General features: G+C 41.2%; 3 protein-coding genes across 10 annotated transcripts; 1 reads left to right on the top strand and 2 right to left on the bottom strand.

Annotated features, from left to right (window-relative positions):
* Positions 1–6735: 6735 nt before the first annotated feature.
* luzp1 (leucine zipper protein 1) lies at positions 6736–44598 on the bottom strand. Its single transcript, XM_063908795.1, is given in 9 exon segments — positions 6736–6810; positions 6812–6967; positions 12752–12859; positions 12861–12932; positions 13029–13588; positions 14225–16472; positions 16606–16950; positions 28544–28602; positions 44341–44598. Coding segments are annotated over 7 exon segments (3351 nt in total). The 5' UTR covers positions 16738–16950; positions 28544–28602; positions 44341–44598.
* A 6034-nt stretch (positions 44599–50632) lies between these two features.
* On the top strand, positions 50633–54001 carry ptafr (platelet-activating factor receptor). 3 transcript variants are annotated; one of them, XM_063909332.1, is made up of 2 exons: positions 50633–50733; positions 51728–54001. In XM_063909332.1, exon 2 carries the CDS (start codon positions 51742–51744, stop codon positions 52915–52917), a length of 1176 nt encoding a protein of 391 aa, XP_063765402.1. In that variant the 5' UTR covers positions 50633–50733; positions 51728–51741; the 3' UTR covers positions 52918–54001. The 3 variants fall into 3 exon arrangements, with proteins under 3 accessions (XP_063765402.1, XP_063765404.1, XP_063765403.1); XM_063909334.1 differs by lacking the exon at positions 50633–50733 and adding an exon at positions 50770–50879; XM_063909333.1 differs by lacking the exon at positions 50633–50733 and adding an exon at positions 50907–51391.
* An 80-nt stretch (positions 54002–54081) lies between these two features.
* LOC134881788 (uncharacterized) lies at positions 54082–57615 on the bottom strand. 6 transcript variants are annotated; one of them, XM_063909336.1, is made up of 7 exons: positions 57481–57615; positions 57314–57382; positions 56217–56300; positions 55617–55670; positions 54664–54795; positions 54551–54578; positions 54082–54436 (listed from the first exon to the last, which is right to left on the bottom strand). In XM_063909336.1, the coding sequence occupies exons 1-7, from the start codon at positions 57524–57526 to the stop codon at positions 54319–54321; spliced, it is 531 nt and encodes a 176-aa protein (XP_063765406.1). In that variant the 5' UTR covers positions 57527–57615; the 3' UTR covers positions 54082–54318. The 6 variants fall into 6 exon arrangements, 5 of the variants coding, with proteins under 5 accessions (XP_063765406.1, XP_063765410.1, XP_063765407.1 ...); XM_063909340.1 differs by having other exon boundaries at positions 55392–55670; positions 57481–57599; XM_063909337.1 differs by lacking the exon at positions 55617–55670.
* Between the last annotated feature and the right edge of the window lie 217 nt (positions 57616–57832).

The following is a 57832-nucleotide window of genomic DNA, read 5'->3' as shown; positions in this document are numbered from 1 at the left end:
ACACCTGTCTGTCGGTCTCCCTCTCCTGCACACAAAATGAACTTATAAACACTTGGAGATAAAATAAAAAACAGCTGATTGTACAGGCCTGATATTGTTGTATCTGTGCATGTATGCGTGTAGAAGAGATAAGATCCAGTTACATGTTTTTAAAAATAAGAACAATTCCTATTAGGTGATTTGTGTGTGTTTATATATACATATGTGTCTGGGGCCTGCACGCTTCTTTCTTTGGCAGCACTTTCAAACATACAGCACAGAAGATGAACGAACCCTGAATTTAAGAGCAAGGGAGGACAGAGCAGCGAAGAGGCGGGAGCGCTGAATGGTTCAAGATAAAAACAGGACAACACATGTTGAACCGCTCAGCACTGCAAACCTGCTAGGCCCTGATAAAATGCACATAGCTTTCATTCTTCAATGACTATGACACAACCCTGGCTTCACCCTCTGATCTGTGCTGTGCCATCATGTCTCCAGGTCGTGAGAAATGTCTTGCATTAAAATAACAAACACAAAAAAGAAGTACTCTCCAGGAGTGTAACAACAACGAGGACGATACATTATCTTGCAAAAAATATCATTCTTAAAATCAAGATGGACAAATACTTAATATATTTCAATAATAAGGCCCACTTTACAAAATTACAAGAGTTTCCTTAAATAAAATCTATCCGATATAGCTTCCAAAATAACACATCTCTTGTTTAACAAAGAAATAAAAACACAATTAAAGAGAAAACAAAAAAAAAGAAGAAAACCCTCAAATTGAAAATTCCCCCTTAATTTCAGTATCTTAGAGACGGGGTGGCCATCTGGGGAAGCACTGGCACCGTCTCTTACTGTAAACCGTAAATACTGTGGAATGATTTTGGCACAAAGTTAAAAGGCTGAGTGAGATGCGGGCATAACAGGGTGCCATACCTCAAATAATATTCATTCACTGAGTGCACACCGTTACCTTACTTTTACCTACGAGATGATTCTTAAATACTCTAATTTGGCTGGTGCAAAAACACAACATATCTGAAGGTGGTACATTTAGCAAACATCTACAGCAAAATTTTTAATGTACAATTCTGGTACACAAAAGAAGACACTTTTTGACAAAGGGGCATAAGGGATATTACTCGTTTGAGGTCTTAAAGTTAAGTGCTGGTTAAGTGCAGATTACAGCCTACGCCATCCAATGACACCATGACCCTGGCTTCACAATGGAGGCCTTTGAGGACAAGGGCTTGCTCGCTGCCCCGAAAGCCATTTCTTCCTTTCCATTCCAATCTCCACTAAGTACATTCTAGTCTACTTTATAAAAGGGAAAAAAAAATGAATTGTAAATAACGGATGTTTATACATAACCCACCAGAGCTTAAGAGGATTTCTGTTAACTCTTTAGTTGGTATTTGAGCAGGAAAGCGGAAGCAGCGACTTTGCTCTCCACTGTTAAATCCCCTTTTGTTCTTGCACAGATTTTCCGTTGCATCGTTCACAGCCATGTCCTAAATATTCTGCTCCTGCAGCAGCTATTACGCTGATTTCCTAATTCAATAAATGTTCTGCAAAACTGCCATGATTCAGGGAGGAGAGGAACCGACAAAGCCTCTGAAAGAGCCCCTAGCTGTTTTTTTATAAGCCATTGAAATCTTGAAACCTGTAAAGTCTTCACTCTAGTCCCAGATGACCAGTCAATGCATTCCACTATGTCAACAGTTTACTGTCTCTCTCCACTGCAAGCTACGAATAAGACCCATCACATGCGAGTAGTGCCATGTAGCCCAAAACACATATCGGACGGTAGAAGCTCACAGTATTCCCTATCCTGGTTCACATAGTCCTGCTAGGTTTCAGTGGACGAAGTGAATGTACAGTTGGGTGTTAGTGTACTTTGGGGCCTTGTAAGGAAGGAAGGCATCATGCATACTGAAGGATGGAGTCTCAACTTTGCCCTTTAGAAAGCAACACTTTCTTTGAAGCCGGAGTATGGGAGGGAAACCCTCCAACGCGTCATAAAAACGTACAGTTTCCGACAGCTGGGCTCTTCCTGGGACCCCAGACTCAAATCTTCTCCTTGGGGGGAGGGGTGAGACAGGTTTAAGAGCAGAAGCTAAGAAAGGTTGAAGGAGGAAGTAAAGTGAAAGAGAGAGAGGATAAAGGTTACGAAGTATGCAGTTAGGACGGTTGGAACTGGAGCATTGTCTGCCTGTAAACGCTATTATTTATTGGCCGGAGGGAAATAGCTGACACATGGAGGAAGTAAGGCAGGATAAAGGTTGAGGAGGGCATTCGTGTTAGCACTTGCATCATCGACTTGCTATATACAGTAATCCTGACCCACAGTGATGTCAGCCTTGGAAAAAAAACTATCTCCGGCCCTGCATGCCAACTCTGCCAAACACACGTGCAAGTTTGTCAGTCAGCACCTTCTTACTCGGGGATCTGCAGCAGCTTACAAAACACCAGTTCACATGTCGGGCTTTAAAACCAGAGCCCTCACTGACATATTAATAACAACACACGGATGGATCACCACACCACGTGTAACTCTGGCAGCCCGAGCGCAGGCAGAACTGGACATTCGATACATTCGTCTGTTTTAATTACCCCTAAAGTGGATATGGCTGCCAAGCTGTCGGTCTTCCTCTTTCCTGTATTTAGAAACACTGAGTCAAGAAGTAGAGACAGGATTAGATGCAACCCTGACCTTTGACCTTTCAGCTACCCAGGGAGCTGCCCATCAGCATCTGGTGACAGGTCTTTAATAAAAAAAACTTGCTGAACCTACAACATGTATCAACGCTGTTTAGGACTTACTTTCCCTTTAGGAAAAAGGATCTAAGGAAGATGCAGGGAAACAGAGGAAGTAGGTTGTGAGAGGAAAGGGGGATGGAGGGACATTTAACCGCTCTAAAATACTAAAAGGAAAGTTGGAATCAGTTGAAAAAGATGAGAGATTGGGGCATTCCTCTCTTGTTAACTTGATAGCAGAAACAATGATAGAGAAAGCACAGAAAGACTTTACAATCATCGAGTCTTGGCATGTGCACTGAGAGCTCTGATCTAGTCCGGTATGTTTCTGCTCCATCATAAAGCCAGCAGTGGCCCTGAAGAGGCCACATGGCAATTCTTTCTGAGGCTGCGCTGCAACCCAGCAACTCTCAGAGACAAATCCAAAGGACATAGCTTGTTGGGCGGTGTGGTTTATATTTTTTTAAAAGGGTACTTTGAAGTTGGGTTAGAAAAAAAACTAGCTTTTTCTCAGGGAACCTTGCTTTGACATCCCTCAGGGAGGAGTTCCCTCCTCTTCCGCTTAAACCAAAATACTTTTACGATGTTCCAGACTAAAAATCCTCTCAAGAAACAATTATAAAGTAATAAAAAGAACCTCAATCAGTTATGCATGTCATTTGTATGCACATCAATAGTAAGAATATGGTGTAAGTCTGAATTCTTTTGGGACAATCAATCAACCTCTCTTACTGTATCTCAAGGCACAGATGAACATACTATAGATATTACTAGAAAAGAGTTAAAGTAATGGAAATGAACATTAGTGAAAATAAGCATTCTGAAGGTAAACAAACATTTTAGTTAGTTATTAACAATCTGTATGTACAGCCTGACATATTTACAGCCATTGCAAGGGGGGACAGTTTTTTTTGATTGCATATAATCTCCTGCTTGCATAAACAGTAAAGTGACAAAGCAGAACTTGTACATGTTTGGATAAATAAATACTACAGCTAGATGGCGGGTGGTAGAATACAGGAGAACTGATAATGTAACAGGCCATCCCGAGCCGGGTCTGACTCAACTCCCCCAACAGAGGACGCAGGTGGAGGCAGATTTCCCTCATCGTCACAGCTCTGGTTATACAAGATGTCAGATAAACAAAGGATGCAGTCGTGTCAGATTGGGGGAATTCAGGCCATCAAGCAATTCTCAACTGCATTCATTTCATACATTTGGATGTTGGATCAAAGTTTACACCGCCTGCAATACTGCAATACATGTTGTGTGTTAACTGTTTGTTTCTGTCATATATATGCACCATTTACCTCAATAAACCACCTTGTTTTATTACTGGCCACTACTAAATTGGTGTCTATGGCACCCCCATTGCTGCAGTGACACTCTCCAATGAGAGATTGCTCCAACATACCAACCACAAGTTGATATTTTTATGATGCAACAAAATAATACACCTCTATAGAAATAAGAAACGGAGATAAGCTGGGACGATTCGCACGGCGAACCCGGTCACAAAACTGTCAGTTTCTCGTGGTGAGGAGTCTCAGGTCTTCCTATGACTGGCTGGCATGTACAAAGTATTTACAGCAACAACAAAAAAAAAGCCTGGCTTGCCGGGCCAGGTTTGCTAGTAAACCAGAGTCCAATTTTCATTTAAAATGGAAACTCCATTTTACTATGGCTCTCTCAAAAACATGAATGAGGACAAAAAACAGCTGTGAAACAAAGCACCATGGAAACTGTGGCATGGTTGGAGGTTATAAACAATACCCTCACTCCTGTTTTTTTCTACATGTGCAATGCATTTCATTGCGTGCAAAGTAAGATTTTTTTGTCTTGGTAGAGCAGAAAGGGAAAGAATAATGCAGAACAGGAAGCGAATTACAAAGCATCAAAATAACTGAGGAAAATGGCATAAAACGTAACTGAGGTCCCGGTCAGTCAGAACGAATTTGTGTGTGTGTGTGTGTGTGTGTGTGATTTTGCTCCTTAAAAAAGCAGCCAAATAGCAATCCTTTAAGCAGAGGGCATGCTGAGTCACAATCTTTCAAGTGCTCTTTATGTATTACTTAGAAACATGCAAATGTTCGCCAAACGTCTAATTAGATCCAGTTTGAGGCTGCATGCCAGAAAGTGGTGACACGGGTTGAAAATAAACCAAAAGTTAAAAAATGTGCATGTTTTTGTATGCTTTTGTATAAGTATGTCAGAAAATCTAAAAACGCAAACATGGCCTTCAAAGAAAATACGTGAGAGAATAATAACATAAGCAAATATCTTGAGTCAGCAAGGGTGTGAATTCGCTTCCTGTTTTTGCTCACATTAAAAAGGTGAAGGTCCTTTAGTTTGTGAAGAATTCTGCACGAAGATCCAGCTCTTTGATCTTTAACATTGTACTGCTGTTGATTGAGGATAGTTTTTTTCAGTGATGGTTGAAATTGGGATGCAGAAGCGATATATCCAGCATTGTGGTCACTGTGATGGTCCTCTGAGAAAGGCATTCTCAACACTTGAGTCCTTCTTTCTCTAAAACTCTCTTTAAACCCTCTCTGGCAGGCAGGAAAATCCCCAGCCGTCCCCAGCATGCCAGCCTCTCCCTTGTCAAGGTCGGGATTACACTATAATACATCCAACACGAGAAGCAGAAGAGGAAACATGGGCTGGTGAGGCGACCTCCAAAACACTGTACAGGCACTGTCTTTCCTTTTATGCCTCTTTTGGGACAGAGAAAGTTCCGGATAGGAAGAATTGTTCATGTATCAAGCGCACACTCAGGGTCAGGGTAAGGATGTCAGGTCTGTGGTTTGTTGTTTTATATGGCTGCAACTGCTATTTTTCTTTTTCTTTGCTAAAAAAGCTGTAGATGTTGACTTTTGTAGATGATGGAAGCCATTAGTTGATGGGAGACTGATGTCTGGCCCTCCTTGTGCCAATGAGAGCTTAATGGAGTGCTGTTAAGAAAAAGAAATGAAGAGAAAAATCTTATTTAATCCTTTTTTTTTTTACAGAACTATTCATCTTCTTAAGAGAAATGATTGGTGCGTATTTTCCAAATTATCTCCCAAACGTTTGAAAGAAATTACAAAGTAATTCGGTACTAATTATTTGGAAACTAGAGACAGTGTTCAATTGGAATCTTTTCAATTCAAATTTATTTCCAGGAAAACTTCGAGAGTCTTTAATGCACAACAGATCCACTGGACATGGAAACATGAGCAATTTCTTAATATACTTAAGTCAACATGCATAAAGAATTAACCCTGAAATGAAAACTCCTCATGTCTGTTTAGTGCCAGAGGAATAAGGACAACTTTTTAAAAAATGCTGACGAATACTGGATTTCTCTCTATGTTTACTGGCTGGTTTATCTTCAGTGCAGTTCACTTGGAATTGCCTTGTCAGGATGGATCCTAAATGTTAAATGCAGAGAAGCTGGGCTTCCCACTGGGGGGGCTCGGCTTATTAAACCATTGCACTGCTGCTCACATGATACACGCGCTAAGCTCAGTGCTGTGACACCGAAGTGTTGAGTCAGCTTAATACTGCAATTTGAATCGAACCCCCCTTTCAAGATGTGACATTTTTGCAGCAGGGGTAATTAACAAAAGTTCCCTTTAGTTAATGAGTTTCACAAGTCTTAAATGTCATGTGAAAGCACTTTGAATGGTTGGCTGGCATATATAAAATGCATATCCATTTTTGCTTTTTATTACTTGTTTTTTTTAGTCCTATTTCAATTACTGTTTGTACTGTTTTTTGTGAGTCTATATTATTGCCAGTTCCTACGCTTAGATTGTTGTGTTATGCGTTTTCATTTCTCAAAAGCCTCACCAGGAACAAGATCTGCAAATAGCACCGAGTAGAAGATAAATATATACTGCACTGGTTGAACTATGCCTACCTGTAAGGTCCCTGTCAAATTAATGAGTAAATAACTAAAGGCCATGCCCTCTCATACCTGTATGCTATGCTGTACACCCAGCTGGTCTAATATTGCTCAGAGGGACGCTGGCTCCACGGTCTGCTCCTCCCTTCGGCTCTGGCCCCTGACCCTTGACCCCTGACTGGACCACAGATCCCCTCTTGAGGAGGCCCCTGCTGTCTTGGACGCCCGGTCGTAAGAGCTCCCCAGGTGGTGAGAGTCGCTGCTGGGTACCTGCCGCCTCCAGGACGCTGGACTGTGGCCCGGGTTTGGACTGGGCTCTGTGCTATCAGCAGCCTGGGAAGGGGAGAAAATGTCATAAATAAAACTATTTTCAATCCAAAGTGAAAGCTTTAGCAAGTTCAATATGTGGATTGGTTTGGGATAACTCAGGAACACAAACATTACCACAAAAGTTAGTTAACTTCATCCCATGTTCTGGAGTTGTGTATAGGAACTCTGGGAGTTTTGTTTAGACGATTTGGGGTCATGTTTGGACTTTTGCATTATGTTGCCATTAAATACATGTTGCTTATGTTAACTGGTGTGTGACAAAGAAAGACCGCCATGTGGACTTCTGCCAGGGGAAAAATCCCCAACCAAAAACCCAAAACATACCCCAAGCTGAGAGATTTATAATTTGGTGGGCTCATAGAAAACAAACCCCGCGTTACTAGTCTGTGGTGGCTACAGCGGCACATCCCCTCTTATAACCTCAGTAACCCTGCTGTAGGAAAGCGAGAGTTAGATGACGATGCAGTTCCTAAAGCACCCAGAAACAGCACCCCACTCCTGTAATTTCAGCTTTAAAAAAGCACCATAATTAGTGACATTTGGTGGGTTGGAGTTGGCTTGGGATGCCGTTTTAGAACGCATTTTGGCTAATTGGCTTTAATGGAGCCCTGCTGGACTGCCTTTCTCTGTCTCCAGGGGTAACAGACAGGAAATCAGTCATCAGAAAACCATGCCAAGTAGGCGTGTTCAGTGTGGTCACTTCCTGCTCCAGTCACCGAGGGGAGGAAACGGCCGTGTGGCATATTCTCCTTCTATGGTAAGCCACTGCTGAAAGACCGGAGGCTTTCACAAGGTTGCCTTATAACACTTCCACTGTCCCTCCTACACGCAACAGGAGGCTTTGCATTGTTCAACATATTTAAAGAGGCTTAAAATAGCAAAGGTCATCTAAAATACACATGAAGTTAGATGTTATTCCTCTGTAGAACTTTAAGGGATAAGTGTGGTTCAGTCAAAGGAAAATGAGTAACTTCAGTGCTTGTGCCAAAGGAGAGCTCTTTGCCATGAGGCTAAAAGTAATTTGAGAAAAAATGTGGGCATGAGCAACATCAGCCAGTTAAAAAATCTGTTTAGTAAGTTGATGTCCCACAGCAGAGGAAATCTACCCCAAAAACAAGTGCTGCTGTCATCATCGCTGACCTGATCCAGCTCACAGCAGAATGCCTTGAGCTTGAAAACCCACTTTTATAGGCTGTTATAATCAGAAACACTAAATCATGTCTGGCAGCACAGCATGATGATTTGACACAATAAAAACCAGAAAAGGTTGGACTAAGAAAAGCAGTGCTGGTATATCTCTTTCCAACTTTTATATGGCAAATGAACAGGATAGTTGTGTTCTGTGATGGATTTGAGCTTTTTTGCCAAGAATTATCAATACCACTCTCCTATCTGTAAAGTTAATATGGTGTCAGAGCCAGCAGCCAGTTAGCTTGGCTCACTATAAAAACTAGAAACAGGGAAATAGCTAGCCTGGCTCTGTCCAAAGGAAACAAAGTCTGTCTATTGCAGATATTTTAGCTCACTATTTAACATGTTGTATCAATTTTGTTTATTTTTTACAACACGCTATGGGCTGGTCTATTTCTTGGCCAGTCTTTATTTTAATTTAAGTTAACTGAGTGCTAGCAGCAGGTCCACATTTACAGTACAAAAATGACATTATTATCAATCTGTGGTTACTCGTCACACATTTCCAAAGTGTGAAAGTTTTCCTTTCGGGTGTTTTTAGGCTTTATGTGAAGACACAGTTTTATTAGGAAAGAAAGCTCAACTTTTAATACAGTTGGAAATCTCGTCTTAGAAAACAAAACAGACACTTTGTGAAGACTGCTTTCTAATCCCGAATGAAGGCCAGCACATTTTTAGAAATAACACAAGTAGCGTGTCAGAGCATCTGCAGATGAAATTATATCCCCACTTTAAATCTGTCTGCCCTTGGTCTCTTGCCAAATTTGAAAGGAATGATGTTGTCTTGCCAACTCAAACTCTTAAATCACATCTCCAGCAACACAACACTCTTGACACTTTGGATGAAATGTTTCTGAATTGGTGATATTTGTATTTGATGGTCCCGGGTGATGATCTGTTTATGGGTAATGATTTATAAAAGCTGTTCTTTTTTTTACTTTTCATGGGGAGTTTGTCTGTTGTCTGGTGCTCCACTACTGAAACCATCACACAGTCCAACTTCAGCAGCTGCACAGACCTCTGTTATTCCAAAAAAGGGCTGTTTCTGCGCAGGTCACATCAGGCGAACGCTGAATAGTTGAACAGCTCGGATCCCACACTTTACCTTGCTACCACAGATTTTTGAGTCAACAAAGGATGTTTTTTTAACCTCGCTCACTGGCAATATCGGCCCCGCTGTCCTCTGCCAAAAATAAGTTCACGGTTCATTCATGTAGAGGCTGCGGGAAGGAATTACTACAATAGTTTTCTGTCCAGTACACCGAGGTGTGGAGTGAGTGTTACAGAAAACATCCACTCCCTATTTTAACACTGACCTATAAGGATTATTCATATCAGAATTGATACCAATTCACTGTGTCTACAATGAAACATGTCCACAGCTACAAGGCTGTTCTCAAGTCCAGGGGGGTTTTAAGCCAGATACTATCGTCGGCTAATGCTAACATGATCACAATGACAATGCTAACATGCTGATGTTGAGCGAATATAATGTCGACTCAGTTCCCATCTTAGCTCAGTATAAAAGGAAGGTTAGAACTAGTCCTAAATAGTAAAGGGCAGCTGAGGCTGATGGGTATCTGTTTTGTCATCAATATAGCTTTGCCACTTAAGTAGGAAAAGCATTGTAAGCAACATCTGAGCTGAACAGCAGCTAATGATTTTTACTATGATGATAACGACTGTGACCTGTCACTACATCTCATTCTCTGTCCCATAGAGGGTCTGAATGGATAACATCCCAATAATTTATACATGAGGTCTAAAACGAAAGCTAATCAATAAGCTATTGAATTGCCCAGGACACTCCAGGGGGGTTTAAAGGTATTGGGAGTGTTGTCTCCTCCTTAATGACAGTTTATCGATCTCTGATTGTCAGTGGGCTCTACTCTCATGACTGGGATCCCTTTGACTGGAGTGGTCAGACAGAGAAATGCAATTCATGTAGACAGGAGGTACATTGAATAAAAAAATGCACATCTTTCAACCAATCTGCACATGCTGACTTTAATGAAGTACTGAAATAAAGATCAATGGGAAGTCGGGTTAGAATGTCTAGTTACATTCCTCTTCCATCAACTGATGTGCCGCCATCTACAAACTCGAAATAACACAAACCTCTTCTGTAGACCTTTGACACAGCAATCACAAACTAATCCCAGCCTCCCACTGTCCTTACTTACTACAGCTGTATTTATCCAGACCTCTTGGGAACGGACGCTGTACAGACCACTGAAATGTTCAGAGAATTCAAACCAAAGCTGATCGGCTGTGCTCCAAGCCATGCTTCAAAGCTCATTTATGAATTGAAGGCTTTTTGTACTGAAGCAATTTTCGTTCATAATTGCTATCCAAATTTAGTGACCAGTTTGTGCATTAAATATCAAATAAGTTTCACCATACCGCAGAATCGACTAAGTGGGTTTGAGAAATTCCCATAACCCAGTACATAACTGACAAATAACTGAAGGGGTGACAATGAGGAAGGCTGATTCACCACATCAAAGACAGGGCAGCGAGGAAAACAGGGCTATCGATGGTGGCTGATGTGGGATAGGGTCAGAAAGAGGACAGCAGGAGACTTATGAACTGAAATGAGAAGTAGTCTGCATCCTGGAAATGTGAGCTGGGGTCAAGGCCATGCAGTTGAACTGATGTTGGCACTGACCCAGACAGAACTCTTCAAACACACAACCTGAAGCCACTCTGTTCCGGTGAAAGCTGGGATGATAAATCAGGATGGAAAAGAGAGGAAGGATGTGGAGGAGTCGGACACACAACAAAGATGGCTTTTCCCTAATGCTTTTTCTAGCTGTCTTTATCAGTGCTAAAAAGGGGGCGTTAAGGGTCGAGTCCCAGTGTTAACAGATTTCATTAAGCCCATTGAGGCTAATTAGAGGGAGGGGCCCTCAAGTCACATGCACCTCTAAGGTCATGTTAGTTGGTATGTTTCTATGCATGATTATCTGGTTTGAGATGAGAGACCCACCTGTGTTCATTGACTTTGCTCTTACTGGTGTGTTTGTGTTAAATTAAATATCATTGTACGGCCAATCTGCAGGTTATTTTCTAGATTTATTGTTTGGTCAATAAAATATCAGAAAATAGTCACATAATTATTCAGTTTAATATGAAACAAAAGAAAACAGGACATATTTTAGAGTCTGAATGAATCATTTTCTGCTATTTTTTCATTACCAATAGCTGAAGTCTATTGTGATTTTTAAAACATGCGTCTAAAGAAATCCCTCCTAGATGACCTTCTGAAGCCGATCACTGTGTGCTGTATTAATGCAATGCAAATAGTTTAACTCAAGACAACCCTGGTTCGCAAATATTAGCTTAGATGATGGATGAGATAGCAGACACTTTAGCATGTGTGTGTTTGTCTCCTTGGCAACTTCCAGTTTATTTGTAGGGGAAAACAGATTTTAACAAAAGGTCTTTAGTCCAGCATAGTTTGTCAAACTGACAGACTGATATGTTATTGTAGCCATGGAGCCCACTCTGTAAGCAGTACTACAGCCATTTGACAATATAATATATACCATTAGACAAGGTAGTTAACACTGTAGCCCATTAGCAGCTATCACCTAACCTTTCTGAAGATTTGTATAAACGTTCACACTCCATTAATTTAATTGTTGCTATGCACACAATCCTACATGTTAATGCATAGGCACGCATGCATTGAGTCAAAGGGCTCACTTTGACTCTTCGCAAAGGAATTCTTACTTATAAAGTAGCTCCACAGTCCGCTTAAGTGTTGCAGGAGTTATTTGGCAGGTTGTGCTGACAGCGGTGAACGTTTTGCTCAACCATTAAGATAACCAAAATATCTCATAATAACTAATTGCAGATAATAACTCAAATTAAAAGCCATGTCAAATAGATGAAGCATGGATCAATGCACAAACACGCATTAATCTTATACATGGACTATGTGGAAGTGAGTATTTAAACAGTTGTTTTCAGGAATGTTTGCGTAGAATAGCAATGCTGCCTTGCAGGGACACAGACTGTGGTGGCCCATTTAAATACAAGAAAGCTATTTTCTTCTCCTTGAGGTTTTCCTAACCTTCTTTTCCCCCTGTTGAGGTCTTATTCATTTCCATCCTCCCTCTTTTTGTTGTCCCACCCTTCTCTCTTTGTGCTTACTGGGGCAGCAGGAGCGGGGCCTACAGAACTGCTGTGCTAAGCTTGAAGTCTCAGAGCCTGGCGTCAGGGAAAAATACAAGCTGAGCTCTCATGCAAAGTGGACTCACCAGGAGCTCAGCCCTGCGGTTGTACTTTCTGGACTTTTATCTGCAAGACAAAACTATTTGCAGAGTGGTACGGATTAAGCTTTCACCTGCATAGCAATGCAGGGTATTTTAAAAGCCACGTTATGCAGTGATAGCCCAGCCACATGTTTGTTTGATGCCAAAAAGCAGAAACAAAGACTCATTTTAGAAGAAGAGAATGAATTTAGAAGTGATTGAGTTTTTTTGTGGGGTGTCCTCCCATATTTGGACTTTCTGGCTACCTGTATAATTTGAAAATAATACCTCTCGTGTGAGCAGAAAGGTGGAAAAACTCTTCAGTTGATTGTCCTACCTGTGGTTGTTGTGTGTAGGATCGGCCCCAGGACTGAGCGGTAACAGGTGTGTGGGGTATGACCCTTCCCAGGCCTCGTGCTTCCATGGTGGGGCAGTCTGAACCTTTTTCCTCGACGAAGCACTGATTCATCAAGTTCCCTGGGGTCAGCAGTCACATTTTTGATCCTACGCATGTACACCTGGGACAGGGGAGTAACAGAAAAGAGGAACAAATTAACATTTTATTTCTTTTAAAGAATGTACTCCGATGTCTTAAACCTTTATTTTTAGCTCACCTGTGCAGGGGTCGGCTTGACTTCCTTCAGTGCCTCAGCATTCCCACCAGCTCCTGCTCCGCTGTTAATCGTTTCTTCTGTGTCGAAGGTGGTTGCCCGGTAAGCCCTCCATGTTGTTGCAGTTTCTGTTTCATCCTCCAACTCGCCGTCAGCCATCGTCCTTGCACCCCCTCTTCCCCGGCCTGTCTCGTCCACCAACGCTGGGCTCCGGTTCTTCCAGGTGCTTCTGACGGTCACATTCTTCATCTCTGGTAAACTGTCTTCTTGGGAGTGCTGGTTTTGTCTTTGGTGTTTCCAGCCGGTGACCGTGGTGCTGCTGCTGCTTTCGGAGCCGGACTCTGTGTCATTAAAATCTCCCGAGGTGGGGTCTGGGGACTGAAGGCTAAAGTTGCTGGTGGTGGTCTCCACTCTGTTGTGATGTTTGGACCTGTATGAGAAATCGCTCAGGTCATCCACCCTACAGTCCTGGTCCTGCTGGCACGTCCGCAAGGTGATGTCACTTTTGGGAATGGAGATCTCATATGGGACAGAGATGCTGCCACGGTGCTCAATGCTGGGGCCTGGCGACGAGTTAAAATATATCAAATATTTTTAAATAAAAATAAGTAAAACATTTTATGCATGCAACAAGCTGACAGGAGGAGTGTAACACAGACAGTGCCAGAGGAATGACTCGAAGGATCGCAAAGATATTATTTGCCTGGTATTTTATATTATGTCATAAACTATAAAAGTAATCACATTAGCTTTACTACTATAATAAAATGTTAAAATTATAAAACGCTCAAATCAGATTCGGAAATTTTAACAATTGGCCTGCTTTACACCAATATTTTAGCACTGGACGAGCGATTAGCATTCAGAACTTCTGTGGCTGTAGACTCTGACGGTCCAACACAAAATATATTAGTCACTGATAGAACGATGAATTGTGCATCATTTAAAAACGCTATATACCTGGTCTCAAGATCCGATTCACAAATACACACTCATGCGGGGGACCAAGAAGTAAGTGGGCTTTATTTACAGGACGCTAACACTGACCCTGTCAATGCATCCACTAATAAGAGCCCAAATTGAGCCCATGCTTTCGCCCCGATACAATTACTGCTACCATGACCACTGGGGAATTTCACTCAGTAATATATTATCATAGCTGTTCATTTAAACACGATAAAGCCTCATGTGGCACTCACCAATGACGATGTTGCTGGTGGAGGTGTGGCGTTCTTTGAACGGCATGTGCTCACTGGACACACTGCTGCTGCGGCTGCTGGTTCTGGAAGAGCTTGGGTCATTGGGATAGATGGTTATACTACTGGTCATTTTACTGGTAGAGGTCACCATAGGTTTGGTGGAGATTTTGGGCTTGCCATTTGTAGACAAAGGTTCTGAAATCATCACTTCCTTCCTGTCAATCTCGACGATCGCAGGCTTGATGACAGCTTTTGACCTCAGTGCCTCGCGTGGGCTGCACACCCGCTGGATCTCAATCCCTGATGCTGTATGCGCTGTCCCCATTTGGCCTACCTCAGGGAACAGAGATCGGTGGACCTCCTCATCGAACGAGCTCCTGGAAGAAGAACCCTCCGAATGCGAGTCGTGGGCAGGGTAGGATCTCGGATATCTGGAGATGGAGGTCCTACTGCTTACAGTTGTAGTAGTCGCCTCAGTTACAGGCTCGGGTTCAGAGGGCCTTGAACCAGTAGATTCTGTTTCAGAGGCAGATGAATGACCCTCGGATCCCTGGTCGTTGGACAGCAGTGGAGTGACTTGGGACCGATAGGCCGAGTAGGATCCATTGGCTTTGGACAGGGTGGCAGCGACTGATACAGATGGCGGAACCTGGTCTGTTGATTCCTGATCTGAGGACGCTGTGTCCTTATCTAAAGCAGAGATACTGTTGATGTTACTGGAGTTGTCAGGCACTACGTCCGAGTTGTTTGATTCACTATCGCTACCTAGGTACAATTTTGATAACTTTTCTCCTCTGCTCTTTTTAATCTCCCCTTCAGTCTGTTTATGAGCAGTCCTCAGGGGCTTCTGGTCATGAGCTGCTGGAGGGTAGCGACTAAGAACGGACGCTTTCTTACTTTCACTGGAGGATGCGTTTGCAGTGGCTCCTCTTATCTTTTCCTCGGTCCCTCGTCCTGTGTCTCTTACTCCGTTACCAGATGAAATCGCAGTAGTTGGGGTTTTGGGTGTCCTTCGACTCCTTTGAGCAGGACTGAGGGCTCTCCTCACAGATTTAGGAGAGCTCTCCTCTGAGTGGCTCAGATCTTTCCGCAGCTTGGGCTCCCTCTTACTCTGAGGGGAGAGATCCCTGTTCCTGTGTTTGGGGGAACTTGGCTCTGAGACAGTTGCAGCACACCTATATTTCGGCTTCTCTTGCCTGAAACCTCCCTTCACAATCTCTTCATTCTCAGCTTTGCCATTCTCCAGGACCTTGGCAGGGCAAACGTTAGTGCTTCCATTACCGTGTTTATCCACGTTACTGGTTCCATTTCTTCCAGTTCCACCCTTTCCGCCCAGCTGCGTCCTGAGCTGTTCCACCTGCTCGCTCAGTTGGCGTGCCCGGTTTCTTTCCAACTGAAACTTCTCATGAAGCTCGCCATTTTTGGACTCCGAGTCCTTTAGATCCCCCTCCACTATCTCCAGCTGTTTAAGACGGTTCTTCAGCCTCTCCACTTCTTGTGTCAGCTCCTTTACTTTGTTGTCCTCATCCTGTTCGAGACCGCTATTCTTCTCATTCTCAGATTTGTTCACAAGACCAATGTTGTCATCAGCAAGCTTCAAGTATTCAAGGCTCTTCTTGCGTCCAGCTAGTTTACTCGTGAGGAGCCCTGTGGATGAAAGCTCATCCTCAATTCGTGATCTCATGAAATCTGCACGACCAGGGTCTGCCGACATACCGAGGCGATTTTTCTGTTGCTCCAATTTTTCTGTCAGCTTCAGAATGATCTTCTCGTCCTCCCTTTGCTTCTCTATTAGCCTCTTACGTTCACTCATAAAGTTCTGGGTGAATACTTTGAGTTTCTCAAGCTCATGAGTCAAAGCCTGCTCTGCTTTATCTAGCTTTGTCTCAGACCCTTCCACCTCCTTCAAACGGGCTTTGAGGGCCTCCAACTCAGATGAGAGCTTTTTGGTCAAGTTCTTTTCCTCATTGAGGCTTAGGCAGAGCTGGCTGCAGTCAGACTTACATTTGCCAAAAGCTTCTTCCAGTTTCTCCAGGTCGGCCATCCTCTGTTGAATACGTTCGATTTCTGCCTTTAGCTCCTGTGTCAGGCTCTCCTCCTCTTCCAGTTTCTCTCTGACTGTACGGCAGAGATCCTCGGCTTTGCGTACCTCCTCGTCCTTACCCTGGATCTTTAGGAGACGTTTCCTCAAGTCCTCCACATCTCCAAGCAGGGATGAGTTGCTGCCATCTCCCTGGATTACTTTGTCCTATAGAGGAGAGAGACAGTTTAGACTATTCATCAATCTATTCATGTAGTGTAGTTTTATTTCCACCTTTATTCACTCATTGCTTCGGATATCCACACAACAAACCCATTATCTGAACTCAACCAGTACTGACCTGCAGGTCGAGGAGCTCATCTTCAGCCTTCTGCAGTTTGTTGGTGGCTTCTTCCAGTTCATCCAGTCTTCGGCCAAGATTCTGCAGCTTGTGCCGCAGGTGGCGTTGAGTCATGTCTTTATGGTCAGACATGGCTATACAAATGTTGTGTTTTTATCTGTGATCTTTGTGTTTTTCAGATTATTTGACAACTATTGTTTCTGTAGATCCACATTTGTGTGGTAGTGTTTATGTAGCTCTTCAGTTCTCTGGGAAATCCTCGTCTCTCTCGGTGGTGTGTCAGTCACTGTTGCTTTAGGACTTTGAAGTTCCCTCCGAGTGGTGTTTAGCAGACAAATCTGTCATCTGTAGGAGGGAGAGAGGAAATTCCGTTTAGTCATCTCTAATTTGTCAATGACAGTCATTTACAATCTCAAAAGGTAGCTCAGTAACAGTAAGTGAGGGGAAGGATTGCACAGCCTCTCATTGCTGTGACACAAACCAGGAGCCTAACAATGCCAAACAACAATGCATGTACAAAACGAAATGCCAAAAAAACTACGTATGGCCTAATTTATGACAATTACAAAAGCACAAGGAATTTGTTTAGCTTTTTTATCATAATGACCTTATAACTGTTATATTTTCATTCATTCAAATAATAATAATTACGTTAACTGTGGCAGAAGTCTATTTACCATTAGGACACTGAATAAGAGTGCACAACACATTGCAGCTCTATTTCTTCATACCACAGAACCAGCATGTGTTTCACCTTGCCTATCCTTTTGAACGAAATGTTGGGGCACTGTGAGGAGTATGTGGGTTTCAACATGCCTGCACACACAGAGACAGACACACACTTTGTCATCTCCCTGCTGTTGTATCCTACATCGATTTATGCTTGCCTGACTGCTTTTGCTGACAGCAGCACATCTCAATACCACCGGCTTCCTTCACATACCCCATTAAAAACACTATACCATTCATGGTCCCGTGGGACAGATATAATATTAAATAGTTTACTCTGAACAGAGACTAATCATGCAGAAATAAATGCTACAAGATCAGATAAAGTAATATCATTAAAGCAAACAAGAATATTGAAGCTGTTTTGTCCCTTTGTCTTGTTAATCATTGAAATAATACCAGTGATTGGATTAAATATTTTTAGAGCCATTATAATGTGTTACGACCTTTGTGAGCTCAGCACTATGTGATAAGAACAGAAATAATTAGCATTATAATCGTTCGTCTCATGCATGATTCAGGTAGTGTGCTCTCCAAAACCCTTTTACTCCCCTTCCCCCTTCATTCAGCTGAGCTTTCCCCACTGACCACGAGGGACAATCGATCTGAGGGTAGGACATGACGTCTGCACACATCATCACTTATCGTCCGGCTCCGTATCTCCTCTCTCCCCTCGTTTACAACTCAGTGTTCAAAGATTGCTTCTCTGATGCTAGAAACCACTACAAATAAAGACTACTGGAGTTTTCCTTTATGTTAAATAACTTCAACTGCAGTAAAACATCAACCAGTGTAGTAAATTTACACAGTCTTTTAATCTATGAGCTTACATGGTATACAACAAGGTGTAAATTGCCGTTATGGTTTACTCCAGCTCAGTTTCATATACATTCTGTCGTGTCATTTGGCGTTAAAAGTGCAAACCACTCTTGCCACAATACATTTAATGTCTTGTTAAACATAAAGCAAGGCTTTGATAAGTCAATATGGCAACGATTACTTTTAGAAAAAGCACAATGTGAACTCAAAGCATTTAGATGTAGCGTTTTAATTCTTCTTTTCTTTCATGAGGTCTAGTGGTTTGGTAATCTTGTGAGTAGAGTGCAAGACTTTGAGGAAATACTGCGAAGTACATGGACTGCAGAGGGAAAAAGACAGATGGGGGAAATTGTTGGAGAGAAAACTGCTAGCCTAGCTGTCCACTTGAATGCCAAGACACCTTATTCAATAAAGTCATTTTGGGTTGCATTTTTCTTTTTTGCCCAGCTGTGGCTTGTTAAGTGAGCTGTAAACCAATTTTTCTCCTTTGTCTTGAGGTGGTCGGTGTGATCCAAACCTGTACGGACTGATTATGTTCCAGCAGAGTAAAAAAAACTATGAAAAATCCTGACGTATCCATCAAATACAGCGATTGCTTACTGGCACAAAGACATTTACATAGCTACAGCCTTCATGACAGCTCTTCACACAACACTATGCAGTTCAGGAAAAATGCAACCACTTAAAAGGTTAAGAGAATAACTTTTAAATAATGTTCCTCAGGAGATATAAAGTTGATTCCTTGGACATCAAAGACCCTACTGTTCTGACCCACTCAAAAGTGTTTCATGTTCAGTCCTCATTATTTTACCTGAGAGATTTCTGATTATTTTGGGTGTTTTTTCTCCTACATGATTTCTGATGATCAGGAACTGCTTTGGTTGAGCCTCATCGTTGTTAATAATGGTATTTGCTTAGGTCCAGCTACTCCTGTCTTGGCGCGTTGCCTTCCTCTCCTTTCATTCTCCCTTTATATCGTTGCCAGCTTTCTACTTCCCTCCCTCATCTCTCCCCTCCATCTCTCTCAGACACGCACACCAACACGGCCAAGTGGACGCTTTAAAGGGGCGGCGGTGCGTGCAAAGCGACTCTGGCAACAGCCCGACTCTGCCAAACCAATCAACATACCTGATTCACTTATCGCATAGCCAGGGCCTCATTAGCTACATTCGGGACAAGAGGAGGGAATAAGAAAGGATGGTTGGTGAAATGGAAAGCAGGAGGGAAGAAACAAGAAGATGCAGGAATGCGGATGAGGTGAAAGGAAGGGAGGTAGATTAGAGCTGAAGAAATTATGGAGGAGTGTGGTATTTAGTCTTAGACCTTAAACTCCTTACATTGAAACCATGACCCACATAGATAAGTGTTAATGGACAGTAATATTCCTGTGTTCCTTTGATACGTTACTAATCTTCAGGACTGTGGTACGACAAAAAAAAGGTGTGAAGTTGGCTGGCAAAGAACAGGTTTAATAGCGTGCAGAAGGGAGGGGATGGAGGGAAGGATACGCAGTAAAAGAGGGGAGTAACTGAGGTATTCTGAACTCAAATTGAACACAGTTTCATTGCGCTGTTTGGTGCGTTGTTTTACAATTATGGAAAACGTGGAGGGTGTTGTAGCAGCGAAAGGCAGGGGGACTGACCCCTTTTTAAGCAGACACATTCCTGATGACGGACTAACCAGGGCACTGCCAGATCCTCGCTCTGCCTCTAACCAGGCCACTGACGGCTCTCGCAACATCTCTCTGCAAAAGCTCGTGCTTAGCCAGGGCATTGTCAGGGCTTCATGGCAAGAGCCCAGTGATCATATAAATCTTTCACAATGGGTTCCTTTAGTCTGCAATCACACTCAAATGAATCAGGACATTACTGGGTCTAGATTTTACTTCACTCATAGATTTTACTGAACACATTCCTGCCATTGTCTTCACTACGTAATGTGTTAACATCTGTAACTAAGCTCACAATGCCATATACATTTAAGAGAACACTGAAAACAGCTTAAAGCTGACCTCTCAGTTCAACACGGTTTGACTTTGGCACCTTACACTTCCTGAAATCTGGAGAGGAAGTTCCCCTTCTTGACCTTTCACACTCCCACTGTTGTGTTACGAGAAGCAGGACACTGAGAATGCTTATCGGCAGCAAGAGTGTAGACGTGTGAGGAATGTAACAGCTTCTGCAATGTGCTGCCTTCAGGGAGTGTTATAACTGGAGTTTAAGGTTTCATATTTTACACTTTAAACGTATAGGTTTTGTTGACTGAAACTTTCTGAGATTTCTGGAAAAAGTACAAGGCAAACTAAATCTGTAAAAAACACTGTAGCTGTAACACCTCCATGCAGGTGCAAGAGTAAAAGCTGCCGCAGCCATTACTTTTTTCTCCTCCTTCGGGGAACAGCAGAATGCCTACATCTGCAGGTCTAAACTGGTTCTGCTTTTGAATCCTTTTGATATAGGTGCCGTTGGTTGGCAATACACGGTGCATACCACATGGGCAAAAATGCTGAAGGCAGCAAGTCCCTGTTTTGATTCCCGGTGATTCTGAGCGTTCACTGCATCTTTCTTCCAACACATTTCCTGACTCTCTTCCCCATCACTACCATCACTAAAAATAAAGGGTAAAAAATGAACTTAGAAAACATGTGTGGGTGAGTGAGTGACTTTTACACCTAGGTGTTTCCCATCAAGGAAGAGAAAATGAAGACTAGACAGATACAATAGCAAAGACAGGAGCGATGCAAGGGAGAGGAGGGGAAGGACAAAGAAGTGGAACTAGAAGAGCAGAGGGGCTACAGCTTGCCTTTAACTACCAATAGCAAAGGGAGCTGGAAGTCAAACTTTGTTGAAGTGGTTCATCCACCCCGCTTCCTCGTGTGTGTGTGTGTGTGTGTGTGTGTGAGTTTGTGTGACACACACACACCAAGGTTACAATCATACACCATATCATTAGGGCTTTAGCCACTCTTCCTGCCTGCCTGTTGCCTTCAGTACATTTTGTTCTCTCCATGAAAGAGAGAAGAGGAAAAAAATCCCCTCTCTCTTGCACTTGACGTTGGAGCTTATGGGTTTAAAGCTCTTCTGCCTCATAAACGGTAGTTAATAAAGGGCCCCAGTCCAATCAAAATCCCTCAACCACATCTTCATGTAGGGGGTTATTGTCAGTTTGCATATGTGCATGTGGGACAAGAACCTTGTCTGTGTTTGTATGTGTGTGAGGAAGGACGACTGCAGTGGATGGATGCTGGCGCAGCACTGGAAGCCACAAGATGGTGGAGACCTGATGCTTGGCCTGCATTTTTCAGTTTTTCCAAGAAAGAGAAAACCCTGCATCCCATAATGTTCGGTTAGTCGTTTCCTGTGCTGTCATGTTCCTTTTTTCTCTTAGTTTTTTTTGTACACCCTTTCAGTTTTGCCCCGCTTCTGGAAAAATGGTAGTGAAATAAAAGGCAGTGTTGCATTTCAGTAGAAAAGTGGAAAGGGAACCAAGTCATGTAAAGCATTCATTAGACAAGCTGAAATTGGATGAGAATATCTGCTCTTAAGTTACTGAATGAAACGAATGCTTACAATATAAGTATTGAAATGTGGTGAAACTGCGGGTAAACAACATGTCACCTCTGGTAGAAATACATATTTATTTGACAAAGAAACGCTAAAGAACTGTACAGACAAACAGACACTTTCTGTGTGTCAGAGCAACATCACTCAATGCTGAGCTGTTCCTCTGTGACATTATTTACTTTTTCTTTTCTCTCACCATTTATTTCTCTGTTGGAGTAAATTAAATTGAAAGCAAATGAAAAAGGAAGTTTATAATTCCTATTTTTGCTCCATTACTCTTGAGGGTCTTTCTTCCTGGGCCTGGCTGCCAATGGCTGTAAATGAACAGCATGGATACTTAGTTTCATTTCAGCTTGGATTTCCTTTCATGTGTTAACAGTCAAAACTCATTTCACAATTTTAGAGAAGCAGTAGCACCTTATGGGTTTGAACGCCAGGACTCACAAAGCTAAAACTAAATAAAAAGAAGGAAGAAAACTGTGGGAATTGTGAAGAACTTTTTTCAGGATTTTCTGATATGCAACTAAAAATCAATTAACAAGAAAAAAAAGTGAACGATTCTAAATACTACTGTTAGCAGCAGAAAATGGAAAGTACATACGTATATATACTCCTGTGATTTGCAAAATGGATAATGTGCATAACCAGTCCAGTTTTTAATGCTTTAATGTAATTTGTTATGCAATAAAATATACAGACACACAGGGTCCTAAAATGATATAATAGCTATAAATAGTATGAGCCTGAGGGTGCGGGCGTTTTTTAGATTCAGAGAGGAGTGCATTGTGATAAAGATTTACACTGTGGACAAAGATAAGGCTTTGAATAAATGTTGTTATTATGACACGGATTTATGTGAGCATTATGTTTATGTTTGAAAGCTTGGCAAGAAGGGAACATTCTTTTCTCCAGAGTGTTTTTCTAGGGCTCTCCAATCTGTCCCTGCCCTGCCCTAACTTGCTACATCAAGAGTCTTGTCGCTGGGGTTTAAAACCAGCACGGTATGCCAGAAGAAGAAGGAATGATAAAAAGATGAATGGGATATATGGGGAAAGGAATAAGAAATGCCAGAGAAAGTTAGACGGACAGGACAGGATGGGATAGTGAAGAGCCAGAACAAACAGACAGTGTCTGACCTGTGAATCGTGTGCGACACTTGCACTACATTTTTGGCTGCTCTGTTTATGACCTAATTGCGGTTGTGACTTTAAAGACGTTGAATCAAACTCAAAGCCTGCAGAGCTTCTCAGTCTGGCTCCTGATCTCAATGCCGTAACAGTAAATTAGAGCATGTTCTTGGTAAAACATCGGCACTACACACAGGATTACATGCCCCATTCATCAGGAAACAGGGCAGGGGAAGGATATTAGATTTAAGAAGAAACAGCAGCACCCGAAAATACTAGCCAGTCAGTTGTTAGCTAGGCCTCAGGCAGATCTGGAGCCAAGGAGATCTGGAGCAACTTAATGTAATCAGTTCTGATAGAAACACAGAAAATCACACACCAGATGGAAGCTCACCAAAACAAGTCAAAGGCTGCCACTGTCACCACGTCAACACAATAAATATTCAGAATTGTGAAGCTACAGAGATGGGATTTATTGGGGGGGAATTCCTGCTCGAAAATTGACTTTAACAATAAGGAATGTATTAAAATAGTTGCAGATTATTTCTTGTCAATTGACTCATTGAATAACTGATAATTTAAGCGCCAGTGTCAATACGTCTTAAACCGCAATCAGTTATCAGCATGAGTAAAATGTGCCCCAATATAGTTCATTCTTGGATCGCTGACTGTATGTGATTTATAATTAATCCTAAATACATAAAATACTGTCTGAATAAATGCGAGGCTCACTTGAAAAAAAGAAACAGTCTTGCAATGCTCTTGTTATTCATGTAAACACGCAGATTTACGTCCAATGTGACTTGCCGTCATGTTTCCTTGAAATATTTCCAAACGGATGCCCTTACCCCTTAGCCCTCTGCGTTTGGAGTCAGAGGTCACTGACACAGTAAACATGAAGAACACTCGACACAAGGCAATGGGGCAAACAGGAGGGAGGCCATGATTAGGAGAGCAGAATCTGCTGTTCTGTAATGCAGATCAACCTACTGAGCTGAACTGGATCAGTCCGACTAGAATGTGGGAAAATCAAAATGATGTTTTGTGCTAAAAGGGGAGTAATGGATACCTCAAATATGGACACAATAAATTGTTAATAAAAAGTGCTTTAAAAACGATCAGACTGTAACATGAGTGAGATAAATACTTAATCAGTCATGCTCCGTGAGTAATGAATAAAAACGGCGGCCATAAAAACTATGTGTACAAAAAAACAAGAATATAAAACTGCGGCTCAGTAAAACTTGATACGCTTTTCTTTTGGTATCTTGTGGAAAGAAACCATGGGAAGTCCCAGTAGTGAAGTGACAGACAGGAAGACTCTAGTCGGATACGTAACTGCACAATCATGCTGTGACACTCTCATGAGGTTGGTTTTTGGATAAGACAATCGGAGAAAAGAGCAAGAGGGAATAAGACAAAGAGCGCCTGTCTGGATCTCTGGTTCAGCCTTATCACTTTTCATACCTTATTCAGATGCTTACAGTAAGGTTCACAGAAAAAGGGCATCATTTTACAAAATAAATTCTACTGAAGACAAACTCTTTGACCTGTCATTAACGCAGCATTTATTTAATCAACAACACCAGCTACCAATTTAAAGCAATGCCTAACAGCTGCTCAAGCACTCTCAGGTGTCACAGACGTCAGCAAAAAACTTTATTAGACTGAATAAGTGCACCCACACACACGAGCAGGGATGAACTGCTCGGGAAGGAATGTGTGGCACCGCTTCACACCGATAAGAGAACATGAAAACATCACAACATGATGCCACTTGTCAGACTCGACTCTGGGTAACCAACTGTCTGTGTGTAGGTGTGTGTGTCTGTGTGTGAATAGGTATGAGTCAGGCGCAGAAAGAATGAGGCGAGGCAGACAGACAAAAGTTAAAGAGTGAGCTAAAAAGTGCTAAAAACACAAAATGACAGACTTATGCACCTCACCTACACCCTGCTATGCTGCTTGTTTGAAATAGCTGCTGGTATTAAAAGCACAAAAATCAGACTGAAAAAAACAAAAAAACAAGTGATTTGTTTTTTGTTCAAATCTTGCTCCAGGATTTCCTGCTAGGCGAAATCAAAAATGGTTTGCAACACTTCTTGAGGATTGTGTAGCCTTGGCAATAACACCCACTGACTGCTTTCTAGCTTAACTTAAAATAGTTAAACCTGACTTCAGCCTAATGTCACACTCTTACACAACTTTTTGTTTCGTTTACAGTCAGGCGCCACGCATCGTGTACTAACAATGAGAAATTTGACTTCACTCCAGGTTCCACCGAGCGTACAAATGCATTAACACGCTTATCAGAGTAGTGGGGGGAGATTTATGGTGAATATGATGCCTCACATCTGTTCTTTACATGCACATCCCAGATGGACTGGGGTAATGAATGTAAATCAAAAGTCTGTGGCACAATGTAGAAATCAAGTAGTATACTCTTTGTGACCAATGTGTTTTTAATCTAATGTATTAGCCATGACATACTAATACAACATGTAGTATTGTTTTATGATTAAATATTATTGCCTCATGCTCCATTTTACTCTCTTACTTACATCAGTCTACGTCACCATCACCCTCCTTTCATGTGACCTCTACGTCCAAACATCCCCCAACCCTCCTGTTTCTGCTGCATTCACTCCATTTCCTTCCCTTCCCTTCATTCTCATTCCTCTGCCTCCCTGCTGCAAATACATGACCTTGCCAGCCTACAAGAGAGGAGGAGGTGAAAGTGGATTATTAAACTCTCTGGTGATTATAGTTTCGCTATTTTAACGGGGCAGGCCCCCTCTGATGGGCTGGGGATAGTTGCCGTTTCAAACTAAGTCGTTTTCTGGGACACATCAATAGCTCTTAAGATACAGCCCATCAACCTTCTGCCTGGCTGCTTTATATCCTGCTCATTCACTGCTTTCCCCATCCTAACACACACATACACACACAGCTTGGTTGGCAGAGCTTGGCAGTGCTTCATCAGCCTGAGCCTTGGCATTAGCTGCCTGCTGCGGCTGAATGGAGACCTCAGAGGCTCTCTGATGAGGAAGAAACAGAGCAGAGAGAGGGGGGGGGGGGGGGGGGGGGGGGTTGGGGGTTAGCAGCGGAAAAACTGTAGCAAATGTGCAAAGCCAAGTGCGTATAGTAATGTAAAGGTAAGCAAAGGAAGCTAGAGGGAGTAAAAGCAGCAAAGGAGGAGGGAAAGAGAGTGACTCAGCGTCCGAGTGGATTACTGCAGCAGGTATGCAGCACAGGCTGCAGGATGGAGGGCGGCAGGAGGAGAAATAACAAAGCAGCGGGTAAAATGATGATGTGGTACGTCAGAGGAGAGACACTGAATCATACAGCTCTTGTGGATTGTCCTATAATGTAGGTAAACAAAGTAGTAGGGACTGTGTTGAGGCAAATGACTGATTCCCATAAAACATGTTACAGGGTCAGCAAGGATTCTGAAAAGAGTACATGTTCCTTGAAATGACCTCTACTGCACAGAAAGTGAGACAGTTATTGTTTTCAGCTAGTATAAGGCTTTGTTAAAATAGCTCTAAAACAATGAGTCGACTTTTTAATTGAGTTATTCGATAGAGAAACACTCGAGAACTATTTTGATAATTGATCATTTATTGATCATGCAAAAGAGGGCAGATATTCAGTTTCAAGTCCTTTACATATTTTCTATTATACTAGATATCTGACAAAACCAGACATAAAAACACATCATATTGTACTTTTTTTAAAACTGGGATCGTCATTCTTTATTATTTCCTGACATTTTATACTGTTATATCCTGGCTTTCCAGAGTGATAATCCTCCTATGCATGCTAAATATGAAGCTACAGTCACAAGACAGAAGGATAAGAAGAGGGGAAAAGCTATCCTGGCTCTGCCCTAATGCAAAAACACCCCCAAACAGCTTAAGCTCACTTATTAACACTTTATATCTTCTTTGTTTAATCAATACAAAACTGAAGTGTAAAATAGACCTTGGCCCGAAGCCAGGAGTGCTGTTTCCCCAAGCTGCCAGTCTAAAGGCTAAGCTACTGTGAGCTAACTGTCGCAGGCCTAGGTGCTATCAATTTATTTCTATTTATAGCAAGGACGCCAATAAGCATGTTTTAAAAAATGTCAAACTATGTTTTTAAGTATATTTCTTAAATGCATTATATGCAGGTTATCCCTCCTGACTGTAAAGTGGGATGTGTTCATAGTTGCAGGACGCTGAAATGAGAAGCTCCTTTTCCTGTTTTTGCTGTCGGTTTTAATAGTTTTTGTTAGTTCCAGACTATTTAGGATGAATTCAGCTGCAGCAGGATGTGAACTAGCATCCGGAATAATAAACGCATGTAGATGCAGCTCAGTGAAGACGCACAGAACACGCCTTGGACACATATTGACCTTAAACTGTTGTGGGAGCTGACAGCCGAGCAGACAGGGTAAGACAGTGACACATATACTGTCTCTGCTGACTAACTTGTTCTGATAACACACAGCAGCTGCTGTCCCTGAGAGCTGTGTGAATGTTTATGCATGAAGGCACTGACCCATATGTTACAGAATATATACAGTTTTGGTATACGTTTGCCACTCCTGTGCAACTTCGGGCCACAGGGAAGGAAATGTGGCGCCGGCGTTTGTGCCCAACAGGAAACAGACTCACAAAGAGCAGAGGAGGGGCGGAAGAGGCGAGAAGGAGGCGGGGGAGGAGAAGAAAGGGGGGAAAGGTGAGCAAGGGAAGAGGATGAGGAGAAGAGGAACAAGAATAAAGGTGGAGGAGTGAAGGAGAAGATGAGACATTTGAAATTCAGGATATCATCGAATATTTCAATTTGTCTGATTGCCAAACACACGCCTTCAAAAATCTAGTAAGCTAACTAGGTTTGAGAAAACCATGCTTTGATTTCTAGTTGTCCTTTCTTTCTTAATTTATACTAGCCTACTCCAATATTTGTTTGTGTAGCAAGATGGGAATTATCTTAGCTTAGCATTATACTACATGTCTTTCAATTGCTACTGGAAGCATGGGAAACAGCTGGCCTGGCTATCTTAAAAAGTAAAACAAAAACTCCAACAACAACAGTTTGAGGTAAGGGGGAGTTACATGCTGTAACTATTCATTGGCGAACAACACAGATACTTCCCGGAGTCTTGTTCTCCTATCAGTGTTGCCAGACAAGCAGCGCTCTGACTGGAAATGCTCAGGGAGATAGACGAATTGCAAACCGATGTTTTCATATCCACTTTTCCTGTACATTAACAATAAATTACAAGTGTGCTTTCAAAGTTCTGGCAGTGGTATTTGTTTAAATACGGCCGTTTCATCTCGTTTCAAGTCTTTATGTTAAGCTAAGCTAAGCTAAGCTAATCACCTGCTGGCTCCCTCTCAATGCTGAGCCTAACACACACATAAGTGCGGTTAAAATCTTGTGAAGTTATCTCAAGGTTGAAAGAAAAGAAAGAGATCTCTGATGGATTGATTTCAAGATATTTTGATTTAATTTTTTTAAAGGGCTTTTTGGGGGTGTTTTGCTTATACTAAATTGAGTGTCCTGGTATATACCACATATAACCGATGTGATTGCAGCATTGGGAGCATTGTTGCATGTCATACCCCTCTTTTTGTCTTTCCCATTTCTACAAAGGCCCTAATAAAACAACAAGATTAAAGGGCATCATTGTCAGGCGTGAAAGGCATACCTTACATTTCAAATGCTTCCTTTTGTCTGTCACATGTTAAGCGCCTCTTTGCAAAGTCTCCATCCTGTGGTCAAAAAAACACAAGCAGGGCAGAAGGTTAGAAAACATCATCGGTCATCATAATATCAAGACACACACACTCATGCCATCTTTCACCATTGTTATAGTTGGCAGTTGGCAAGCGACCCCGAGCCTGTGCCGGGCTGACAATGCAGCCACTGTAGGGGAGATGGTCCACAGTCAAGCTATCGGACTAAAGAATGAGCCAACTGCTCAGATATGGGACGCATTCGGAAGGCTTTGCAATAGACTCATGCATGAGCAGACAGGCAGTGTTTGGCCACGACAACAGAAGGCCCTATTCAGTTCTTTGGGGAGGCACACAAACACACACACGCACCATTATCATAATCATCATCATCCTAGAAGCCCTCATCTGCTTCAAAACATGACCATGGTTAAACACACACACGCACTGACACACACACACACACACACTCAGAGAACACAACCCAGACTTGGAGCATTCCACTACAGTAGCATTCCATATGTTTGGTTAAGCGCAGAGATTCCAGATTTAAGGCTGGAGTCTGGACTGAATTTAAAGGATGAGAGAGGGAAGAGGAGGGAGGGGAAGAAATGAGGGAGCGGAGGGGGGAGGCTAAAGGAGAAAGGGAACATTCCTGTGAACTGTAAGCAGCAACAGGACACTGGTACAGAAACATTACATACAGTAAAGAACGACCTATCAAGTCCAAAACGTGCTCGATATGATATCAATTTGAACATTTACAGTTTCATGGCATAATAGCAAGCTCAATGTGCTAAAGAATCCTGTGTGAGACGAAAAAGCAAATAAGTGAGTGTGTTAAAATACCTTTGTTACCTTGACATTTGCACTAACTAATGAGAGGAGGGAAAGGAAGAAAGATGGCATTCAAGCATGTAGGGCTGCAGCTTACAATACTTGCATGCTCAATTATTTATGCACTTAAAACACGAACGGTTTAGTCTGAAAACTGTCAGTGAAAAGTGGAAAATGTAGTTTCCACATGTTTTCTACATTCGTTTTTTGGCCTCCCAATAGGGTGACTTTAAATTGATTGTTTTTTTTACGATGAACAAAACCCAAATATCTTCAATTTACCACAACAGACTAAGAACCGACACTTACATTTGTTCAGCTGGAACATGACTTTTAAGATTAATCGATAATACAAACAGTTGCTGATTCATTTCTTTGTAAATCAATTAGATGTTTTTGCTCTAAAAGAATGAAAATGTCATAAAATGTACAGAAAGAGAGTTCTGTCTCAACTGAGTAAGCAGAGACAAGTGATGTGCTCAAAGACACGTCGATCACGTACAGTAAGTAGCCTCTGATGGACAGAAACCACCGGTTTTTAGGAGCTCCCGCCACTCTGATGTCCTCTCGGTGTCATCCTTTCTGTTTGCTCCCACACATCCTGTCTTTACAGGAAGGAGACAGTCCTGCTGCAGTCATGTTAGATTCATAAGGGCAGAGCCTCACACTGACACACAGGTTTTGCTGAATCATTTGACGTTCTCACGCTACAAAACCACGCTTCTTCGATGGACTTAACAGAGCATATAATTCTGCTGAGGGCAGAGCCAGCGTTTTTGTGTACTGTGTGATCAATAACCATGTTTTAATGAAAATATGTGATTTTACAAATTAGATTTGACGCATTCTTAGCAATCCAGAAGACACCAAATACCCTGGTGACCAGAGACCACATGTTTGTCTGTGTTGTTGGGTCGTGTGTGTGCGTGTCTCTGTGTGCAGGGGGGGTCTGGGTTATTCATTCAGACAGTTAGCCAACCCGTAACCAAGCACAACTGAAAACAGCTGTCTCCTTCTCATCCTTTGCTTCCACTCGCTCCCCCCGCCATACACCGTCAGGTTGGGAGGGTTCATTACGTTACTCAGCAGCATGAACTTCTAGTCCATGCCCAGAAATGTCCAGTGAGTGTGTCAACCTTTCTCACATGAAATGGCAAATTCGGATGCGTTAAACAGAGCAGAAATTATTAGCCTCGCTCCCTTCCATTTTACATAAACTTTTAATCATGTTATCTTTGAGTGCGGCTTTATCGCACATATGAAGTAAGGCAGTTGATAAGCTATTATGGTTTTCAAGCACTAAGGTGGTTTGCACTTCCCAAATAAACTTTCCAAAAACACACACCCATGGGGTCTGAAAGCAGGAAATGTTTGCACCTTACTTATCTGTCTCATACCAACATGATGAAATGTTTGCCCATTGGAGGGGGGTTTATTTTAACAGTCAATTTCCAACAAAGTGAGTCATATAAATAATGTAAATCAGTCACATAATATAAGTCCTACAGCACTTGGTACATTCACCAATTTATGTCCATCAGTTTGTTTAATGGCTATTGATGTTTCACAGCAAAATGGCTCCATTTAAAGGGTAAAGAGAAAAAAAAAGGAAAAATGACAGCAGAATGAAGAAGAATGTAAGTATGGGGAAGACAGAGATCATGTTCAATTTCCTCCGCTGGAGAACATTTCATTGCCTGAAACTCCATCCTGGGTTCCACGGGCCAGGCGGGCCTCGTTTGCATGTGAGCCCATTTCCTGTGTGTGATTAGCAGAAGGGAGAGTGTGTATATGTGATGTGTGTGCATGTGTGTCTGTGTGTGAGTGTGTGCGTGCACTGGGGGTTGCAGTTCAGAGAGGTCTGGGGTTGTTTTGTCTGCTCGGGGAGGAAAGGAATGCCCAAATCAAACACAGTGAACAGGATGCCTAGAGAGAGAAAAAGAAAGAGAGAGGGACAAGGGGAGAAAGACACAGAGGCTCGAAGGGTGAGCAGATACACAGTGAGGGGAAAGATGGGGAGAGACAGGAAGCGGACATCCAGAAAGTAGCAGACAGAAGGAGCTAACAAAAGAGAGGAGGGGGGAACACCGGAGAAGAATACAGCTTGGGATTGATTATTATTCGCTGCCAGTGAAGACAGTAAGCAGCATTCCTCCTGCTGCTATTTGCATTCCAGCTGAGTGGCAAGGTGGAGTGAGAATTTGTCAACAGGCTGATGAGCTCTCAAATTGAAAACCATCCACCTCTTTAACTTCACCGAGAACCTGCAGAACCTGTCCTAATATCTAATGACTTTCAGCCCTGCCTGTTCAACAAATAATTGCCAAAACTCTCGCACACTACTGCCGACTTCAAAGACAGATTATGGACTATCTTTCATTTATACAACAACCTGTTAAACAACAACAAGCGATGAACCACCTCTCACATAAACAAGGTAAAAAGTCAGGATAATTGTAAGGTTAAAGATAGAAAGGACAGCCTGTCACATAAATCTAACGAACAGGAATTCAAAGCATTTTAAAAGATTCAAAGCTTCTTCTTAGCTCAAGGACATTAAAGTGAAGTCAGCATTCCCTGGCAAAAAGGGTTTTCCTTTCAGACCACAAAGACGTCCTCAATCCTTACACCATACCATAGTTGTTTTACAGGTGTATAATGTAATATTTGAGCTGTAATTCTCAGGCAGTTGTAAAAAGTACACCCTGACAAATGCCACTTCCTTAAAGTAACATTGTCACTCTTAGATAAGGACCAAAATTAATTTTACCAGACTTGTTGAAACACACACATCAAGGACACTAAGGTTATGTTTCGAAATACGTACATCTAACTAGGGGGCTAACACATTAAAAAATAAGGATGTGTGGAGTGTTTTGAAACAGCATTTACACCTTTAATAAAACGTAATAGACTCATGATCCTGGCCTTTCTACATTCTTGGCTTCTGGCCTGTACCGACAGTATACACCTTTAAAAATAACAAGAAAAACTCAACTGGCTCACTCTTATTTCCCAGGCAGTTTGAGAGTTCAGTTTCCAAACACTTCCTTGTGTTGTGTGTGCGTAAGCCGGACCCTGCCCATGAGGAGTGCACCATTCCTTGACTGGCAGGGCAGAATTGATAGGCCGCTATTGTTTCCTTTTAAGGTCAATTGTGTCTCAGAAGCTTGGCATGGCTGGGAGTGTGAGATGCATCTGGCATGCAGGAGAGAAGAAACCCTAATTTAACTGCATTCTTCAGTGCGGTCCACACCTAGAGAGACAGAGTGAGGGAGGCAGGGACGGAGATGGAATGACAGAGAGTATTTAAGACAAGTTGGGATGAGAGGCTACTGGAGGTGGAATTACAAATAGATTTAGAGAGACGAAAACATTTATGACTAGAGGGTGAAAACAAGGAGGTAAAAACTACAGCGAGTTTGTCCAAGTGGGTGGGCGAGAGCCACTCCACAGGCATCGGGCTCTGCTGTACACTTGTTTGCTCAAGCGGTAAAAACACGCCACCGCATCTGGTAGGCCTGTTTGTCAAGAGGAGGATATACACACATACAGTATATACTGTACATACATGTCAAGCCAAGTGGAAACTTCTCACAGGGTGACGAACCATATTGTTAATAGTGCCATGGCTTCAAGTTTACATTTGATTCCTCAAACTGTACACTGCTGCCACTCAATGTATGTTACTCTGAGAAAAACCATCAGCTATATTTCTGAAATGTGTCGTTTAAACATTCTGCTGAAATACTAACCAATATGACACATAACAATGATATGTCCTTATTGATAAGAGTTTCCTGGGTAAAGTCGCAGCCCTTACAGCATAATGCAGTGGAAAGACAGGCTAAGAGATTGTTTATCATGTAGAAAATCACAGCAAGATTACAGTTAAAGATCACTATGAAGATAGTCATCTTTAATACAGAACTTCAGTCACAGCTCTTAAATTGTTTTTTTATATTTATGTTTATATAATTCACTGTATTTTTATGTTGCTTGTGTTATAATTACACTGGTTCCTGTACAGATAATATACAGTACAGTAAATATGTGGGAAATTCATTCATATTAAGAGAAGGGCAGTGTTTGAAATGTGATGCTCATCATTTCATGTAAGGTGAAAGTCATCATGTCCCAAAAATGTTTCTAGAGATCTATGTTTCATAGATTAAAAACGAAGTAAACAAAAAAGAAAGTATTCTGCTGGAGAAGGAGACACCCGCTTAGCATGACAAATAAACCCGAACGCTGGAACAAGGGGAGAGTCTGACGTTTGGATCAGAAAATATTCCCAGTATTCTACAATGTTCCACTGTGAACAAAATAACTACTCACGGACCCGGGAGTGTTATGAGTTTCTGTGTCTGAAAGTGTCCACATAACATAAACAAACAACTTGAATGCGGGTGAGCCAGACATTCGCTGCTACACCGGTTAAAATCTGTCTGTATAACAAGTAAAGGGTATGGGGTGAAATTCAATCAATAAAAGGTCCATTCAACTAAAAACAAACTGCCATCTTTACAACACGGCAAACACAAACAAATTAAATGGTCTCTTTTATTATGCAGTTATCCAAATGTTAGCTGACTTGTAGCCATAAAGTGACGCACAGTGAGGAACAGAAAAGAGGGGCTGCTGGAGGGACCACCAGAGGAGAGCCGATGACTCGCTCACAGTCTGAGTCGCTGTGTGTTTGTCTGCTTCACTCTGAGCAAATGGTAGAGTATAGGATGTGTGTGTTATCACTGTGAGTGGCCCATGTGTTAAGGTTCATTCAGATACGTTCCAGTGACTCAGGCTATTTTAGACTTGACTAGACAAAGTGTTAAAAAGATTAGTCACTAAATCATTAAATCAAGCCTAATTGTTATGTTTACAGATTCTCAAAAGCAAGACATCACTGCTTGTCGTTGTCTTGCATTATAAAGCATTTATAGCTTTGGAGTTACTCCTTTCTCTCTCCACTTGCTTCCCTTCTGTCTCTAGGCTTTAAGTTACCTAACAAAAGGTGAAAATAGAAAACAAAATTGTTAGGTGCAGCTCTGGATATGAAACAGATTGAAACATGTCTCTCAGAGTGAAAGCTGCACTTTAGCCCGTCTATTTTTATGGCCTGGCAGTGGCGCGCATTGTGCTGCTTCACTTCCCCTGGTTGGGAGAGCTAGCATGAGAAGGAGCTCCAAAGAGCGATGTTGGCATGGAGGGGGAAAACCAGCCAACCCAGGCCTCAGCTGCCCTTTACAAAAGCACTGCAGTTTTCCTCCAGAATAAAAACCAAAGCAGAGCAGAAGAGGGGGAAAAGGGAAGAGAGGAGGGGAAAGAGAGGCTGAAAATAGCCTAGCAGTCGGGGTCTGCATGCATCAAAACCGCAATGATGAAAGCTCCTAAAACCAGACTTGCTAATGCATGGATGGAAGGAGGAACAGAGGGAGGGAAAAATGTCTTACTAGTTTTAAATAAGGGTGACAGCAAAACGCAAATTTAGGGAACTTAGAAAAGCAGATGAAAGCCATGTGCATTAAGGAAGTTGTGACAAGTTGCTTAACGTTCATTAGTTTTACCAACAAGTACATATAAAATATAGGCGTGTACAAAGACAAAACAGTTGAGGACAAGAGAAACAGTAGAGGGGGAAGTGAGCAATCGCCAGGTTGCCATGGCGTCTGAACATTCCTCTCTCCCAGAACATGTATATTTTCTGATCACAAGAAAAATAATCTGCGGGAGGAATTTTATTTTGAGAGCCGCCCTGGAGATCCAAGGATTAGAGTAGGTCAGACAGGAGTGTGAGTGGATGTGAGAGTGTGTGTGTATATCCCTCTAACAGTAAGAGAGGCACCAAAGACCTGAGAGCATAACCAGAAACATAATTTGGAAGAGCACAAGAGGACTGTTCAAGTCACATTTGATGAAATTAACAATCACCCACACACTCACATTCAAAGTCCTTCTTTCTTTTCCTCCATTTCTCAGTCTCTTCCTTTACAAAAAGCACATTTCTTCTTCTTTGTGCCTGGCACTTGGTCAAAACAAAGGATGAAGCATTATTTTTGCATTTTCAGGGAAAACTAGTCAACTCTAACTTCTCTTCAAAGACTTCAAAATCATAACTTTTGGCTACTCAAATATTTCAAATAGTATGTTATCTTTATTTCAGGCAGTCATCATCTTTTTAAGACACTCACTAACAATACAACAGGTGACAAACTAAAGGGAAAATTGAGGGATGCGATCATCCCACTCTCCTAAAAGAGCTTGATGTTGGTGGAGAGTAACATTTAAAACATTGATCTCCCACAGGAGTTCATTTGGGATGAGATCTAAATGACCCGCATCCCTTTCTTACTCAAACACTTCTGTAAGCATCTAAAGTTCTGCACTAAGTCATTCAGGTTTTTTCCTTTAATTTGTCACAGTTGTGGTGGTGGTGGTGCCCTAATCCACATTTCCCTTCTAACATCAAAACATCAGACGCATCAAAGCACACGCCAGACTGCAGGCACATTTGATGTCGTCTCTCCAGGCCTCACCCAGAAACAGCAGCACAATAAGAGCCCACCAAGTAGAAGTACTTGATGATCTTATAGTGTTTTTCCTCTTTTGTCAGTTTGCTTTAGTGTCATTATGAATTGAGGCAGAAATTTGGAAAACAAATAGGAAGTCATTTTTGATTTAAGTTTCCGAAATAAAACACTTAAACACTGTTCAAATCGGGACCTCACGATGAACCCGACCTCTGCTGAGCTCTGGACTGCTACAGTGAACTCCTGCCAACCACTGTCACATCAGTCAGTAGCTGTCCACCTGCAAATAACAGGCTCAAACACCATAAATTCTAGGGCAGAGAGGCAGGAACTATAATGCCACGGAAGAGAGGTTGAAAGAGACATATTACAGCTCTCTGCATATAAACACTCATTAAATTTTAGGACTGGTGGCCAAGACAAACAAACCCTGCCGCTGGGTGAAGGACTTTGGTTCAACATTTAGCCATTTATGGATATTATTGACGTGGTGGGTTAGACATCTGTGTCCGTGTGGAGGTGGAATCTCTGTTATACAACCTGTATTAGTGGCTTTTTTAGCTCTGTGTATTCTGCTTCACCTTCCCCAACCAGCATCACGAGAATTATGGGAAGAAGAAGTTCACCTTTCTTTCCCTCCATTGATCATTGTCTGTCTGGCTGCTCAGCCCGATCTCTAGGAAGAAAATTGCATCCTGAACCAGACTGGAATGGCTCCTGAAATATGCCAAAAATGCCCCTGAGCCCCCTCCCTTCCTGAAGACGTAGGCCTGCTTGCTAGCCCACCCTCCTTCCCTTTTAGCCCCCCGAACCCACAGCATTCCTGCGCTGTACGCAGCACCAAATGTACGCATACTTACAATCACATATGACCCACTCGCATAGAAAATGTTAGGTACATTAATAACACAAGTTTCCACCCAGCTGACCCAGACGTGCCTTTTAAGGGTAGGCGGTTCACATTTCTCTTTTCATTAACTTCCAAAAATACTCCGGGACCAGGCGGGTGAAGGGGGAGTGACAGGGTCTCCTCTTTAGTGAGGCGAAAAGAGAAGGAGAGAGTGAGCAAGACAAGATAACAATCGAAAGGAAACAGAGGAAATATTGGCCCGCAGAGGAGAACACCTAAAAAAATAGAGGAATTTACAAGAAATGTCTTTACTTGAGCTCTCCGTAGTTAAAACGTCTCTCCCCTCCCTCCCTTTCTCTGTGCCTCCTACATGCTTTTGAAGTCTGTTTCCTTTGCACTTCTTTCCTCTTTTCTTCCAGGGAAAGACGAGGTGGCCATTTTTGAGGAGCCTGTACGGTGTAGGAACAAAACAGGCACGCAGGGGAGCTTCTGTAAAACAACTTAAATGGAGGCTGAAATATTCAACAACAAATCAGTCCCACACAGCAACCAGTTGGAACAAATACAAATCTTAACAACATAGGAAAACTGTGTTTCAGGTCAAACTAAAAGGCATGTAAAAGATCAATACAGGAGCAGAGGGATGCATGGCCGGGCTGCCGATTAAACATTAGAGGACTAACCACCTTCCGTTATCAGGGTATATCTAACAGCCACGAAAATATTCTGGGCTGATTAACAATTCACAAGCAAGAGCATAACAAATACATAGTTCTGTATTGATAACAGGCTATAAACACTGTTTACACTTGTGATAAAATGCAATAAATTGCATCAAGATTAGATACGTCCGTGTTTATGGGACAAAACAAAGAGCCACATGACACAAACTATGGCTCACATTAGAAAGCTTTAGAGTAAAGTCTGAAAGCTTAACTCTCTGATTCACAGTAAGCTTTAGCCTTGATTCAAAATCAAATGTAAGCAATAGCAAACATTCTAAAAATAATTAGGAACAATTTTATGAATGCTCTATCAAAAAGGAGGACAAAAAATGAATTACATTATGCTACAAGAATTATGGACTTGAACAGAGAATGTGTCTCTCTCTACCTTTGTTAAGGAAATGGTGAACAGTTGGGAAGCCAAAATGAGGACCAGATGATTGATGATTTTTTTTCTCTTCAGTTACCAAAGCTTTAAACGCATCACATGGTCAACAGCAGGGCAGCTGCCGGCTTTAAAGGCTGTAGGTTAGCAGTGGGTTTTTAGAAATGAACAATTCTGAAATATTGCACTTTTAGGCAGCTTGGAAGGTGATATGGGTCTGAGTTACAACCAACTGTTAAGTGTTGAGAAATAGTGATAGAGAAGTATTAAATGCAGCTGTTTTAAGACAGTCCGGTATTTGAGCCAGTTTTATCGTTTTACATAAAAAAGATGATTTGCATTTGTTTTTCAAGATTCTACTTACACACAGCCACATGTTTGAGGCTAGCTTAAGCCAAGGTTTAAGGTTGTTCTCTTTACCAACATACCATCATTTACTGAGTCCAAGGTAAATTTAGCAACTCTAACTCGTATAAGTGCTGTCATGCTATCACCCTGGCTTGATAGACTTGGCTTTCTGCTATATAGAGCAAAATTATTTACAATCTAAAACAATTCATACTCCTACCTCATACTTTGGCTTAAACCAAACGTTTGTACCAAGCGACAAAGTGGATCATTGAACAACAGCCTTATTTGCCGAAACAATTCCTATTTCATAACCACTTCACTAACTGATGTAGGAGGTTCAATACCAACAGAGCCACTCCATAACAGGTCAGTCAATGCCAGAGATGACAGTTTCGCTGACTGGATAAATATGTCTTGGTTACACAAACTTCTGGAAGACGACACACAACAAAATAGAAGGTTGAGAGGGGGATGTAAATCGTTTAAAGTTTTACAATAAGGTCAAACAAATGTAAAATATTGTATTTGTTGTTTGGGACACATTTTAAAGCCCAGCGATGCAAAAGGATGAGTTTTGGATTCATTTCACTCCTTTTACTTTCTTATTATAATTCAAAAAGTATAACAAATGTAAAATTACAAACATGGATTTTATCAAGATTGCTCACCTCAACTTTTATTTTGAGTGTGGAGTGCATTTCAATACCGTACCATCACCAAATCTGGCACATTAATAGAAAACATTCATTTAAAACAACCAGATTTGAAATGGTAACATGTCACGTCACTCAACCAATATATTTTTCCACCAATTCAATGGGGAAAAATACTTCCATACTTTAATAACTCTGTGAACAATGGCTATATGCTGCTGTATGACAGAGACAATGCAGTCAGTGCGCCTGCAGCCTTCCCTGTAGCAGATCTCCGTGATGAACGTGTCGGTTCACAGTCACCTGAGTGTTGGTGAGGCCTCAGAGAGTGACCACGCCACCCGAGGACAGAAAGCCCACCAGAGCAGCTGGTAATGAGAAAGGCACGCTTTGTAGGACTAACGAAAGGGATTCATTCACACAAGCAGAAGAAACTGTATGAACAGAATCCATTCTTGTTTAGAGAGAGAGTGAGAGCACATATGTTGATCGGTGTGTCAGTATACGTGTTAATGAGAGCCGGAATGAGGCGTGTGAACACTCGCTGCTGTGATGTACTTCTGGCTACTACTCGCTGAGTGATTGACACTCTTAGCCTCTAGTATCCGATGACAGGTCGACATGGCTGCGAACAGCACGGAGAAAAAAGTGCTTTGGCACGCAGACATACATGCACACAAACACACAATGAACCCACATAAGGTTCAAGTAGTTTGAACCCCAGCTGAAATCACAGAGCCCTGCCCATTCACAGGGAGGCCACTGATAAAGAAAGCTGGCAGGGAGGTCAGGCCAGAAGATGGGAGGAGAGAAGGAAAAGGAATGGGAGAAAAAGAGGAAGAGGGGAACATTTATGTGTGTGTACAGTAGAGAGGAGAGACTAAACAGGAGGGAAGGGTCTGGAGAAGAACCAATTCAAGAGTCTGTGCACATAAGACACATAATGCTACAACTAATGACTACTTTATAAATAAAGTTTGGTGTAGAAAAAAATATGATTTAAAAAAAAGAGATTATACAAGTTCCAAGAACCGCAGATTAGTTTCTCCACAGCGATTAAAATGTATTCAGCTGACCAGTGAAAGGCAGACAGTATAGAGTATTTTTGCTTGAAAACCTTGATTGTTGATTCAATGTAATTTTCTCGTGATTTCAGCGACAACCATCCAGACACAGCACGACAGTAGTTTTATAGAAATGATTTATTTTTTAAATGAGTAGAAATCTACTGCTTGCTTTCTCATTTCATTGAATCACTGGAAATAGATAAAAATGTGGTTACTGTATGTCTTGAAATTGATTATTTTGTAAGATAAAAAGTCAAAAAACCTAACATGCTCGGTTAACAAATCACAATCTGTACAACTGAGAAGAATTTTCTCTCCTTGATTTGTTTGTTGATTTGTTTTACTTTAACAAAATCGACTAGAATACTTAAAGGGTATTATTCTAACTATTTGACCTTATTAACTAATTTCCTCTCTTCCTGACACTCCAGAGATACAGTAGACATACTTGGTCTCATCTAGCTGTCTATATTGGATTAAGCCATCCTGCTGCAAGTGTTGTAATAGACAGACAGCAACTCCAGCTGGCCTGCGTATTGTCAACAGCAGCCTCTGTCCCGGATACTGAGCCCATTATTGCATTAACACACACACACACACACACACACACACACACACACACACACACACACACACACACACACACACACACACACACACACACACACACACACACACACACACACACACACACACACACACACACACACACACACACACACACACACACACACACACACACACACACACACACTGTAAAAGATCATGATTCATCCGTGCTATTACAAGAGGCTCTCGAGTTGTAACGCCTGCACTATCACTCCTCTGTGTGTGTGCATCCTCCACTGCTCTATCCCTGGGTGAGGGGGTTACGCAGGCTAAAAGTGAGAGTCTACCACTAATAATAGCTAATACCATCCGGTCTATAGCCTACCCAGGCTATCCATTGCAGCATGTGGGATGTATAGTATTGCTGGAACGGACACTGGTCGGTTCATATGGATACTGACTTCTCTTTACATTAATGCTTTGAGAGTGAACAAGCCACAATGATTATTCAAGTTGTCTTTATTATGGTAACAGCTGAGAGATTAGTACATTTACAGTAAACTAATCTGCAACCATTTTGATATTTGATTAAACGTTTAGGTCATTATTCACGCAAAAATGCCAAACATTTGCTGGCCTCAGTTCCTCAAATGTTAAGAATTTGTGTTATTTTGTCATATATGATAAATCTGAAAACATATCTTTTGATTTTGAATAGTTAGTCATTAACAAAAAGCTATTTAAAAATCACCTCAGGCTCTGGGAAATAATACCTATTTTTCACTATTTATTAAAAACAATTAACTGATGAATAAAGAACATATTTTAGAGCTATTGTTCATTGATTTTAAAATATATAATACTTCCATTAATTATTTACTATATGACGTTATACCAGGAAGAAATATCTAAGGCAATGTACTGTAAGTGATTTTATGTTAAGTTTATGATTGACAAAATACTGGACTATTTTTAATTATGTGTTTTCATTCCACTTATCTAACAATATGCACTTTTTATATATCTGGGATCAGTTGCAACTAATGACGTCAATGTCCATGTCTTGTAATTCCACACTGGAGTGATGGTGCTAAACTAACAGCAAGGGCTCTGTGCATAAACCTTGATGTGCATAGTGGCAGTAATATTACCACTGACAGGCTGGGGTTGACATTCCCAGCGGTTTGATACTCCCAGGCAGAAAACCTCAAAATTTTAATTTAATCCCCAGAGCAGTCATTTAGCCACCCCGTAATCCCTAGGTCCAGCGCTTAGTCTGATAATTACCCTTATTGGACACCCATAATGATTAGTTTTTGGTTTCACCCAAAGCAGTGCAGGCAGTTTCATAGGGCGGTTGTGGCGTTCTGCGGAGTGGAAAACCAATCATGCATGGTATAGCCCAGGTCATAAAAAGAGGAGGGAGGGGTATCATTATTATTACTTTGCATGGCAGGCGACAACTATCGGACAGGACATGGTGCAAAATCTGTCTTTGTGTAACGTCCAAAAAAAAGTGTAAGGATCACAAAACAGGTGGTGGTGGCACTCTTACTCTGTCAGCATTAATAACGACAATCGCACAAGAGGAATCATATTCAGATGCCCGGAACAATGCCCTCAAAGAGCTGATGCAACCAAACCTAACTTGGCGGGCATGATTTCCCAAGCCTTTAAATACATACATCAAGCAGTGATCAGGGAACATTTTGACATCTTCCTCTTCTCTTTGCTGGTACTCTCATTTAATTTTCCTCCTTGCATTTCTCCCATTTCCAAACTAACAGGATAACCTTCAGACTTTTCTTCCACATGTGTTGTCACAGTCCCCTCCAAAATACCAAAGGAAATCTTCAGGCTGCCATGCAAGTGCCTGTGGAGGAAAGTTGGTTCCCAGCAGCTCAAGCTGGTAGCTCAGCTGGTTTAATCTACAGCTGGCTGTGAGGGTGAAGCCTTACTGGAAAGTCATCAGAGTTTTTTTTGTCTCCTTCATGTCTGAAACAGGTCAAGGCAGGTCCCCTTCCATCTCCTTCCCTCCCTGTGCGTCTCTTTACGAGCCTCACCTGGCAGATTAGTATTCCACAACTACCATTTTCACACACACACACACACACACACACACACACACACACACACACACACACACACACACACACACACACACACACACACACACACACACACACACACACACACACACACACACACACACACACCTGTTCTGGTAAGGTAGCACAGGGCACATACTGTTCAGCGTTCAGACTTAGGGCTCTGCCACCTTGGTCATGTGAAGCCTATGCATGTACAGCGCGACACATTCCATCTCAAGCAGAACCAACATCTTGCAACGTTTAGTTATTTATTTTATGGGTTGATGTGTTAACTTTAATCAATTAAGTCTACAAAATGCCAGACCAAAGTAAAACATGCCCAACTGGCTGTGTGGGACATTTGCTTGTTTTGTCCATTTATTTGTCCAAAACATTCCAAAGACAGTCCTAAAGACAGAAAATAAGCAGCAAATCATAACATTAGAAAAGCTGGAACCAGGGAATATTTGTTATTGTTTCTTGTTAAATTACTATTAATTCTTGTCTATCAATTACTGATTTTCAGAACAAACCTTAAGCTCTAAGGCTGAAGCAGGTATTTTGCAGTTACACTGAGGTCGCCCACTATCCAAAAACTGACCCCTGCAAACAAAGCATGTGAACTACTCATTTATCATAACTGTTTTCCAGCTGCTGTCAAGATGGAGAGCAAAATAATTAAACAAATTAAAAACCTAAATACAGGCTGTAAAACCACTATACTATTCTTTAAATGGTGTGTGTCCTTCACTGGTGTATTCCTGGGTGAGTTTAATATGCTTATGGGGACTTCTTCCCTCAGTTGAGATGCTATGGTGTGATTAAGCCAACACAAAAATACATTTAGGCCAGTGAATGCACTGTGTTGTCACCTTACAACAACAACAGCAGCTAATGTAATGAGTCATATATCTACCCATTAGGCCTTTCTCCTTTTATTAAGCACACTCTTCATTTTAGAGTCTAAAGTGTAGGAAATGCAAGTCTGTAAATGTGTTACACTGTTTTCATGCTTCCCTATACAACCAGATGGAAATAAGGCCTAACAGTGCCGGTGGCAGTCAGGTACAAAGTCTAGATATACTAGTTTATTTTGCTGATACTGAATGTCAATAAAAGAAACTGAACCATGTTGACTTCATTCATAAAAATACGCTAAAATCCCTAACGATGTTAGGGAACAGGGGATGGATTACAGATGAATTAAATAACATGTTGGAAAAAGTACCCTCAAACAGACATAACATGATACACCAATGTCCAAAGCATTTACGAGTAACCAACACTTTGATTTTAGTACGTTTTCATTTAACCAGATCTGAACTTTAGCTTGTTATGCAATTATTTAGCCTATATGAAAAGGCTTGGCGTTATTAAGTGCGTAGACAAGCGACTCGCAAACATGAAACAACTATGCCGCCAAACAGGCTAAGTGAAGCATTGTAAAACCTGCAACGTTTTAACAAAATAACACGTAAATGGTGTGTCCACCGCTACATTTTAACCTCCGGAGGTTTTCGTCACAGTCCTGGATGCTTCATTTTGGCTACAAAACGAGCAGAGGAGGAGGATAAGGACAAGGAGGAGGAGGGTAGAAAAACTTGCCGCAGTTTAGACTTCTGCAGTCCCGACTCACTGGATCCAACTCAGGAAGCAGCTGTCTGAACCCCCCAAAACCATGTTCCCATGTTCCTTATTAACCCAAAACACACACATAAATAAAGACTCCAACTTTACCTTAGCTTGTCCACCGCCAGGTCAGAAAAACGCACCGGTAAATCCACAACTTCACACGGTGTGAGCTCATGCGGACGGTATGACTCGCTGCTGCCGACACGGCTGGGGCAAGTTCATCCACATTTTCTCTGATACAACCGGAGAGTTGGAGGCGACAGGGAGACTGCGTTTCTGCTTTCCCCCTTTCCCTGAATTACTTTCGTCGGTCCTTTCCTCTCGGATATTCCCCTCCCAGGCCCGCTTGAGATCAAACCATCACATTCCACCGCGTCCTTAACAATGAAAAAAGGTGGGTTTTCCTTTACTGCTGCCGGAGGACCCACCCCTCGGGATGACTCTGCCCGGTCTGACCGCAAAGAGAACGCCCTTCCCGGCTTCGAGGTCCCGCCTCTCTCCCCCACACAACACAGGCAAGGCTGGCCGGGGAGGAATGAATCCAAGCTGATGTTGAGTGGATAGTGTGGGTATTTGAATATACTGTGTTCATTTCATTTTCTCTCTCAACACACAAAGCACATTTTGAATTGAACAGCAGGATTTTGGTTACTTTTGGTACTTTAAGTATATTTTGATGCCAATACTTTTGTACTTTTGCTTTAGTAACAAATTGAACACAGGCTTTTAGTTGTAACAGAGTAGGCCTATTCATACACTTTAGCAGTTCTACTTTTACTTCAGATCTGAGTACTTCTTCCACCTCCGCTTCCAAACCATGATCCTCGACAGCATTTTTATAGGACTATTTTTGCAATACCGGTGGGCATATAAAGTATCATTAAGTAAACACATTTGCTTTTAGCTTCCCATTGTATACCACAGTGGTCCCTATTGCAATATTAAGAAGCAGTGATACCGGAATTGAGTACCAAAAGTCTCATAAAGTTGCGATAAACTCAATGAATAACACCTGTAGGACTTTTACAAGGGTATTTAAATAAACAAAAGGGTGAAAAACACTGATAAGACGACTAAAATGTATTTTCCAGTAACATTTACATATTATAAATCCCTATTGTATTGTTTAAAGCTTTTTTGTTTGTTTTTCTGTGCACTTTAATGGTCGTGAACCATCGAAGAACTGCAGGCTGACCACCACAAAAATGCTGACTATTCTGCATGTGCTTATAAGGTGTAAATGCCACAATTAAAGTCATGCTTCTTTTATATTGTCAGTGTGAGGAATGCAAGTGGCATTGTTGTGATTATCGTTCTATGTGGCATTTAAGGCAAGGGTTCTCAAGGTGTATTGTGAAGCAGATTAAAAAGTGTTTGCAACTGAGATAATGGGCCCCTGTTTAACAACAATGCATCTCAAAGAACAAAGTAAATCTGACATGATATGGACCAACTTATTGTATTTTTAAAAAACACATTATATATTATCCTCATGAGACATATTACCATGCTGTTCTGTTTCAGAATCAGAATAACAAAATACCTTTATTTGACCCACAGAGGGGAAATTGAAGTCATAACTTGTGGTTATTTCACACACTCTGGTTTTAACTGGTGCCACTGATAGTATTAAATCCAAAGGCACTGCAGTCATAAAGCGTGATAACTGTAACAAAAGCCTATTGTTTGATCTATGCATTGCAAAGTAATTATGGTACAAGCTGTAAATTCTTTATTGTCCTTCAGTTGCGTAACTATGGAAATAACTTGATTAAGATCAAAAATGCTACCTAAATGCAATGAATGTAGCCAACCAGGTGTCCTACCCATGCGCACACACACACACACACACACACACACACACACACACACACACACACACACACACACACACACACACACACACACACACTCTCTTTCTCTCTCTCTCGGTCTCTGTCTTACTGTCAAGTGTTTGTTTCTGTGTTTCTTTACGTTTAAGACTGTATTTTTGCGTAACACTGCTTTTTTAAGAAGTAGATGAGGACATAAACACTATTAATTATATTCAAAAGTAACATCAGCAGGAGATTGTTTGTCTCTGGGTAGGTAGGGAATGAAAAATAAAGTTGTTGGATGTCTGAGGCCTTGTGTTTATCAGTGACCATGACCGTGTCTTGTGTGACTTAAACCGTCATGTAATTAAAACAGGTCTTTGTGGAGATTCCCACAGTCAAGCCTTTGTTTTCCCCCTCATTAACCGCCCCTCCCTTGTAAACGGCCATATCACTCTCATCTTATTTCACATAATAAGCTGGAAGAGCTACAAATCATGTTACAGTGTTGCTATCACCAGGTGGGGAGAAGGCCAAAGATATAGAGTAATCAAACAGAAATTAAACCCTTGCAGAAGCAAACTAAAGGCATAACCAGGCATGCCCAGAAACCTGAGCGCCACAGCTGGAAAGCAAAGCACAGGTGTATGTGAATTTGCGTACATATTACTGCCTGCATATGTCTTATAATAATGTGATTTAAAAGATAAAGACTTTTGAGAGAAACATGTTTTTAGTATCTGTAGAGAATGGTCTTATCCATCAGTTTCCAGAGCTAACGTCTGCTGTAAACATTAACAAAACTCTTGATCTATGAAGTAGCAAAGCACAAAAAATCCATCAGGTTTAGAAAATGTGAAATGACAGTAAGTAAAGACAGGCATGGAAAATACCTCCTGTTTTATGAGGACATGTATCAGCCATGTTTCATCCTTCTTGAAAAGGTTGGCGCATGCACAGACAGGTTTCTGTCATTCTAGGAATTTGCTTTAATACATCAAATATTATGAATGCAAATGCATAATACAGATTGTAATCTAATGCATGAGGAAAGTGTTGCGAGGAATGTCCTCTCCTGTAACACATTCTGTGGTGCACTCAGGATTCAGGAAGAGCAGTGTTCAAGCCAACATCCTTCCTAATCACTAACATCCTTCACCACCCAGCAACATTAACTTGTTTATTCTAATAAACAGGCCTGGATGCACCAGCACAAATCAAATGAACACATTCATTGACTTTCAAAAGGAAGCCCTGTTGTTTTGTGTTTTTATTTCACATTGCAGGTATTTTATCTTATCCAGAGTGGCTTGCATTTGCTGAAACAGCAGACTAATCTCTAATAATCCTGCGTAGATCACCAAAATTACAAGCAGTCAATAGTACAGAGTGCAAGGATCAGGTCAATAGTCACCTGACAATACTCTTTTGAATAGAAAATAAGCATGAAAGAAAAAAAATTAGACCACAGAAGAAGGATTTAATGCTTTAATATGACTAAAGCTTTCCTACTTTGTGTCCGCTTTACAGCGGGGATAAGGATTAATGTGCTTAATTCACTGTCCTCTCAGAGTGGGTTATGGCAAGTATTCAAACAGATGTAACCCTGATGGATCAAAATGTGGGACAGCTTGTCATGGAGGGAAACATGCGCTTATCTAATGCCATAAAGCACTGACTACATTCTGCAAAATTGTGTTAACTAACATCAATAACATGGTGTGCAGTCGATATGTTCGAAGGGACAGCCTCACTAATAGCTGTCACGTCTATCTAAATAGCTTAAATCATGACAGTATTTTTAACTTCAATCACTACTGGCTAAGAGTTCTTACTGCTCTTGATGTTTGATCCTTTTATGTCTTAATTTGGAAATGCACCGAATTTCCAATGAAAGAGAGAGGTCCAAATCCTTTGATATGCATAAAAAAATATCTTGTTTTAATGTCAGGTTCTATATTATGTTAAAGTACAGATGCCTCAGTCTGTCTAGCTCACCCTCCAATGGCCCTCTGTTTCTCACTGCAGGGGGACATTCCTCAAACCTCAGCCTCTGGCATGCAATAAATCTGCCTGAGAGAGACCTACACTCTCTGTACTGCCAAGAACCCTCTGCCAGGCAAGACGTGCATCTGAACACTACCTATTTATCAGTTCTCAGCTTCTCTCTTTTCTACATAAGTGGCCTGAGTGTGCAGCCACAGCCTACCAATCTGTAAAACATCCCGCAAGGGTGTTTCATGTCTGCCAGAGGCAAAGTGCCATGGATCAAGGTGAGGTGAAGGAGCAACTGTGAAAAGGTGTTAATGGGACAAGAGGAGCTCTGCACAGGCAGTTCCCTCCCTTCCTGCCTCCCAGAGGAATGCATGACTCTGACTTTTGACTATACAGCCTTTCCAAGGTGATAGCCAGCTATCCCATTATAAAAAGAAAATAAATTATGAGGTCCTGGCAACTTTCCCTCTCGTTGTCTCTGCACCTGGAATGAAAGTACAACCACTCCTCCAGAGGAAGGATTCCTTGGAATGACCTGTGCAGCAGTGCAGAGCATCAGGGATCACCTGCATGGATCTGTATCTGATTATTTTACATTTTTTGCTGGGCCATTTAGGGGCCATATAGAGGATTATATTTGAGAAAAAGAATCAGTTGGCATGCAGGCCAAAGCCAGATGCAGGTGTTCAGCTTATGGAAGATCTGTGAAGCGTTTCACTACAGCCAATGCCCGAACATGGTATGTCTATATTTGAATCCAAGAGCTTTTTAACATATACACTCTAAAATACTGCACGCATGTCTTAAAAAAGTAGGGTTCCCTTAAAAAAAGTGAGTTAATCAACAACTGTTAAATCACACGGGCAACCATTACAGTCAATTTCCCCCACCAGTTATATTTTTTTATTGTTTGTCATACTTCTCTGCTCCTGGGGAAGCGAAATGTGTATCAGAAACTCTGTTAATGATAAAGTGAAGAGAGTTTGGAAACTGGAGTTGATACCGATCCTTATCCTGCAGTGCATTGTTTTCATTACTATCTGATGAAACAACCGCGATTCCATGTCTGAGAGTGGTGTCTGAATGATAAATATGGACATGTGTGCAGCAAAGGCCTAAAGGGCAGAATCAAACCCTGGACTCTGCGGTTTGAAACCACTTGGCTACCAATGCACTCAACACTTAGCTGTACTACTCTTCTATGCATTTCTGTGAATTTAAGTGAGACTCAAATGTTTGAATTTAATTAACTTGGATTAAGTAACAGAGTTTTATAGTGTATTTGATACATTTCAAAACAATGATACATATTCAACACTGTTTGAACCAAACCACATCTCATATAAGTTGCTTTCAATGACCAAGACAAATCTCTCTTGCTTGCTGTGGAATCTTTGTATCCACACCCAAACCACGAGCAGAACGATGTATCGTGAAAAAAAGGGGGAAATAATTGTACGTATTTTTCCAGTGTAGTCTGAGCCAGTATATACCCAGCAATGGCACAACACGTCTGGCAGTCATACAGGGCACAACCACCAAAAGGCTCTGCTCTCTTGTTCATCCGCCAAGCCATAATAACAGCAATAAGGTTGGGGAGGCTCGTTAACCTTAATCTAGGAATTACACTGTGGCACCAGCGAGAGGAGGACGTGTTGTGTTGTGTGCTTGTACATAGGGGCCTGAATTAAACAATTTCCACAGGAGGGATGTGGGGGGCTGCTGCTTTGAAGAGTGAGACTGGTGGTTCATGCAGCAGGGCTTCACCTGGGTTAAAGTCACTCCCCCACTTTACTGTTTAAAGTCAGTTTCTTTCCCTCTTTTATTAGCCTCTTCCTCCCCCATGTGGTCAGAATGAATTACTGCATAATAGCCTCAACTTCTGATGAACCAGAAATACAACTTAAACTGTTTTATACAGGCTCGGATAACCACACAAGAAATATGTGGGTTTAATATTATATATGTATAGACCTTTATACCTTGGTAGAAATCTTTTGTCATACTACAATACGTACCCTGTATGTTGGCTTCCCCTTTGTGGTATGCGAATATCAGGAGGCATGGTGACAAATAAAAATGCCCCTAAAAATGTACCTGATGGGCTACATAGATAACGACGGTAAACTCAGGAAAATAAATCAAATGTAATTTGGATCAAGGCTATTGGAGTAATCGTTATAATTCAGTACTATTGGCCACAATCATGTTTCACTGTGGAGATGGAAACATGTTTAAACAAGTAGCCTACAGCCTGCTGTGAATCAATTACAGACTTTATGTAGTCAATGATTAATGTGGGATCCTAAAAGAAAGTAAAACTTACAGTTGATCTCTTTGGTACCAATTTGGGGAAACTGAAGTTTGTATGTTTGCACTTCCCCAGTGCAGTTAAAACACGTTTTTAAGGACGATGAAATGAAGACTAAATGTAAAACTCCAAGATTACTCAAAGTGGTCGTCTTCCATCGTTATGGCGGTCAGTATCAGACACGAGGGTAATGCCTGTTGCATCACAAGGGGCTTTTCCAAAAACGAACGTATTTCAGTCACACCTCTTTCGTCTTGAACCTTGAAGCACATTTCATCACGCCCACATGCAGTCACTTAACTGTAACCGACTTTATAGCTGCAAAGGCATTCAGAGTGATCACTCCCTGGGAGATATTTGAGGAGAAGAAGCATATTAGTAAGTTAACTGTCTTTTTAAGTATTTTTCTTGAAAACAAACAAACAATCAAACAGTAGGATATGAGACATCATAGACAGGCTGATCAAACTTCAATTTTAAAACTAACTTGGACTAGAAATGAGCTGCGTCTGAATATTGAATTGGTAAGGTGAAGCTCTCAGAAAATCTACCACTGAAACGAAAACAAACTTTTATTGTTTTGATTTACCTTACATGGTAAAGTTATAATGTTATTTTTTGTTGTTACTGAAAACAATTGGGGATAACACCTCAGTATTATAAAATACAATTTAACAGCACCATAGACTGCAGCCTCTAAAATTACACTACTCAATTCAACACCTCTCCAAAAACGGTTTTAACCACAACTTGAAAACCTTTATGAATATGGGCTTTATATTGTATTAGGCTTAATTTGACCTAGGTGTAGCCTGTTCGGGAATTTTTGGCTTAGGTAGTTAAACTTTGAGACAGCTCATCATTTTCTCCTTCTCTCTGCGTTCCCAAGTCATACGTCTTTTAGCATTTGGGTGTTGTAATCTCCGTTAAGGAGGGGCAGCTTGGGTGCATTGTTGATTCCAGTCTATGACTGAGCAGAAGCTGCCATGAGATAGTTATTGTTCAGGGACGTCTAGAAGCTCTTCTTTTCTGGAAAGTAAGTTCCCTGGCGCACGTTCTTTTATATAGACGACAGCTCTAGTTAGATTCAGGGTCCATATTTGTCTGATCTTGCTGATGAGGAATGTTGATTATACACTTTGAACTGTTTAAAACTTGTATTGTAGTAGAGTTCTTCAGAATTGGTTTGTCAACCGTTTTGGTAACTCGTGTCTACAGTATGTCATGTCAATTCTCCGGCCGCAACTCCGAGTTTCCATCACATAGCCTACCAATTAAACTGACAACTGAGTGTACATTTTTGGACAAAAACCCCACCAGAATGCTTTACGTTGTGATAGGACATAACTATTGTGTGTTTTGTTACCCACAGACGCACGGGGAAACATGGCTTTCTCAACAGCTGAACAAGTTGCAGTAACAGGGACCTCTGGTCTGGGCTCATCAGCGGGTAACAACTCGTTATTCCTAGACTCTGAGTTTCGTTACATCCTGTTCCCAGTTGCATATGGCATCATCTTCATCCTGGGCCTCGTTGCCAACCTCTACGTGCTGTTTGTCTTGCGCTGCCTTCGCCAAGCCAAGGCCATGGGTGAAATCCGCATATACATGACAAACCTGACCATCGCTGATCTCCTTTTCATCTGTGCACTTCCCTTTTGGATTGGGTATTACAGTCGGTATGGTCACTGGGTTTATGCAGAATTCATGTGCCGGCTGACTGGCTCGTTGTTCTTCATCAATACCTACAGCTCCATCCTCTTCCTCGGGGCCATCAGCGTCAACCGATACTGGGCAGTGACCCGGCCTCTGGATGCTGCCTCATCGGACCACAGACGACGTGGGATCATCGTGTGTGTTGTCATCTGGGCATTGACCATTGCGATGGCCATTCCCTACATGGCCTTTCCAGGGACAAACAAGGATGAGAACAATATCACTCGATGTTTCGAGGGGTACCAGAACCAAACAGATTCAGAGAAGAAAATAGTGGCAGTCACTCATTTTGCAATAATTGGAATGTTTTTTGTTGTATTTTTTCTGATTGTGGTGTGTAATCTTCTTATTGCTCGAGCATTACTTTCTCAAGGTCCTCCACAATCAGAATTGCGATCAACGATTATATCGAGGAAGTCCACCATGACCATGTCTGCCTCAACTAAAAGGCCTAGAGTGAAACGTACAGCTCTGCAGATGTTGTTAGCAGTTGTTGGAGTGTTTGTTCTCAGCTTCCTGCCCCATCATGTAGTTCAAGGATTCTGGACACTTGCAGTGTTGCAGATTTCTAAGGGCTGGGGACACGTAGACTGGGACCAGAAAACTCTTCAGATGCTCAATGACGCCCATCAGATCACTTTGCTTCTTATGGGCCTCAACTGCATTTTGGATCCTGTAATATATTATTTTGCTACAAGAAAGTTCAGAAGGTTCATCATGGCCCACATGAAGAAGTTGGTAAAGGGAGAGGGCTGCTCTGAGACGGTCACCTCACAGGTCTCCATGGAGAGCAAACATCAGAGCCAGAGACTAAATAGTGAGAACCAACAGCCCAAAATGGATTGATTCAAACATGTTATATTTTTCTGAATATGTAAATAATATCAATTTATTTGTGTGTTAAATACTTTCACGTTGCCACTGATTCAAGACTTCAAAACAAACTGTGTTTTGTTGCACCTCCGGAAATATGTACAAGTCATTTTGATGTTTATGTTATTCCGTGTTGGCGGTTTCACACCCTTAGATGCTTTCTATTATTTATGCATTTTAACCACACAGGCTGTAAACTGAATTGCACCAGTTCTTCTTGTGTAAAACAAAAACTAGAAAAGCAGAACAACATGAACATATCAATTATGACCCTGATAATCTGCGGGGGGACACTTTATCCCTTAAATCTGTGAAATGAACGTAGCACCAGAAATGTTTCACATCCTCCAAGAACAAAATTTTATTCTGTTCTAAAATCAGTCAAAAAGTCAAGAATGAAACCCATTTACTCAACGGATAGACGTCATTGGTTGAATCCCTGCACCCTGCAGTCAACATGTTGAAATGCAATTGAGCAACTTCCTGTCACCAAGTTGACAGTGTGTGTAAAGGTTTTTACTCTTGATAAGCAGGTGACCGTATTTATGGTAGCCTCCGCTACAAGTGTGTGAATGTCTATCATGAAATCTGTGAATTATTTGGTCATGTTGTTGTGATGAACACCCAGTTCACACTTCCTTTCCATTTTCTTTAACTGTTCATAGACAGTTGAAATCATTGATTGTGAAATAAGTGAGCAAAATGAATGCCTGAGCTACATTTCCCCTTTGGAATTCAATTTTGTAACATAATAATAATCCCATGATTCATTGTGAAAAGAAGCCCAACGCCTATTGTTTTTCACTGATCTGTTGTTATGTGTATTATATTTTACTTTGTATGAAGTCTATGCTAACCTGCTGTTGCTAAACAAATTTATAAAGCATTTTTTTCCCCCAGTGAAACAGCTTTGATTACCTAGTATACTCTAAAGTGTGTGCAATGCTATTTTGATCTTCCAAAAGGAAAATATGCAGTTTTTTACTCAATAAAGAACATTTTATTTTTGTAACATATTTTCTTTATCACGATGGATTAAAGAAAATTAAAAACTCAATGTCTGGCATATCAATATCTATCAACTTTGGTACACAAAACATAAAGAAACAACAGTTCATGCGGTTGGAGACACATACATTTAAAGCACAATACAGGTTTTATTAAAATACGCTAAATACAGAGCAAATGCTGTTATAGCTTTCTTGTTGATTTTGGGAATATTCTAACCAAGCATGAATTAAGAACATTGAATCAAACATAAATAGTAAACCTCATAATTCAGGTTAAAGAGTTTGCTGAGTATTATTTGTAGAAATCCTGCTACTGAAAAAAAGATGTATGTTTTATTGCGTCACTCCACCATCCAATAAATGATCATGATAGACTGGAGTAATCATTTCCAGTCACATTGTTGAGGTCCAGATCAGAGTAGTCATTGCCGGTGTAGTTCATGTACACATCTCCGCCGCTTTCAGCTGGTGGAATACCTCCCCTGGGTTGTAAAAACATGATCAGACTTTTGATGAATACATTCTTCTGAGTCTGCTGTGCATGTGAACAAATTGCAAACACAAATTTAAAAAAAGTTTTTCTTCTGGTAACTTACTTTGGAGACTTATCTGGTCCAGGGAAACCTTTAAGAAAACCAAGAACTTAAAATCATCGACAGAACCTTAGCTTAAAATATGACCCAGCAGGAAATGCTTTACTTTATTTTACCTTTGGCTGCAGTGTTGGAGGTTGTCTGTGTAGCAACATGTCTTTGAAAGCCGAGCCAAAAAAATATAGCAAATATGCTGATCAAGGCAACAAGAGAAAAGAAAAAGGCAGCAATTCCTAACTGCTCAGCAACTGTTGAAGATTGGGGAAACAGAAATGTGAGAGAAAGGCTTTAATTATAGATCACAGCAAATTGTGAATATCAGTTCAAAAGAAAAAAATGCATTCTTTCAGTGCAGATGAAGACTTTTCATTACCCATTACCTAAACTTGCAAATATGGATGGTAGAAAAGAAACAAGACATTTTAGTGTAAAACTGAAAGAAAAAAAAAATCAATATCAGTAAAAAATAACATTTTCTTTATCATTTTGCAACCAATTGCATATTTTCACATAGAGGATATTCAGAACAGCAGATCATTTATTTTGAGTCGTGTTTCTGTCAAATTAGGTATCAATGTTAATTCTTCCTATTAATCCATCACATTTTCAGTTAAAAACTGCATTTAGCTCTTCAACTACTAAATGCTCAACAGTATTCACCAACTAGTTGCAAAATGTTAGCGGATAACAAAGTCTTGTTACTGGAACAGCTGTGGCCAGAAACAGCTATAACAGTATGAGGGCTTAAAGCAAATCAGGAAAGTTGGGGGCGGGAGAGCCAATGAGCTGAATTATGCATTTAAACCTGTATAGCTAAAAGGTAGAGTCAAAACAGACCACCAACCTGTTGTATGAGTAGAGATTATATAGACAATGTGCTCTGAGCTCCTTCTAATAGACACTGTGTTCTGGGCAACACATTGGTATCTCCCGCTCTGCTCTGGCTTGGTAAGTGTAAGATCACTTGAGTTTCCGACTACTTTACTGCTCTTATCTCCCAGCAGTTCCCAGGACCATTTGACAGAGTCTGGTATGGTGGAAGGGCCGCAGTAAAGCTGTACTCTCTGACCTTCTGTGACTGGGTAGCCTGGTTTGGCCACCAGCTGCAGAGCAGGAATCCTTACTGGGGAGGAATAGAAGTGAGTTTAACACAGAAGAGTGCATGGTAGAATGAGAGAGGAAATCAAAATCAAACAGAAGATATTGACATTGCAATGTCTTTTGTTGGTCTGTCTATTTACCACTGAGGTCCAAACTGAAGATACCTCAAGAAATATTTGATGGATTGCTATGTAAAGACATTCATGTTCCCCAGAGGATGTGTCCAGGTGACTTTTGGCATTCCTATAACTTTTTATATACTGTAGCGCCATAATCAGGTCAAAGTTTAGATGCCCAATACTTTCCTTTATGCGCGACTAGATGCAGAATTAATGAGATCCCACTCATTAACCTATATCATGGTTTCAAAATCCTGGGTAACACTTTTCAGTGTTCAGACAGTAGGCTACGATTGAGCTAAAAGAAAAATGTAATGGTATAAAATTGATAAAAAAACACATCCAGAAACAGAAGCGTTTCCAGCTTTTAATAATGTGCATGTTAGCATGTAGCTCAAAACACTCATCTGTTTTGTACAGTAGTGTACAACCGATTGTACAAGGCCTACCTTCTGTGGTCATAGGTGTAGAGGTTTCCAAGGAAGTCGTTCTAGCAGTTGTAGTTGTTTGCCATCCTGTACTTGTGAATTGTACTGTCAAGACAAAAAGAAGGACAAGTAAAAGCTGACATTATATTTTGAAACCTATACCCTGTATTGTATTATTGCATTCATTAATGATAATGTTCTTACCTGTGCTCTCACACAAAAATAACAAGAGATAAAAGGTAGGCAGCATATTGTTTTGCGATGAACCAAAAGTAAATGCTACATTCACTTCAGGCAAACAGGTACAAGAATGAATGAAATGTTATAATTGAAGAACAGATGAGAATGGAGGAAGTATAAGACCAGGAAGCTGAAATAAAGGGAAGTTGAAGTTCCTTTTACAAATATTCAACAAAACAACTGTGCAAAAACAAGGAATATCACTCCCCACACACACAAGGAAAAGAAATGTAATACATAAAAAACGTTTATCCTAGTGCCACTATCAGGGTAAACAAAACACCCAAATGTTTGCTTTATGACCAAAAACCTTCAAAATGAAAGGACAATTTGAAAGGACACAAACACGTCCCATTTGTAATTTGTGTTTAAGACAAACTGGCCATATTAAATCTTCAGTATAAGATAATAAAAGACTGTAGGAAAATAATTTGTTTTTGGTATTTTGGTTATTTGACAAAAAGTACAGGCCTTTGTTCAGCAAGTTTGTGCCACTCAGGGCTAGTGGATGTGTTAAAACCAAAAAATACATACAAAACATGATGCCTCTGTAACTTAATAATTTTGTAATGGGTGCCCTTGACATTATCCTATATAAGTGTGATATAATTCAGGGGACTTCTTTTTTTCCTTGTTCGGTAGGCTACCATTGAGCATATTGTTTAAAGATAAGGTTGAAAGGGGAACACAGAAATGGTAAAAAAAAAACGTTTCCAGAACCAAGTGGCCGTTCCACTTTATGAATATTTTTACATTAGCATGTAGCTCAAAACACTGATGTTTAGTGTACAGCAGTATACATCCTTATTGAACTGCCAGCGTGGCTGTTCATCTTCCTTTCATTAGTTTTATTTGATTGGAATAACTGTAAGGCCTACCCTCTGTGGTCATTCTAGGAGAAGTTTCCAAGGAAGTTGTTGTAGGCCATGTTACAATCTGGGATTTTACTTTAAAGACAAGAAGAAGCACAAATAAATGTCTACAGTGTATTTAAAATCTATACGCTGGATTCTGTTATTTCATTCCTCAATAAAAATGTCCTTACCTGTGCTCTCACACAACAAGAACAGGAGGAGAAAGGTATGCAGCATGTTGTTTTGAGATGAACAAAAAAAAGGATTAAAAAAATAAGCAAATAACACATTCACTTCAGGCAAACATGTACAAGAATGAACCAGAGGTTAATTATTAAAGCACTCAATAGAATGGGTTTATCATGAGAGAGGGAAACTGAAAAAAAAGGAAGTTGGAAGTTCCTTTTCAATGTATTAACAAAACCACTGTGCAGAATTATTGAATAAAATTCCCCAATTTGATATATAGGGCAAGCAGTGTGTTGACCCATGAAAGCATTTAGTATGTAACATTTTAAATCTGTCAACCAACTTCAGACCCGC

This window comes from Eleginops maclovinus, chromosome 19, assembly GCF_036324505.1.
Source record: "Eleginops maclovinus isolate JMC-PN-2008 ecotype Puerto Natales chromosome 19, JC_Emac_rtc_rv5, whole genome shotgun sequence".
Classification (NCBI taxonomy): Eukaryota; Metazoa; Chordata; class Actinopteri; order Perciformes; family Eleginopidae; genus Eleginops; species Eleginops maclovinus.
This window is presented reverse-complemented; position numbering and strand designations above follow the sequence as displayed.

Coding starts and splice junctions, on each gene's coding strand:
- ptafr (XM_063909332.1), top strand. CDS start 51,742: ATGGCTTTCTCAACAGCTGAACAAGTTGCAGTAACAGGGACCTCTGGT.
- LOC134881788 (XM_063909340.1), bottom strand. CDS start 57,526: ATGCTGCATACCTTTCTCCTCCTGTTCTTGTTGTGTGAGAGCACAG. Junction 55,671..56,216: donor TACACCTATGACCACAGAAG/GTAGGCCTTGTA, acceptor ATTCCTCCCCAG/TAAGGATTCCTGCTCTGCAG. Junction 54,579..54,663: donor CTCCAACACTGCAGCCAAAG/GTAAAATAAAGT, acceptor GTTTTCTTAAAG/GTTTCCCTGGACCAGATAAG.